This window comes from Lolium rigidum, chromosome 5, assembly GCF_022539505.1.
Source record: "Lolium rigidum isolate FL_2022 chromosome 5, APGP_CSIRO_Lrig_0.1, whole genome shotgun sequence".
In the NCBI taxonomy this organism is placed as follows: domain Eukaryota; kingdom Viridiplantae; phylum Streptophyta; class Magnoliopsida; order Poales; family Poaceae; genus Lolium; species Lolium rigidum.
Window position 1 is genome coordinate 25,871,113 of NC_061512.1, and position 72,089 is coordinate 25,943,201.

The 72,089-nt window shown below is 43.5% G+C and overlaps 1 protein-coding gene across 1 annotated transcript; it reads right to left on the reverse strand.

Annotated features, from left to right (window-relative positions):
* Positions 1-35,094: 35,094 nt before the first annotated feature.
* Positions 35,095-37,988, reverse strand: LOC124657715 (disease resistance protein RPM1-like). The gene is made up of 2 exons (XM_047196229.1): positions 37,961-37,988; positions 35,095-37,861 (listed from the first exon to the last, which is right to left on the reverse strand). Exon 2 carries the CDS (start codon positions 37,849-37,851, stop codon positions 35,095-35,097), a length of 2,757 nt encoding a protein of 918 aa, XP_047052185.1. The 5' UTR covers positions 37,852-37,861; positions 37,961-37,988.
* Between the last annotated feature and the right edge of the window lie 34,101 nt (positions 37,989-72,089).

Sequence of the window (72,089 nt, forward strand, 5' to 3'; positions counted from 1 at the left end):
CAGTAAGAAACCAAGGTTTATCGAACCAGTAGGAGTCAAGAAGCACGTTGAAGGTTGATGGCGGCGAGATGTAGTGCGCCGCAACACCAGGGATTCCGGCGCCAACGTGGAACCTCCACAACACAACCAAAGTACTTTGCCCCAACGAAACAGTGAGGTTGTCAATCTCACTGGCTTGCTGTAACAAAGGATTAGATGTATAGTGTGGATGATGATTGTTTGCGAGAAAACGGTAGAACAAGTATTGCGAGTAAATTATATTTAATGTAAAAGAATAGGACCGGGGTCCACGAGTTCACTAGAGGTGTCTCTCCCATAAGATAAATAGCATGTTGGGTGAACAAATTACAGTCGGGCAATTGACAAATAGAGAGGGCATGACAATGCACATACATGATATGATAAGTATAGTGAGATTTAATTGGGCATTCGACAAAGTACATAGACCGCTATTCAGCATGCATCTATGCCTAAAAAGTCCACCTTCAGGTTATCATCCGACCCCCTTCCAGTATTAAGTTGCAAACAACAGACAATTGCATTAAGTATGGTGCGTAATGTAATCAATAACTACATCCTCGGACATAGCATCAATGTTTTATCCCTAGTGGCAACAACACATCCACAACCTTAGAACTTTCGTCACCTGTCCCGCATTTAATGGAGGCATGAACCCACTATCGAGCATAAATACTCCCTCTTGGAGTTAAGAGTAAAATCTTGGCCGAGCCTCTACTAATAACGGAGAGCATGCAAGATCATAAACAACACATAGGTAATAGATTGATAATTAACATAACATAGTATTCTCTATCCATCGGATCCCGACAAACACAACATATAGCATTACGGATAGATGATCTTGATCATGTTAGGCAGCTCACAAGATCCAACAATGAAGCACATAAGGAGAAGACGACCATCTAGCTACTGCTATGGACCCATAGTCCAGGGGTGAACTACTCACTCATCACTCCGGGAGGCGATCATGGCGATGAAGAGTCCTCCGGGAGATGATCCCCTCTCCGGCAGGGTGCGGAGGCGATCTCCTGAATCCCCCGAGATGGGATTGGCGGCGGCGGCGTCTCGATAAGGTTTTCCGTATCGTGGCTCTCGTGCATCGGGGGTTTCGCGACGGAGGCTTTAAGTAGGCGGAAGGGCAGGTCAAAGGGCGTCACGGGGGCCCCACATGCTAGGGCCGCGCGGGCCCCCTCTAGGCCGCGCCGCCCTAGTGTGGCGGCGCCCCATGGCCCCACTTCGTCTCCCCTCCGGTCTTCTGGAAGCTTCGTGTAAAAATAGGCCCCTGGGCGTTGATTTCGTCCAATTCCGAGAATATTTCCTTTGTAGGATTTCTGAAACCAAAAACAGCGAGAAAACAAGAAGCGGCTCTTCGGCATCTCGTTAATAGGTTAGTGCCAGAAAATGCATAAATATGACATAAAGTATGCATAAAACATGTAGTATCATCAATAATGTGGCATGGAACATAGGAAATTATCGATACGTCGGAGACGTATCAGCATCCCCAAGCTTAGTTCCTGCTCGTCCCGAGCAGGTAAACGATAACAAAGATAATTTCGGAGTGACATGCCATCATAACCTTGATCATACTATTGTAAGCATATGTAATGAATGCAGCGATCAAAACAATGGTAATGACATGAGTAAACAACTGAATCATAAAGCAAAGACTTTTCATGAATAGTACTTCAAGACAAGCATCAATAAGTCTTGCATAAGAGTTAACTCATAAAGCAATAAATCAAAGTAAAGGTATTGAAGCAACACAAAGGAAGATTAAGTTTCAGCGGTTGCTTTCAACTGATAACATGTATATCTCATGGATAATTGTCAACATAGAGTAATATAACAAATGCAATATGCAAGTATGTAGGAATCAATGCACAGTTCACACAAGTGTTTGCTTCTTGAGGTGGAAAGAGATAGGTGAACTGACTCAACATAAAAGTAAAAGAAAGGTCCTTCAAAGAGGAAAGCATCGATTGCTATATTTGTGCTAGAGCTTTTATTTTGAAAACATGAAACAATTTTGTCAACGGTAGTAATAAAGCATATGTATCATGTAAATTATATCTTACAAGTTGCAAGCCTCATGCATAGTATACTAATAGTGCCCGCACCTTGTCCTAATTAGCTCGGATTAACACGGATTATCATTGCATAACATATGTTTCAACCAAGTGTCACAAAGGGGTACCTCTATGCCGCCTGTACAAGGGTCTAAGGAGAAAGTTCGCATTGGATTTCTCGCTTTTGATCATTCTTCAACTTAGACACCCATACCGGGACAACATAGACAACAGATAATGGACTCCTCTTTTAATTCTTAAGCATTCAACAATTAATATTCTCATAAGAGATTGAGGTTTTATGTCCAAACTGAAACTTCCACCATGATTCATGGCTTTAGTTAGCGGCCCAATGTTCTTCTCTAACAGTATGCATACTCAAACCATTTGATTGTGAAAACCGCCCTTACTTCAGACAAGAAGAACATGCATAGCAACTCACATGATATTCAACAAAGTGTTGATGGCGTCCCCAGGAGCATGGTTATCGCACAACAAGCAACTTAATAAGAGATAAAGTGCATAAGTACATATTCAATACCACAATAGTTTTTAAGGCTATTTTGTCCCATGAGCTATATATTGCAAAGGCGAATGATGGAAATTTAAAGGTAGCACTCAAGCAATTTACTTTGGAATGGCGGAGAAATACCATGTAGTAGGTAGGTATGGTGGACACAAATGGCATAGTGGTTGGCTCAAGGATTTTGGATGCATGAGAAGTATTCCCTCTCGATACAAGGTTTAGGCTAGCAAGGTTATTTGAAACAAACACAAGGATGAACCGGTGCAGCAAAACTCACATAAAAGACATATTGTAAACATTATAAGACTCTACACCGTCTTCCTTGTTGTTCAAAACTCAATACTAGAAATTATCTAGACTTTAGAGAAACCAAATATGCAAACCAAATTTTAGCAAGCTCTATGTAGTTCTTCATTAATTGGTGCAAAGTATATGATGCAAGAGCTTAAACATGAGCACAACAATTGCCAAGTATCAAATTATTCAAGACATTTTAAAATTACTACATGTAGCATTTCCCGATTCCAACCATATAACAATTTAACGAAGAAGATTCATCCTTCGCCATGAATACTATGAGTAAAGCCTAAGGACATATTTGTCCATATGCAACAGCGGAGCGTGTCTCTCTCCCACACAATGAATGCTAGGATCCATTTTATTCAAACAAAAACAAAAAAAAAACCGACGCTCCAAGCAAAGCACATAAGATGTGATGGAATAAAAATATAGTTTCAGGGGAGGAACCTGATAATATTGTCGATGAAGAAGGGGATGCCTTGGGCATTCCCAAGCTTAGACGCTTGAGTCTTCTTAAAATATGCAGGGGTGAACCACCGGGGCATCCCCAAGCTTAGAGCTTTCACTCTTCTTGATCATATTGCATCATTTCCCTCTCTTGATCCTTGAAAACTTCCTCCACACCAAACTCAAAACAACTCATTAGAGGGTTAGTGCACAATAAAAATTTACATGTTCAGAGGTGACATAATCATTCTTAACACTTCTGGACATTGCACAAAGCTACTGGACATTAATGGATCAAAGAAATTCATCCAACATAGCAAAAGAGGCAATGCGAAATAAAAGGCAGAATCTGTCAAAACAGAACAGTTCGTAAAGACGAATTTTAAAGTGGCACCAGACTTTCTCAGATGAAAATTCCCAAATTGAATGAAAGTTGCGTACATATCTGAGGATCACTCACGTAAATTGGCATAATTTTCTGAGTTACCTACAGAGAATTAGGCCCAGATTCGTGACAGCAAAGAAATCTGTTTCTGCGCAGTAATCCAAATCTAGTATGAACCTTACTATCAACGACTTTACTTGGCACAACAATGCACAAAACTAAGATAAGGAGAGGTTGCTACAGTAGTAAACAACTTCCAAGACTCAAATATAAAATAAAGTACTGTAGTAAAAAAACATGGGTTGTCTCCCATAAGCGCTTTTCTTTAACGCCTTTCAGCTAGGCGCAGAAAGTGTGTATCAAGTGTTATCAAGAGATGAAGCATCATCATTATTACCAGGGGTGTTGGGAGTTTTATCAATTTTAGGCCTATAATAATTCTTTGGTTTAGGCACCTTAGAGACATACATAAATTTTTGCTTTTTACCCACATAAGCTTTCTCCTTATATTTAAGAGAAGAAAAAGTTGACCCCAAAGTCCCCATAGCTTTTTCAAGTTCGCCAATCCTATTGATTTGATTATCATGGACAACACAAGTTCCTAGGACACTAATTCTTTTATCAATTCCTCCTAAGGATTTATCAAGTTCATCAGTTTTATCAAGTAACATTTCCAATTTAGTTTCAACACTTGGAAAATTTTTCTCTATGGTTTCCAATTTTTTCATAACATCTTCAAGAGAGATTTCAATTTTAGTTTCATTAACAGGTGGTATTCCAACTAGACTCTCAATGATGTAACTAGCTTCTAAAGCAGGAGTACCTAGGAAATTACCCCCGAAAGAGTATCAAGAACATACCTATTCCAACTAGATATACCAACATAAAAGTTCCTAAGTAGGATAATAGTGGAGTGTTTCTTAGTGCACCTATGATGAGCATCACTAATTCTATACCAAGCATCTTTAAAACTTTCTCCACCTTGTTGTTTAAACGAACGAACTTCAACTTCAGGATTACTCATTTTAGCGGTAGTAAATAAAGCAAACTAGATAAAGTAAATGCAAGTAACTAATTTTTTTGTGTTTTTGATATGGAGAACAAGACAGTAAATAAAGTAAAGCTAGCAACTAATTTTTTTGTGTTTTGTTTAAGTGCAGCAAACAAAGTAGTAAATAAAATAAAGCAAGACAAAAACAAAGTAAAGAGATTGGATTGTGGAGACTCCCTTGCAGCGTGTCTTGATCTCCCGGCAACGGCGCCGTAAATTTAGCTTGATGACGCGTAAAGCACACGCTCGTTGGGAACCCCAAGTGGAAGGTGTGATGCCGTACAGCGAGCAAGTTTCCCTCGGTAAGAAACCAAGGTTTATCGAACCAGTAGGAGTCAAGAAGCACGTTGAAGGTTGATGGCGGCGAGATGTAGTGCGGCGCAACACCAGGGATTCCGGCGCCAACGTGGAACCTGCACAACACAACCAAAGTACTTTGCCCCAACGAAACGAGTGAGGTTGTCAATCTCACCGGCTTGCTGTAACAAAGGATTAGATGTATAGTGTGGATGATGATTGTTTGCGAGAAAACGAGTAGAACAAGTATTGCAGTAGATTGTATTTAATGTAAAAGAATAGGACCGGGGTCCACAGTTCACTATAGGTGTCTCTCCCATAAGATAAATAGCATGTTGGGTGAACAAATTACAGTCGGGCAATTGACAAATAGAGAGGGCATGACAATGCACATACATGATATGATAAGTATAGTGAGATTTAATTGGGCATTACGACAAAGTACATAGACCGCTATCCGAGCATGCATCTATGCCTAAAAAGTCCACCTTCGAGGTTATCATCCGAACCCCTTCCAGTATTAAGTTGTAAACAACGAGACAATTGCATTAAGTATGGTGTGTAATATAATCAATAACTACATCCTCGGACATAGCATCAATGTTTTATCCCTAGTGGCAACGAGCACATCCACAACCTTAGAACTTTCTGTCACTTCGTCCCGGATTTAATGGAGGCATGAACCCACTATCGAGCATAAATACTCCCTCTTGGAGTTAAGAGTAAAAACTTGGCCGAGCCTCTACTAATAACGGAGAGCATGCAAGATCATAAACAACACATAGGTAATAGATTGATAATTAACATAACATAGTATTCTCTATCCATCGGATCCCGACAAACACAACATATAGCATTACGGATAGATGATCTTGATCATGTTAGGCAGCTCACAAGATCCAACAATGAAGCACATAAGGAGAAGACGACCATCTAGCTACTGCTATGGACCCATAGTCCAGGGGTGAACTACTCACTCATCACTCCGGAGGCGATCATGGCGATGAAGAGTCCTCCGGGAGATGATTCCCCTCTCCGGCGAGGGTGCCGGAGGCGATCTCCTGAATCCCCCGAGATGGGATTGGCGGCGGCGGCGTCTCGGTAAGGTTTTCCGTATCGTGGCTCTCGGTGCGGGGGTTTCGCGACGGAGGCTTTAAGTAGGCGGAAGGGCAGGTCAAGGGCGTCACGGGGGCCCCACACGCTAGGGCCGCGCGGGCCCCCTCTAGGCCGCGCCGCCCTAGTGTGGCGGCGCCCCGTGGCCCCACTTCGTCTCCCCTCCGGTATTCTGGAAGCTTCGTGTAAAAATACGCCCACGGGCGTTGATTTCGTCCAATTCGAGAATATTTCCTTTGTAGGATTTCCGAAACCAAAAACAGCAGAGAACGACAATCGGCTCTTCAGCATCTCGTTAATAGGTTAGTGCCGGAAAATGCATAAATATGACATAAAGTATGCATAAAACATGTAGATATCATCAATAATGTGGCATGGAACATAAGAAATTATCGATACGTCGGAGACGTATCACTCAAGCGGAGGTTTTGCCCCAAGAAACAACAAGCCCAAGATGCAGACTTCACGCCCGGGTTTTCAGAACCGGAGTGGAGGACACCCCAGGCCAGGAGGCCACAACAACTACAACAACAACAACCACAACAACAACTTCAACCGCGCCCCGGCAAGAGCCCCCAACAACAACAACACCAACACCGCTCCAAGGACTGGGAGCAACGCTGTCCCCGTCGCCCCCAAGGACAAGTCGACCGTGACTTGTTATGAATGCCCCAAGAAGCTCGCCAAGACCACCCCCAATGCCTCTGCCCCTGCTCAGCAGCAACGTCGTGTCTCCACCGGCAGGAAGTTCACCCCGAACAACCCGAACAACCGCGGCAGCCGCCTCTTCCACATGAACGCCGAGGAAGCCCAGGAAGCTCCAGATGTAGTGTTGGGTATGTTCTCTGTTAACTCAATACCTGCAAGAGTGTTGTTTGATTCCGGAGCATCGCATTCGTTTGTTACCGAAGATTTTGCATGCACTAGTAAGATTCAACCAATCAGTTTGAAACATGTCATGATAGTTCAAATACCTGGTTCAACTACAAAGGCTAGAAAAATTTGCAAAGATGTACCCATCAGAATCCATGAAATAGATTTTTATGCCAATTTGATTGTTCTGGGAACAAAAGGTTTGGAAGTAGTACTGGGTATGGATTGGATGTCGAAACATCATGGATTGATTGACTATGCCAAGAAGGCCATCACCATGACTAGTAGCACCGGAATATTAGTAGAGCATGTATCGGAAAGGCTGCCCAGAAAATTCACCTGCAACCAGAGTTTAGCCAAGCCAACCTTGGATCAGATCAGGGTCGTTTGTCGATACCCCGATGTGTTTCCTGATGATCTACCCAGTATGCCTCCAGATCGGGATATCGAGTTTATCACCGAGTTAATCCCTGGAACAGGACCTATAGCCCAGAGAGCCTATAGCATGAACCCCGCAGAGTTAGTAGAACTGAAGAAGCAACTCGGATGATATGCTTGTACAAAGGTCTGATTCGACCAAGTGCGTCGCCTTGGAGATCCCCGAGTTTTGTTTGTGGATAAGAAAGACGATTGCCACTCGTTTATGTACGGATTACCGTAAGCTTAACGATGTCACCATCAAAAACAAATACCCCTTGCCAAAGATAGAAGACCTGTTTGACCAGCTGACCGGTGCCAAAGTGTTCTCTAAGATTGACCTTAGGACTGGTTACCATCAACTGAAGATTCGTGCAACGGATATTCCTAAGACTGCCTTTACCACTAGATATGGATTGTATGAGTACAATGTCATGTCATTTGGATTGACCAAAGCCCCTGCTTACTTCATGAATCTCATGAATAAGATCTTTATGAATTTTTTGGATAAATTTGTTGTTGTCTTCATTGATGACATCCTTATCTACTCCAAATCTGAAGAAGAACATGAGCAACATTTGGAAGTTATCCTAGAAACCCTTAGGCAGCACAAGTTGTACGCCAAGTTCAGCAAATGCAAGTTTTGGTTGAAGGAAGTAGGATTGGGACACATCTTGTCTGCAGGAGGAATTGCCGTAGATCCCACTAAGATCAAAACCGTTGAGGAATGGAAAGCCCCAACCACTCAGACGGAAGTCCGTGCATTTCTCGGATTAGCGGGATATTACCGCAGGTTTGTTGAAGGATTTTCCAGCATCGCAAGACCAATGACTCAACTGTTGAAGAAGGACAAGAAGTTTGACTAGACCGACAAGTATGAAGAGAGTTTTCAGCAACTCAAGCGCAGATTAACCACAGCCCCAATTTTGATCATGCCCGATATCACCAAGCCATTTGACGTCTATTGTGACGCATCCAAGATTGGTCTTGGATGTGTGTTGATGCAAGAAGGCAAGGTGATATCATACCTGTCAAGACAACTGAAGCAACATGAGCAGAACTACCCAACACATAACTTGGAGTTAGCAGCCGTAGTCTTAGCCCTGAAAGTATGGCGTCATTACCTCATGGGTAATCGATGCGAGATCTATTCGGATCACAAGAGCTTGAAGTATATCTTCACCCAGAAGGAGCTGAATATGAGGCAGTTGATCAAGGATTATGATGTGGAAATTCACTACCACCCCGGCAAGGCCAATGTGGTAGCGGATGCCCTGAGTAGACAGCCACTCCAGCTGAACTCCATGATCGCAATAGAACAGCCTAGTTTGTATCAAGAGTTTGAATAGTTTAGACTAGAGCTAGTTAGCGAAGGATTCCTAGCAAGCATTGAGTTCCGGCCCACTTTGATGAGTCAAATCAAGAAAGCCCAGAAGGGAAATGCCAGCATTGATGGAATCAAGAGTCAAATAGCTGCAGGAAAAGCACCGGGATTCATCGAAGATGAAGAAGGAGTGCTGTGGTACAACGGACGCCTGATGGCGTGTAAGACACACTTCCGTTGGGAACCCCAAGAGGAAGGTTTGATGCGCACAGCAGCAAGTTTTCCCTCAGTAAGAAACCAAGGTTATCGAACCAGTAGGAGTCAAGGAACACGTGAAGGTTGTTGGTGGCGAAGTGTAGTGCGGCGCAACACCAGGGATTCCGGCGCCAACGTGGAACCTGCACAACACAATCAAAGTACTTTGCCCCAACGTAACAGTGAGGTGTCAATCTCACCGGCTTGCTGTAAACAAAGGATTAGATGTATAGTGTGGAAGATGATGTTTGTTTGCGAAGAACAGTAAAGAACAATTGCAGTAGATTGTATTTCAGATGTAAAAAATGGATCGGGGTCCACAGTTCACTAGTGGTGTCTCTCCCATAAGATAAATAGCATGTTGGGTGAACAAATTACAGTTGGGCAATTGACAAATAAAGAAGGCATAAAAATGCACATACATATATCATGATGAGTACTATGAGATTTAATCAGGGCATTACGACAAACTACATAGACCGCTATCCAGCATGCATCTATGCCTAAAAAGTCCACCTTGAGGTTATCATCCGAACCCCTTCCAGTATTAAGTTGCAAACAACAGACAATTGCATTAAGTATGGTGCGTAATGTAATCAACACAAATATTCTTAGACAAAGCATTGATGTTTTATCCCTAGTGGCAACAGCACATCCACAACCTTAGAACTTTCTGTCACTGTCCCAGATTCAATGGAGGCATGAACCCACTATCGAGCATAAATAGTCCCTCTTGGAGTTACAAGTATCAACTTGGCCAGAGCCTCTACTAGCAACGGAGAGCATGCAAGAACATAAACAACATATATCATAGATTGATAATCAACTTGACATAGTATTCAATATTCATCGGATCCCAACAAACACAACATGTAGCATTACAAATAGATGATCTTGATCATGATAGGCAGCTCACAAGATCTAACATGATAGCACAATGAGGAGAAGACAACCATCTAGCTACTGCTATGGACCCATAGTCCAGGGGTGAACTACTCACACATCGATCCGGAGGCGATCATGGCGATGAAGAGCCCTCCGAGAGATAATTCCCCTCTCCGGCAGGGTGACGGAGGCGATCTCCTGAATCCCCCGAGATGGGATTGGCGGCGGCGGCGTCTCTGGAAGGTTTTCCGTATCGTGGCTCTCGGTACCGGGGGTTTCGCGACGAAGGCTTTAAGTAGGCGGAAGGGTAGGTTTAGGGGCGACACGAGGGCCCCACATGCCAGGGCCGCGCGGCCAGGGCCTGGGCCACGCCGCCCTGTTGTGTCGGCGCCTCGTCGCCCCACTTCGTTTCCCTTTCGGTCTTCTAGAAGCTTCGTGGAAAAATAAGACCCTGGGCGTTGATTTCGTCCAATTCCGACAATATTTCCTTACTAGGATTTCTGAAACCAAAAACAGCGAGAAAACAGACAATCGGCTCTTCGGCATCTCGTCAATAGGTTAGTGCCGGAAAATGCATAATAATGACATATAATGTGTATAAAACATGTGAGTATCATCATAAAAGTAGCATGGAACATAAGAAATTATAGATACGTTTGAGACGTATCAAGCATCCCCAAGCTTAGTTCCTACTCGCCCTCGAGTAGGTAAACGATAACAAGGATAATTTCTGAAGTGACATGCTATCATAATCTTGATCAATACTATTGTAAAGCATATGAGATGAATGCAGCGATTCGAAGCAATGGTGAAGATAATGAGTAAACAAATGAATCATATAGCAAAGACTTTTCATGAATAGTACTTTCAAGACAAGCATCAATAAGACTTGCATAAGAGTTACTCATAAAGCAATAAATTCTTAGTAGAAAGCTTTGAAACAACACAAAGGAAGATATAAGTTTCAGCGGTTGCTTTCAACTTCAACATATATATCTCATGGATAATTGTCAACATAAAGTAATATAACAAGTGCAATAGGTAAACATGTAAGAATCAATGCACACAGTTTACACAAGTGTTTGCTTCTGAGATAGAAAGAATAGGTAAACTGACTCAACAATAAAGTAAAAGATAGGCCCTTCGCAGAGGGAAGCATGGATTACTATTTTTGTGCTTGAGCTTTTCATTTTGAAAACATAGAAACAATTTTGTCAACGGTAGTAATAAATCATATGTGTTATGTATAAGATATCCTATAAGTTGCAAGCCTCATGCATAGTATACCAATAGTGCTCGCACCTTGTCCTAATTAGCTTGGTTTAACATGGATTATCATTGCATAGCATATGTTTCAACCAAGTGTCACAAAGGGGTACCTCTATGCCGCCTTGATGTCTACGTTCCCCCTCCTTTCCTGTAGACAGTGTTGGGCCTCCAAGAGCAGAGGTTTGTAGAACAGCAGCAAGTTTCCCTTAAGTGGATACCCAAGGTTTATCGAACTCAGGGAGGAAGAGGTCAAAGATATCCCTCTCATGCAACCCTGCAACCACAAAGCAAGAAGTCTCTTGTGTCCCCAACACACCAAATAGGTGCACTAGTTCGGCGAAGAGATAGTGAAATACAGGTGGTATAAATAAGTATGAGCAGTAGCAACGGTGCCGGAAAAGTGCTTGGCGTGTAGTTGATGGTGGTGGTATTGCAGCAGTAGTAACGCAGTAAAAACAATAAACAAGCAAGTAGTAACTCAGCGGTAGTAACGCAGCGAGTAGTAAACAAGCGAGTAGTAACTCAGCAGTATTTAGGAACAAGGCCTAGGGATTACACTTTCACTAATGGACACTCTCAACATTGATCACATAACAGAATAGATAAATGCATACTCTACACTTTTGTTGGATGATGAACATATTGCGTAGGATTACACGAACCCTCAATGCCGGAGTTAACAAGCTCCACAATAATGCTCATGTTTAAGTAACCTTTAGTGTAAGATAGATCAACGCTACTAAACCAAGTACTAGCATAGCATGCACACTGTCACCTTCATGCATATGTAGGAGGAATAGATCACATCAATATTATCATAGCAATAGTTAACTCCATAATCTACAAGAGATCATGATCATAGCATAAACCAAGTACTAACACGGTGCACGCACCGTCACCTTTGCACACATGCAGGAGGAATAAAACTACTTTAATAACACATCACTAGAGTAGCACATGGATAAATTGTGATACAACATGCTGCAATCTTAAAGAGATATAAATAAGCACCTCACTATGCCATTCAATGAGTAAGTATTCTGTGAAATCTAGCCTAAGAGACCCACACGGTGCACACACTCGTCACCTTTACACACGTGGGACGAGGAGTCTCCGGAGATCACATAAGTAAAACTCACTTGACTAGCATAATGACATCTAGATTACAAGCATCATCATATGAATCTCAATCATGTAGGGCAGCTCATGAGATTATTGTATTGAAACACATAGGAGAGAGATGAACCACATAGCTACCGGTACAGCCCCGAGCCTCGATGGAGAACTACTCCTCCTCATGGGAGCAGCAGCGGTGATGAAGATGGCGGTGGAGATGGCAGCGGTGTCGATGGAGAAGCCTTCGGGGGCACTTCCCCGCTCCGGCAGGGTGCCGGAACAGAGATCCTGTCCCCCAGATCTTGGCTTCGCGATGGCGGCGGCTCTGGCAGGTTTCTGTGGGTTTCGTCAATTGGTATCGGGTTTTCTGATCCAGGGGCTCTTTATAGGCGGAGAGGCGGCGCAGGAAGGTCGACGGGGGGCCACACCATAGGGCGGCGCGGCCCCCTCCGGCCGCGCCGGCCTAGGGTTTGGTGGCCCCGTGGCCCCCTCCGGTCCTTCCCGGGTGTTCCGGATGCTTCCGATGAAAATAGGAACTTTGGCGTTGATTTCGTCCGATTCCGAGAATATTTCGTTACTAGGATTTCCGAAACCAAAAACAGCGAGAAAACGAGAACTGGCACTTCGGCATCTTGTTAATAGGTTAGTTCCAGAAAATGCACGAATATGACATAAAGTGTGCATAAAACATGTAGATAACATCAATAATGTGGCATGGAACACAAGAAATTATCGATACGTTGGAGACGTATCAGCATCCCCAAGCTTAGTTCTGCTCGTCCCGAGCAGGTAAAACGATAACAAAGATAATTTCTGGAGTGACATGCCATCATAAACTTGATCATACTATTGTAAGCATATGTAATGAATGCAGCAATCCAAGACAATGGTAATGACATGAGTAAACAACTGAATCATAAAGCAAAGACTTTTCATGAATAGCACTTCAAGACAAGCATCAATAAGTCTTGCATAAGAGTTAACTCATAAAGCAATAATTCAAAGTAAAGGTACTGAAGCAACACAAAAGAAGATTAAGTTTCAGCGGTTGCTTTCAACTTGTAACATGTATATCTCATGGATAATTGTCAATGCAAAGCAATATAACAAATGCAATATGCAAGTATGTAAGAATCAATGCACAGTTCACACAAGTGTTTGCTTCTTGAGGTGGAGAGAAATAGGTGAACTGACTCAACATTGAAAGTAAAAGAATGGTCCTCATAGAGGAAAAGCATCGATTGCTATATTTGTGCTAGAGCTTTGATTTTGAAAACATAAAGAGATCATAAAAATAAAGTTTTGAGAGGTGTATGTTGTTGTCAACGAATGGTAGCGGGTACTCTAACCCCCTTGCCAGACAAACCTTCAAAGAGCGGCTCCCATTTTATTTTATTTTTGGATGGCACTCCTTCCAACCTTTCTTTCACAAACCATGGCTAACCGAATCCTCGGGTGCCCGCCAACAATCTCATACCATGAAGGAGTACCTTTTTATTTTAGTTTTATTATGATGACACTCCTCCCAACCTTTGCTTACACAAGCCATGGCTAACCGAATCCTTCGGGTGCCGTCCAACAATCACATACCATGGAGGAGTGTCTATTTTTAGTTTGTTAATTTGGGACCGGGAATCCCATTGCCGGCTCTTTTTGCAAAATTATTGGATAAGCGGATGAAGCCACTAGTCCATTGGTGAAAGTTGCCCAACAAGATTGAAAGATAAACACCACATACTTCCTCATGAGCTATAAAACATTGACACAAATAAGAGGTAATAAATTTTGAATTGTTTAAAGGTAGCACTCAAGCAATTTACTTTGGAATGGCAGGAAATACCATGTAGTAGGTAGGTATGGTGGACACAAATGGCATAGTGTTGTTTGGCTCAAGTATTTTGGATGCATGAGAAGTATTCCCTCTCGATACAAGGTTTAGGCTAGCAAGGTTGTTTGAAACAAACACAAGGATGAACGGTACAGCAAAACTCACATAAAAGACATATTGTAAACATTATAAGACTCTACACCGTCTTCCTTGTTGTTCAAACTCAATACTAGAAATTATCTAGACCTTAGAGAAACCAATTATGCAAACCAAATTTTAGCATGCTCTATGTATTTCTTCATTAATGGGTGCAAAGCATATGATGCAAGAGCTTAAACATGAGCACAACAATTGCCAAGTATCACATTACCCAAGACATTATAGCAATTACTACATGTATCATTTTCCAATTCCAACCATATAACAATTTAACGAAGAGGAAACTTCGCCATGAATATTATGAGCTAAGAACACATGTGTTCATTTGAACCAGCGGAGCGTGTCTCTCTCCAACACAAGCATGATGTAATCCAATTTATTCAAACACAAACAAAAACAAAAGCAAACAAACAGACGCTCCAAGAAAAAGCACATAAGATGTGATGGAATAAAAATATAGTTTCGGGGGAGGAACCTGATAATGTTGTCGATGAAGAAGGGGATGCCTTGGGCATCCCCAAGCTTAGACGCTTGAGTCTTCTTGATATATGCAGGGGTGAACCACCGGGTGCATCCCCAAGCTTAGAGCTTTCACTCTCCTTGATCGTAGTATATCATCCTCCTCTCTTGACCCTTGAAAACTTCCTCCACACCAAACTCGAAACAACTCATTAGAGGGTTAGTGCACAATATAAATTGACATATTCAGAGGTGACACAATCATTCTTAACACTTCTGGACATTGCATAATGCTACTGGACATTAGTGGATCAAAGAAATTCATCCAACTTAGCGAAAGAGGCAATGCGAAATAAAAGGCAGAATCTGTCAAAACAGAACAGTTCGTATTGACGAATTTTAAAATGGCACCAGACTTGCTCAAATGAAAATGCTCAAATTGAATGAAAGTTGCGTACATATCTGAGGATCATGCACGTAAATTGGCATAATTTTCTGAGCTTCCTGCAGGGCAGTGGGCTCAGATTCGTGACAGCAAAGAAATCTGGAACTGCGCAGTAATCCAAATCTAGTACTTACTTTACTATCAAAGACTTTACTTGGCACAACAAAACACAAAACTAAGATAAGGAGAGGTTGCTACAGTAGTAAACAACTTCCAAGACACAAATATAAAACAAAGTACTGTAGCAAAATAGCACATGGGTTATCTCCCAAGAAGTTCTTTCTTTTTAGCCATTAAGATGGGCTCAGCAGTTTTAATGATGCACTCGCAAAAGATAGTATGTGAAGCAAAAGAGAGCATCAAGAGGCAAATTCAAAACACATTTAAGTCTAACATGCTTCCTATGCATAGGAATCTTGTAAATAAACAAGTTCATGAAGAGCAAAGTAACAAGCATAGGAAGATAAAACAAGTGTAGCATCAAAAATTTCAGCACATAGAGAGGTGTTTTAGTAACATGAAAATTTCTACAACCATATTTTCCCCTCTCATAATAACTTTCAGTAGCAACATGAGCAAACTCAACAATATAACTATCAAATGAAACATTCTTATCATGAGTCTCATGCACAAAATTATTACTACTCCCAACATAAGCATAATCAGTTTTATTAGTTGTAGTGGGAGCAAATTCAACAAAGTAGCTATCATTATTATTCTCATCAAGTGTAGGAGGCATAGTATAATCACAACAAAATTTACTCTCAGCAGTAGGTGGCATCAAAAGACCACTATCATTATAATCATCAGAAATAGGAGGCAAAGTATCATCAAAGAAAATTTTCTCCTCAATGCTTGGGGGACTAAAAATATCATGAAAACCAGCTTCCCCAAGCTTAGAACTTTCTATATCATTATCAACAATGGTGTTCAAAGCGTTCATACTAATATTACTACCAAGCATGCAAAGAAGATTTCATAGGTTTTTTAATTTTCGCATCAAACAATCCATGTTTTAAATCAGGAAATAGAATAAGAAGCTCACTCTTGTACATTATGCCAAACTAGTGTAAACAAGAAACAACAAGATGCAATTGCAGGATCTAAAGGAAATAGCTTTGAGCACACACACGACGGCGCCAGTAAAAATACTTTACCCGAGACCGTAGTATGAGAGCCTTTTTACCTTTCCTCCCCGGCAACGGCGCCGGAAAAGTGCTTGATGTCTACGTTCCCCCTCCTTTCCTGTAGACGAGTGTTGGGCCTCCAAGAGCAGAGGTTTGTAGAACAGCAGCAAGTTTCCCTTAAGTGGATACCCAAGGTTTATCGAACTCGGGGAGGAAGAGGTCAAAGATATCCCTCTCATGCAACCCCGCAACCACAAAGCAAGAAGTCTCTTGTGTCCCCAACACACCAAATAGGTGCACTAGTTCGGCGAAGAGATAGTGAAATACAGGTGGTATAAATAAGTATGAGCAGTAGCAACGGTGCCGTGAAAAGTGCTTGGCGTGTAGTTGATGGTGGTGGTATTGCAGCGGTAGTAACGCAAGTAAAACAGTAAACAAGCAGTAGTAACTCAGCAGTAGTAACGCAGCAGTAGTAAACAAGCAGTAGTAACTCAGCAGTATTTAGGAACAAGGCCTAGGGATTACACTTTCACTAATGGACACTCTCAACATTGATCACATAACAGAATAGATAAATGCATACTCTACACTTTTGTTGGATGATGAACATATTGCGTAGGATTACACGAACCCTCAATGCCGGAGTTAACAAGCTCCACAATAATGCTCATGTTTAAGTAACCTTTAGTGTAAGATAGATCAACGCTACTAAACCAAGTACTAGCATAGCATGCACACTTGTCACCTTCATGCATATGTAGGAGGAATAGATCACATCAATATTATCATAGCAATAGTTAACTCCATAATCTACAAGAGATCATGATCATAGCATAAACCAAGTACTAACACGGTGCACGCACTGTCACCTTTGCACACATGCAGGAGGAATAAAACTACTTTAATAACACATCACTAGAGTAGCACATGGATAAATTGTGATACAACATGCTGCAATCTTAAAGAGATATAAATAAGCACCTCACTATGCCATTCAATGAGTAAGTATTCTGTGAAATCTAGCCTAAGAGACCCACACGGTGCACACACTCGTCACCTTTACACACGTGGGACGAGGAGTCTCCGGAGATCACATAAGTAAAACTCACTTGACTAGCATAATGACATCTAGATTACAAGCATCATCATATGAATCTCAATCATGTAGGGCAGCTCATGAGATTATTGTATTGAAACACATAGGAGAGAGATGAACCACATAGCTACCGGTACAGCCCCGAGCCTCGATGGAGAACTACTCCCTCCTCATGGGAGCAGCAGCGGTGATGAAGATGGCGGTGGAGATGGCAGCGGTGTCGATGGAGAAGCCTTCCGGGGGCACTTCCCCGCTCCGGCAGGGTGCCGGAACAGAGATCCTGTCCCCGGATCTTGGCTTCGCGATGGCGGCGGCTCCGGCAGGTTTCGTGGGTTTCGTCAATTGGTATCGGGTTTTCTCGATCCAGGGGCTCTTTATAGGCGGAGAGGCGGCGCAGGAGGGCCGACAGGGGGGCCACACCATAGGGCGGCGCGGCCCCTCTCGGCCGCGCCAGCCCTAGGGTTTGGTGGCCCCGTGGCCCCCTCCGGTCCTTCCCGGGTGTTCTGGATGCTTCCGATGAAAATAGGAACTTTGGCGTTGATTTCGTCCGATTCCGAGAATATTTCGTTACTAGGATTTCGAAACCAAAAACAGCGAGAAAACGAGAACCGGCACTTCGGCATCTTGTTAATAGGTTAGTTCCAGAAAATGCACGAATATGACATAAAGTGTGCATAAAACATGTAGATAACATCAATAATGTGGCATGGAACACAAGAAATTATCGATACGTTGGAGACGTATCACGCCTGTACAAAGGTCTAAGGAGAAAGCTCGCATTGGATTTCTCGCTTTTGATTATTCTCAACTTAGACATCCGTACCGGGACAACATAGATAACAGATAATGGACTCCTCTTTAATGCATAAGCATTCAACAACAGATAATATTCTCATAAGAGATTGAGGATTAGTTGTCCAAACTGAAACTTCCACCATGAATCATGGCTTTAGTTAGCGGCCCAATGTTCTTCTCTAACAATATGCATACTCAAACCATTTGATCATGAAAATCGCCCTTACTTCAGACAAGACAAACATGCATAGCAACTCACATGATATTCAACATAGGTGTAATAGTTGATGGCGTCCCCAGAAACATGGTTACCGCTCAACAAGCAACTTATAAGAAATAAGACACATAAGTACATATGCTTCACCACAATAGTTTTAAGGTTATTTTCCCATGAGCTATATATTGCAAAGACAAAGGATAGAATTTTAAAGGTAGCACTCAAGTAATGTACTTTGGAATGGCAGAGAAATACCATGTAGTAGGTAGGTATGGTGGACACAAATGGCATAGTTTTTGGCTCAAGGATTTGGATGCACGAGAAGAATTCCTCTCAATACAAGGCTAGGCTAGCAAGGTTGTTTGAAGCAAACTCAAGTATAAAACGGTGCAGCAAAGCTCACATATGAACATATTGTAAGTATTATAAGACTTTACATCGTCTCCTTGTTGTTCAAACACCTTAACCTGAAAATATCTAGACTCTAGAGAAACTAATCATGCAAACCAAATTTTAACAAACTCTATGTAGTTCTTCATTAATAGGTGCAAAGTACATGATGCAAGAGCTTAAACATGTTCTATATGAGCACAACAATTGCCAAGTATCAAATTATTCAAGACATTATACCAATTACCACATGCAGCATTTTCTGTTTCCAACCATATAACAATGAACGAAGCTGTTTCAACCTTCACCATGAACATTAAGGATAAAGCTAAGAACATATGTGTTCATACGAAACAGCGGAGCGTGTCTCTCTCCCACATAAAGAATGCTAGGATCCGATTTTATTCAAACAAAAACAAAAACAAAAACAAACCGACGCTCCAAGTAAAGCACATAAGATGTGACGGAATAAAAATATAGTTTCACTAGAGGTGACCTGATAAGTTGTCGATGAAGAAGGGATGCCTTGGGCATCCCCAAGCTTAGATGCTTGAGTCTTCTTAAAATATGCAGGGATGAACCACGGGGGCATCCCCAAGCTTAGACTTTTCACTCTTCTTGATCATATTGTATCATCCTCCTCTCTTGACCCTTGAAAACTTCCTCCACACCAAACTCAAAACAAACTCATTAGAGGGTTAGTGCATAATTGAAAATTCATATATTCAGAGGTGACATAATCATTCTTAACACTTCTGGACATTGCACAAAGCTACTGAAAGTTAATGGAACAAATAAATCCATCAAACATAGCAAAACAGGCAATGCGAAATAAAAGGCAGAACCTGTCAAAACAGAACAGTCCGTAAAGACGAATTTTTCTGGGGCACTTAAATTGCTCAGATGAAAATGCTCAAATTGAATGAAAGTTGCGTACATATCTGTGGATCACGCACGTAAATTGGCAGATTTTTCTGAGTTACCTAGAGACGGGGCGGCTATATTTCGTGACAGCAAGAAATCTGTTTCTGCGCAGTAATCCAAATCTAGTATTGACTTTACTATCAAAGACTTTACTTGGCACAACAATGCAATAAAATAAAGATAAGGAGAGGTTGCTACAGTAGTAACAACTTCCAAGACTCAAATATAAAACAAAAGTGCAGAAGTAAAATGATGGGTTGTCTCCCATAAGCGCTTTTCTTTAACGCCTTTCAGCTAGGCGCAGAAAGTGTGAATCAAGTATTATCAAGAGATGAAGCATTGGCATTCTTACTAGGGGCTTTGCGCCTACCCTTCTTAATCTTATTCTTAATCTTTGGTTTAGGGAATATATGACCACATCCCGGTACAGAGGAATTTAGAGTGCCTTTCCCCACATCTATGGTTGCTCCCAAGAGTTTCAGCAGGGATCTTCCAAGTGTGATTTGTACTGTCCCTACACATTCAATAACGAGATAATCAGTGGATACCGTTCTTCCAAGAAGGGTTGTGAACACTCCTTCAGCTATTCCCTTAGGAGTTATAACAGAGTTATCAGTAAGAGTTATTCCTTATCCACCTTCAGTAAGTCCCCAAAGTGTCAAAGATTCATAAATACTTTCAGGCATAAGGCAAAATTCAGTCATAATATCACAACGGGCATTAAAATTTTTACCATCAATAGTAACTTTAATAGTAGGGTCCCACATTGAAGGTTCAGAGTTTATTGGAACATAATCAAAATGCTCATGAATCCGACTATACCCTTCTTTTAAGCAAGATACATTTGTCTCAAGAGTGTTTAATCTATTATAAATGCTAACAAGAGATGGATCAAAATTATTGGCGGAGCTAGATGATGTAACCAATTTTTTTATGGCATTAAAAGCTTGATCCCCATCACAGTGAAGGAAATCTCCTCCCACTAATGCATCCAAGGCATATCTATAGCGAAGAATAAGCCCAAAATAAAAGTTACTAAGAAGCAAACTTAGGGTCATTTTAAGTTCAGTTTTACTATAAGAATCAAAAATTCTAGACCAAGCTTCTTTAAAACTCTCTTCACCACCTTGTTTAAAAGTTAAGATCGATTCCTCAGGTGATAGAGTAACAACTACATGACTAGTCATGATAATAAAATAAAATAAATGCAAGTAACTAAATTTTTTTGTATTTTTGATATAAGAGCAAACAAAGCAGTAAATAAAATAAAACAAAGCAAGACAAAAACAAAGTAAAGAGATTGGATGTGGGAGACTCCCCTTGCAGCGTGTCTTGATCTCCCCGGCAACGGCGCCAGAAAAAGAGCTTGATGGCGTGTAAGACACATGTCCGTTGGGAACCCCAAGAGGAAGGTGTGATGCGCACAGCAGCAAGTTTTCCCTCAGTAAGAAACCAAGGTTATCGAACCAGTAGGAGTCAAGGAACACGTGAAGGTTGTTGGTGGTGAAGTGTAGTGCAGCGCAACACCAGGGATTCCGGCGCCAACGTGGAACCTGCACAACACAATCAAAGTACTTTGCCCCAACGTAACAGTGAGGTTGTTAATCTCACCGGCTTGCTGTAAACAAAGGATTAGATGTATAGTGTGGAAGATGATGTTTGTTTGCGAAGAACAGTAAAGAACAATTGCAGTAGATTAACCAAGGTCTCCTATATCAAGTAGAGGAAATGATTCCATTTGGGTAGTGGTCGATAGATTAACCAAGGTCGCCCATTTCATCCCCGTCAAAACCACATACAAGGGCCCAAAGCTAGCTGAGTTATACATCTCCAGAATAGTCAGCCTGCACGGAACCCCGAAGTCAATTGTGTCAGATAGAGGATCTCAATTCACCTCAAGATTTTGGCAGAAAGTGCATGAAGGACTAGGAACCCGGCTGAATTTCAGCACAGCTTATCACCCGCAGACTGACGGACGGACCGAGAGAGTCAACCAGATACTTGAAGATATGTTGAGAGCATGTGTGCTAGAGTATGGATCCAAGTGGGAAGATTGCTTGCCTTACGCAGAATTCTTATACAACAACAGTTATCATGCCAGCTTACAAATGGCCCCCTTTGAAGCTCTGTACGGAAGAAAGTGCCGTACCCCTCTGAACTGGTCGGAAGTCGGAGATAGTCAAGTCTTCGGCCCATATATTCTCCGCGAAGCCGAAGAGAAGGTTCACAAGATCCGTGAATACCTCAAGACTGCTCAGTCAAGACAGAAGAGTGATACGTCTCAAACGTATCTATAATTTCTTATGTTCCATGCTAGTTTTATGACAATACTCACATGTTTTACATACACTTTATAGCATTTTGATGCATTTTCCGGTACTAACCTATTAACAAGATGCCGAAGCGCTAGTTCCTGTTTTCTGCTGTTTTGGTTTTAGAAATCCTACACAGGAAATATTCTCGGAATTGGACGAAACAAAAGCCTACGGTCTTATTTTCCACGGAGTCTTCCAGAACACCGAAGAGGGGCCACGAGGCGGCCACACCATAGGGGTGCGCGTCCCCACACCTGGCTGCGCCGCCATATGGGGTGGGCCCCTCGGGCACCCCCTCACGCCGCCCTTTCGCCTATATATTCCTTTCGTCGCGAAAACCCTAAAATATCAAGTCATATTCCACGAAGAGTTCCGTAGCCGCCGCCATCGCGAAGACAAGTTTCGGGGGACAGACGTCTCTGTTCCGGCACGCCGCCGGGACGGGGAATTGCCCCCGGAGTCATCTCCATCGACACCACCGCCATCTTCATCGCCGTTGCTGTCTCCCATGATGAGGAGGGAGTAGTTCTCCGCCGAGGCTGAGGGCTCTACCGGTAGCTATGTGGTTCATCTCTCTCTCCCATGGTGTGAACTTTATGTGATCATGAGCTTTGTATCACTATTAATCTATGTGCTACTCTAGTGATGTTATTAAAGTAGTCTATTCCTCCTCCATGATGTAAAGAGGACAGTGTGTGCATCATGTAGTACTTGGCGTAGGCTATGATTGTAATCTCTTGTGGATTATGAAGTTAACTATTACTATGATAGTATTGATGTGATCTATTCCCCCTTTCATAGCTATTGTTGACAGTGTGTATGTTATGTTAGTACTCGGTCTAAATTGCAACGGTATTATCTTGGATTATGATTTGATGAGGATATCCCTATGAGTGGTGTTTGTCAAGTACTTCATGAACTTTGAGTGGAGCTTTTGTAGCCACTACGTGTTGATTAGTGATTCCAATATGAGAGTAATTCAGAGTAGCACAAGTGATGAGAAGTTATCTAATTATCCAATTATGTGATCATTGTTGAGAGTGTCCACTAGTGAAAGTATGATCCCTAGGCCTTGTTTCTGAGCATTGAAACACCGTTTCCAACAAGTTCTGCTACATGTTCGCTTGCTGCCATTTTTATTTCAGATTGCAATTACTACTTATAATCATCCATATTACTTGTATTTCACTATCTCTTCGCCGAACTAGTGCACCTATACATCTGACAAGTGTATTAGGTGTGTTGGGGACACAAGAGACTTCTTGTATCTTAATTGCAGGGTTGCTTGAGAGGGATATCTTTGACCTCTACCTCCCTGAGTTCGATAAACCTTGGGTGATTCACTTAAGGAAAACTTGCTGCTGTTCTACAAACCTCTGCTCTTGGAGGCCCAACACTGTCTACATGAATAAAAGCGTGCGTAGACATCAAGCTATTTGCTGGCGCCGTGGCCGGGGAGGTAAGGTAAAAGGTATTCACATCCTCCGACTACTAAGCTATTTCCTAGCACTGTTGCCGGTGTGTGAGTGCTCGAAGCTATTTTCTTTAGATTCTGCAATTATATCTTTTTGTTTCTTGTTTTTATTTTCACTAGTTAGGCTTAATGGAAGACAACAAAAATATTAGAGATCTTTATAGTATCTATCTTAAGTTAGGACATGAGGTGTTTGAAGAAAAAATTAAAAAATCTATGGAAATTTATATGCATGCTAATGGCAATGTTATTAGTATTAATGCTTTGAACAACATTGTTGCTAATGCTATGGAAAATTTTAAGCTTGGGGAAGCTGGTTTTGATAAGTATGATATTTTTAGTCCCCCAAGCATGGAGGAGAAAATTTACTTTGATGATACTTTACCTCCTATATATGATGATTACAATGATGACTATCATATTTTCAGTCCACCTACTATTGAGGAGAAAATTAATTATGATTACAATATGCCTCCTATATATGATAATTATGGTGATGAGAATAATAATGATAGCTATTTTATTGAATTTGCTCCCACTACAATTAATAGTAATGACTATGCTTATGTGGAGAATGATACTTTTATGCATATGAACCATGATAAGAATGTTTTAATTGATGGTTATATTGTGGATTTCATCAATGATGCTACTGAAAGTTATTATGAGAGAGGGAAACATGGTTATATGCATCTTAATAATATTAAGTTTCCCCTCTTTATGTTGAGAATCTTGAAGTTGCGCTTGTGTTGCCTTCCTATGCTTATTGCATTATGCTTACATGACTTATTTATTTACAAGATTCCTTTTCATAGGAAGTGGGTTAGACTTAAAAGTGTTTCTTATTTGCTTTTGATGCTCTCTTTTGCTTCAACTCTTATTTCTTGCGAGAGCATCATTAAAATTACTGAGCTCATCTTAATGGCTATAAAGAAAGCACTTCTTGGGAGATAACCCATGTTTTTATTTTGCTACTGTTTTGTTGTGTCTTGGTAGTTGTTACTACTGTAGCAACCGCTCCTTATCATGTTTATTTCGTTTTTGTGCCAAGTAAAGTCTTTGATAGAAGGTTGATACTAGATTCGGATTTCTGCGCAGAAACAGATTTTTAGCTGTCACGAATTTGAGTTGATCTCTCTGTAGGAGAATCTTAAAATTCTGCAAAATTTCATGAGTAATCCTCAGATATGTACGCAACTTTCATTCAATTTGAGCTTCTTCATCTGAGCATGTTAAGTGCCTCGAAAAAATTTGTCTTTACGGACTGTTCTGTTTTGACAGATTCTGTCTTTTATTTCACATTGCCTCTTTTACTGTGTTGAGTAGATTTCTTTGCTCCATTAACTTAGTAGCCTTGGGTAATGTCCAGAAGTGTTGGGAATGATTGTGTCCTCGCTGAACATGTGAATTTTTGATTATGCACTAACCCTCTAATGAGAATGCTTTGAGTTTGGTGTGAAGGAAGTTTTCAAGGATCAAGAGAGGAGGATGATATAATATGATCAAGAAGAGTGAAAAGTCTAAGCTTGGGGATGCCCCCGTGGTTCATCCCTGCATATTTCAATAAGACTCAAGCGTCTAAGCTTGGGGATGCCCAAGACATCCCCTTCTTCATCAACAACTTATCAGGTCACTTCTAGTGAAACTATATTTTTATTACGTCACATCTTATGTGCTTTACTTGGAGCGTCTGTGTGCTTTTATTTTCGTTTTGTTATTTTCATTCTCTGAATAAAATCGGATCCTAGCAATCCTTGTGTGGGAGAGAGACACGCTCCGCTTTTTCATTTGAACACGGGTGTTCTTCGTTTTACTTTAATATTCATGGCGAAAGTTGAAAGCCGCTTCATTTATTGCTATTTGGTTGGAAACAGAAAATGCTTCATGTGCTAATTGGTATATTGTCTTGAATAATTTGATACTTGGCAATTGTTTTGAGCTCTCAAGTAGATCATGTTTAAGCTCTTGCATCATGTGGTTTAAACTTATTAATGGAGAACTACCATAGAGCTTGTTGAAATTTGGTTTGCATGATTGGTATCTCTAAAGTCTAGATATTTTCTAGTAAAGTGTTTGAACAACAAGGAAGACAGTATAGAGTCTTATAATGCTTGCAATATGTTCTTATGTAAGTTTTGCTGTACCGGTTCATACTTGTGTTTGCTTCAAACAACCTTGCTAGCCAAAGCCTTGTACTGGGAGGAAATGCTTCTCGTGCATCCAAAACCTTGAGCCAAAACTTATGCCATTTGTGTCCACCATAACTACCTACTATGTGGTATTTTTCTGCCATTCCAAAGTAAATTGCTTGCGTGCTAGCTTTAAAATTTCATTCCTTGTCTTTGCAATACATAGCTCATGGGAAAGTAGCCTAAAAAACTATTGTGGTAATGAATATGTCGCTTATGTATCTTAGTTCTTATAAGTTGTTTGTTGAGCAGTAACCATGTTTCTGGGGACGCCATCAACCTGTTACACCTTTGTTGAATATCATGTGAGTTGCTATGCATGTTCGTCTTGTCTGAAGTAAGGGAGATTTGCCATGAGTTAAATGGTTTGAGTATGCATATTGTTAGAGAAGAACATTGGGCCGCCAATCAAAGCCATGTATCATATGGTGGAAGTTTCAGCTTTGACATTAATCCTCAATCTCTTATGAGAATATTATCTGTTGTTGAATGCTTAAAGCATTAAAGAGGAGTCCATTATCTGTTTTCTATGTTGTCCTGGTATGGATGTCCTCAAGTTGAGATCTATCAAAATCGAGAAATCAAATGCGATTTATCTCCTTGGACCTTTGTACGAGTGGCATAGAGGTACCCCTTTGTGACACTTGGTTGAAACATATGTAATGCAATGATAATCCATGGAAGTCCGAGCTAATTAGGACAAGGTGCGGGCACTATTAGTATTCGATGCATGAGGCTTGCAACTTATAGGAGGTTTTATGCATAACACATATGAATTATTACTACCGTTGACACAATTATTTCTATGTTTTCAAAATAAAAAGCTCTAGCACATGAGTAATCCCTGCTTCCCTCTGCGAATGGCCTTTCTTTTACTTTATGTTGAGTCAGTTTAACTACTTCTTTCTATCTTAGAAGCAAATACTTGTGTCAACTGTGTGCATTGATTCTTACATGCTTGTTTATTGCACTCATCATATTACTTTGTGTTGACAATTATCCATGAGATATACATGTTGAAAGTTGAAAGCAACTGCTGAAACTTAAATCTTCCTTTGTGTTGCTTCAAAACCTCTTATTAAGAATGTATTGCTTTATGAGTTAACTCTTATGCAAGACTTTTTGATGCTTGTCTTGAAAGTATTATTCATGAAAAGTTTTTGCTATATGATTCAGTTGTTTAGTCATTATCTATTTGTTAACAAACTATAGACCATTGCTTTGAGTCACTTCATTCATCACATATGCTTTACAAATAGTATTGATCAAGATTATGATAGTAGCATGTCACTTCAGAAATTATCCTTTTTATCGTTTACCTACTCGAGGGCGAGTAGGAACTAAGCTTGGGGATGCTTGATACGTCTCAAACGTATCTATAATTTCTTATGTTCCATGCTAGTTTTATGACAATACTCACATGTTTGACATACACTTTATAGCATTTTGATGCATTTTCCGGTACTAACCTATTAACAAGATGCCGAAGCGCCAGTTCCTGTTTTCTGCTGTTTTTGGTTTCAGAAATCCTACACAGGAAATATTCTCGGAATTGGACGAAACAAAAGCCCACGGTCTTATTTTCCACGGAGTCTTCCAGAACACCGAAGAGGGGCCACGAGGCGGCCACACCATAGGGGGGCGCGGCCCCACCCCTGGCCGCGCTGCCATATGGGGTGGGCCCATCGGGCACCCACTCGCGCCGCCCTTTCTCCTATATATTCCTTCCATCGCGAAAACCCTAAAATATCAAGTCATATTCAACGAAGAGTTCCGTAGCCGCCGCCATCGCGAAGACAAGTTTCGGGGGACAGAATTCTCTGTTCCGGCACGCCGCCGGGACGGGGAATTGCCCCCGGAGTCATCTCCATCGACACCACCGCCATCTTCATCGCCGTTGCTGTCTCCCATGATGAGGAGGGAGTAGTTCTCCTCCGAGGCTTAGGGCTCTACCGGTAGCTATGTGGTTCATCTCTCTCTCCCATGGTGTGATCTTTATGTGATCATGAGCTTTGTATCACTATTAATCTATGTGCTACTCTAGTGATGTTATTAAAGTAGTCTATTCCTCCTCCATGATGTAAAGAGGACAAGTGTGTGCATCATGTAGTACTTGGCGTAGGCTATGATTGTAATCTCTTGTGGATTATGAAGTTAACTATTACTATGATAGTATTGATGTGATCTATTCCCCCTTTCAAAGCTATTGTTGACGAGTGTGTATGCTATGTTAGTACTCGGTCTAAATTGCAATGGTATTATCTTGGATTATGATTTGATGAGGATATCCCTATGAGTGGTGTTTGTCAAGTACTTGATGAACTTTGGGTGGAGCTTTTGTAGCCACTACGTGTTGATTAGTGATTCCAATAGGAGAGTAATTCAGAGTGGCACAAGTGAAGAGAAGTTATCTAATTATCCAATTATGTGATCATTGTTGAGAGTGTACACTAGTGAAATTATGATCCCTAGGCCTTGTTTCTAAGCATTGAAACACCGTTTCCAACAAGTTCTGCTACATGTTCGCTTGCTGCCATTTTTATTTCAGATTGCAATTACTACTTATAATCATCCATATTACTTGTATTTCACTATCTCTTCACCGAACTAGTGCACCTATACGTCTGACAAGTGTATTAGGTGTGTTGGGGACACAAGAGACTTCTTGTATCTTAATTGCAGGGTTGCTTGAGACGGATATCTTTGACCTCTACCTCCCTGAGTTTGATAAACCTTGGGTGATTCACTTAAGGGAAACTTGCTGCTGTTCTACAAACCTCTGCTCTTGGAGGCCCAACACTGTCTACAGGAATAGAAGCGTGCGTAGACATCAAAGAGTTACACCGACAAGAGACACCGAGAAATGACCTTCGACATCGGAGATTTTGTGTATCTCAAAGCCTCACCCCTCAAAGGAATGCAGTGATTCCAACTCAGAGGAAAGCTCGCCCCCAGATATGTCGGACCCTTCAAAGTTCTGAGTCGCTGAGGAGAAGTTTCATATCAGCTTGAACTACCGGAAGAAATGTCTGCGGTGCACAATGTGTTTCACATCTCACTACTTCGGAAGTGCTTAGAAGTGTCGGAGAAGACGAAACTGTTCAAGAACATCGATCACAGATCTGTTGATATCAACAAGGACCTGACATACCGCGAAGTGCCTATTCGCATCCTTGAAGAAGCTTTCAGGACCACCCGCACCAGAAGTATCAAGTTCCTGAAGATTCAATGGAGCAATCACCGAAGAAGAAGCCACTTGAGAGCGAGAAGAAGATATGAAGAAGGAATTCCCCGATCACTTTAGTACCTAGTTTTCTTTAAGATCTCGGGACGAGATCTTTTGTAAGGGGGAAGGGTTTGTAACATCTCAAATTTCAATCAATGAGAAAGGTGGTTTACCAAAATTTCAAATTTAGCAACTAACAAAAACTTTAATTGTTGCATATAGTGATATGCATAGTATGTGTGCATTTGACTGATCTTGCCATGATGAGTGTTTGCAAACCTTACCAATGTATTAAAACCCTACACTTGATCCCTCATGATCACCAAGAAAAGCAAAAACCAAAAGAAAAGAATAAAATTAGAAAAATCACAAAACCTCACATATGGTTTATGCCATTTTTGCAAATCTTGACCCTAGACCATTTTGGCTTGCACCATTAGTTGGAGATGGTTACTAAACACTTATAAACACTTTTGGAATCAAAGAAACTCAAATCAAATTTGAATTCAAAATGAGCTCACATGCACTAATGGTCATTTCAGCCATTTTTAGCATGATGCCCACTTTGAGCCTCTGTAGTTAGATATTTTCAAACCAAACATTTCTAACTCTTTGCACCTCATCCAATACCTCATCAAGGAGAACAACTTTGCTCAAGGACACCCCTGCAAACTCTTAATGGATTCAAAGATAGGAGCAAGCAAAGTAGAGACTTTGAATCAGATTCAAGATGCTATGCATTTTGAGATTTTGCAAACCAACTCCAATTTGACCCCCACCACCACCAGTAGACTTCAAATATTATATGATTGCAACCCACTAAAATTCATTCAAAAATTCAAATATTTTTGTCTTGCGGCCATTGTGTCGAACAGGTGGTGTGCACCAACCTGCCAACTCTGGGCATTGCTTTGTCCAGCAGATCATGGCCTAACCATCCAGCTTAGCTCATCAAAACTTCTCCCCTGTACCCTCTACACCCTGCCAAGCATCAAAGACAAGGAATGGTACATGCCATCGTCACCATTTGGACCAGAACATGGCATGTCGTGGCATGGCATGGACACTCACTTGCTCCCTCTCTCTCTGGACCTTCCCAACGTGCACCACCATGTCATGTAGCCTCCTCTCAATCTCCTGAGCCTGCTCGACACGCTGCTCGAGCAAACGGTGCACCGCACGCGCCAGAAACCGCGACGCCCAGACGTGCCCAGACGTGCACGCGCACGCCAGAGCGTGCACGGCGAGCGCCACGGGCACGCCCAGACACGACGTCGCCCGGCCAGCTCCGTTGACCCCCGCATTTTCTCTCTGCGCCGCCAGCTCCACGACGTCACCAGCAACCGCCAGGACACGCCCATTGGATCGCGCCGCGCCTGTAGACGACGACATCAACGACGCCATCCGCCGCGGTACTGCGAGCTCGCGTCATGCGCCCGTCCTCTCCCTGGCCTCGTTTTTACCGCAAGCACGCCCAGCGTCACCGCCGTGACGTCGCCAAGCGACGAGCGTCAGCGCCAGTGCCTCTCCGCCCCTGTAGCTGCGTCACCGCCAATGACCTCACCGCAGTACCCTGGCCTCGCCTCGCCGCTATAAAAGGAGGGCCTCCCTCCTCAAATCAAACACACCACTAGCTTCCCCTCTCATCCCTGACCCTCCTCGTCCACTCGCCGCTCCACATTGCCCACCGTAGACCACCAATTGCTTCCTCACTGCCCGTGCTCCGCCGCAGAAGATCGCCGGAGATAGACGCCGCCCCAGGAGACGCCGCTGCTGCCAGAAGACTCGCCGTCGTCGACAACCTCCTCGCGCACACTGCCAACCCTTGCTGGAGCCTCGGTGAGCTCGTCGACCCCCTCCCCGCGCCGCCAGTAGCCTCGCCTCTCGCCGGAGATGACGACGGCCGTGCGCTGTTCGATCCGATTCTAATCCTACGGCGCAGAAAGAAGCATACCGCTTCGGGCGTTATGATAGACTGACGGGTGGCCCCCACTGTCAGGGAGCCCACGCGTGCTGGACGCGTGGTGGGCTGGCCTTTGCGCCGTTTAAATAGATTGGGCCCATTTAGTTTTCCCGCCGGCCCTTTTATTTCAAATGCGATCTTCTGTTTAATTCGAAATTGCTCACAGATGCCTTTTTCAAATTTGAATAGTTTCAAATCCACAGGGCCAAAAATTTGATGAATTTGGTATTGTTGGAAAGCCTGTAAAAATCTCTATCCAACCGCAATGGTCTCACCCTTGGTTTGTTTGTAGAATTAAAGTGCCAAAAATAACAAGGCTGGGACTTTTGTAACTTCAAACAATTATTGAAAATCAACCCTAAGTGATTTTGAGTTGATTCCAACTCTCATAAATCACATTTAACATACTCTACAAGTTTATGCAAAAACATCACATAGTTGTTTGTATGATCATGGACTAGAGCAAAATAATGGCTATGTGGCTATTTCTAGTTCATTTAAATCATTCAAAATTATTTTTCAATTAGTAGTAGAGGTTCTCTCTCATTTATATCATGGTCCTAAGCAATTCAAAGTGATGTGTTGACTTAGTCTATGTCATCTCATATTGGATTACTTAGAGAAATTAAATTGTTGTTAAAGTAAGATTTAAATTGTATGAGGTTAGTACCTCATTTAAATCATTTTCCCCAAATGATAGATATGAATTGTTGAACTTGATCAACATGAATTCATACCTTATTATTATTTGAGGAAATTAAATTGTAAAAGGATTCAATGAGAGGAAATTATTTCTCTCTTACAAGTTTTCTTAACATACAAGCCAAACCCCTTTGTGATTAGAGTTGTGTTGCTGTCAGAAACCCACCGGCGAGCAGCGACGGGCAACACCGTAGAGCCGGGAGGCTCCCAGGATTGCGGCTGACCCTGGTCCCTCGGGCGACGGCCCGCAATGCCTTCTGGCACACGCGTCCTGGTGCTTCACGAGGGCGTGCCACCTGACCTATACCTGGTCAGGAAGGTGATGGTTTGCTTCGACTAGTTTCCTGCATGGCAAACACGTAAACATTAAATACGAGCCCCGATCGGCTCTTAAATTGTTCTGTGGATCGGCTCAAAGAGCCGATTGCCCCATGGTTCATGTTAGATTTATAAGAACATGGGGATCATGCTTAATCAAAATCAAGCTAATCTAATCTACGATAGTCTAGGGTTTTCACCGTATAATCGGAACATCCTATGCGTGATTGAGCCTAGCAGATACGTAAGATGATGGAGAACCAATCCCTAAAGAGGCCTAAAAACCAACGTGAAGTTGATCCCCGGAACAATCCCTCTAGAGCTTAATAAACCACACCTTACGCACTACCGGATCCTTCAACCCGTTTATAAGGCCTAACCATACGGATATCAAACCAATCCTTGAAGAACAAGGAGCAACTATAACGGATCAGATCTACTAAATAACGAATAAGCAAGATGCTGCCCTTACACCTGAAATAGGTGTAAGGGCAGCTAGATATCGAGGGGCAGCGTAGCTAGACAAGTTCATCGTGAAAGCATCGACGTCAGCCCCAAAACACCTAAGATAAAGGGTGTTGCTCGCCATCAAAAAGGCTTCAGCACGAACAACACCAATAACGAATAAACGTATACTGCCTAGATCGCAAGATGCGATCTAGGCAGCATGATGCTTACCCGGGAGAAACCCTCGAAACAAGGGGTGGCGATGCGCCTAGATTGATTTGTTGTGAACGTGATCGTCCTTGTTCTCAATAACCCTAGATACATATTTATAGTCCGTAGACTTTCTAACTTGGGAATAAACCCAACCGTGTACGAGCTAAACTCTATCTCTTAATTTCTAACCGACACGTATCCTACTATATTTACAGATACACGGGCAATCTTGCCCAAACTTCTTGTACAAGGCCGGTTCGGGTATATCTTCCGTGCACATCTTCTAAGCCCCTTCAATCGCGGCCCATCTCCAGACTTGGTTAAATTCTGGTGGTAACAAGTTGTGATGATGGAATAGCTTGTGTGACTCATGTGTGTGCTTAATATAGTCTTAAGACTTGTTTGGTGATTGTATACCTCGTATTCGATTTTAGACGCTAGTACCGAGGAGTACCAGGAGGAGGAGGTCTACCTACAGGAAGAAGAAGACCACTTTGACCAGTACACCAACCAAGGCAAGCTATTATTCTTGCAAGCTACCTTAGTGCAAAGCTCTCCTTGAGCAAGGCACCTTTGCCCTTTTTCACTTGTGCTCCACTTTACAAATCCCAGTTTTATCTCTCAAAGCTTTACTTTGCTTTACAAGGTTTCATTTATAGTTTACTTGAGTCTAGTTGTGAAGTAGTACAAGAGTATCAAAGTTAGCCTAGAAAGCTACAAGCTAGTTAGCGCCCCTCATGCTTAGTTGCTAGTGCTAAATTAAAAATGACTACTCTAGCTGGGAACTTGTGAAACTTTTGAATTCTGAAAACCTTGGAATGATGAGTCATTCTATTGAGAGACTTTGAAGGTGAATATGACTTGTGTGAGTTGGTGTTTGTGATGAAAACTGATGATTGGGTTCGGATGCGATACCATTCGAATTCTTTAGTACCCCCACAATACCTGATTATGGGTAAGGCTTTAGCTGGAAATTTATGTGTCTTAGTATGGGTTCCCTCTGAACAAGCGTCATAGAGGTTATGCCGAGGCTGCCTCCGTTAAAAGTGAAATGACGTGAACTGAGGTGAATGTACGACCCAAGCCCTGTGCAGTTCCCGGGATAACAGTTGGCTATCACCGGGAGGCCAAGCTCATGGGGAGAGGTGCCTATACTAGAGTTACGATTATTCAGGGTTATCCTTGACGGATGTAATCAAATGTTGTGGCACAAGTGTGCAACCTCTGCAGAGTGTAAACCTATTCGAATAGCCGCGTCCGCGGTCATGGACAGTTGGAGCCATACTGTTCCGTCATCAGAACTTTTACCAAAGTGTGACTTGTGGTTTGAATTTGAATGGTGACTTTGATTTGAATCACAACAGAGTTGTGGGAAATGACACTAATGTTCCCACTTGAGTTAGTTAGCATATGAGGAGTCTTTTACTAAAGTGTTTATGAACTAAAATTGGCTTTATGCAAATAACCTAGAGCTTAGCATACTTTCCCTCAAACTGTTAGTGCTTACACTAGTATTAGTTTGCGAGTACTTGAAAGTACTCACGGCTATGTCCCTGGCTATTCAAATTGCCAGACTATGAAGCTGAACAGCAGTATGAAGATGACGGCCAGCAGGAAGTCTACGACAACTAGGAGCTTCTTCTAACGTCAAGCGTTGCCTGTGAAATAGATAGTCCACTACTAATTCGCTTCCGCTACGTATTTGTGTAATGATCATTAGATCAAGTGTTGTAATGAGACTGGATCATGTGATCCTTTTTATTGTAATGACTACTATGGTATTGTGATGAATGATGACTCTATAATATTCAACTGTTATGTCTCGCAAAAACAATCTTCCTGGGATTGCGATGTATGGCATAATAGGTATCTGGACTTAAAAATTCGGGTGTTGACACAGCCGCTGGCATACGCAACAGTGGCGAGACGGAGATGGTGCACGCGCAGATCACCAGACGCCGGACATGTGGGAGGACTGCACAGCAGCCATCAAATGCAGCAATGAATAACAACTTATCAGAATTAAAGAAGAAACTCAATCGTCTTAAATCCGGTGAAGGTAGCAAATGCTAGAGTTTCAGGACTTATTCACAAAAAAACGAAAATGCATAGACATATGTTGTCGAATAAAACAGTCAGGCTTGACCCAGATTTAGATGATAGGATAGATTTCAGAGATATAGATATCAGAAATTACCCAAGACAACAAGTACAACAACAATATTCATAACAAACTTAGAATGTATCATTTGATACAAACGGTCCATGATTTTACATCAAGCCAAGCCAAGCTAATAGCAGTGCATAACCAATGACGACCCAACGGAGCAAACTGCCTCGTCTTACATTCTTGAACGCAAGACATCCCCGAGTTTAAGGACTTACTTACAAAAAACGAAAGTGCATGAAACGATGTTGTCGAATACAAATCCAGCAGGAAGTAGGCTGCAGCTCCTTAGCTAGGTCCGGATGTCCGGAACATGCTTCATGTAATTTTCCATCAGCGCCCACTCAGCCTTGAAGTCTTTGTGTAGACCACACAGCCAGAGCTTCTTCAGCGATCCAAGGTATTCGATGCCACTAGGAACCATACTTAACCCCGAGAGCGACACGATGTAGATACCTTCAATGCAGGGAAGGGCATTCTTTTCAATCACTATCTTCTTGACATTCAGCATGCGCTTCAAGACAAGTGTCTTGAGCTCTGTAAAGCTCCCAGCAGAAACAACCAAAGTGTCTGCACTACTCACCGTGTTAAGACTAAGGTAGGCCAGAGCTGGCACATGAGATGCCAATATCTGCAACGGATCTTCTTTTCCAAGGTTGCACCAACTTAGAGCTAGATACTTGAGATACTTCCCATTCCCCTGGAATATCGGGGACTTGAGTATCCCATCGGCCCAGCCGCCCCTGACAATTAGTTTGCGGAGTCCATTAGATACTGGCTTTAGGGATTCGAAACAAAGTATCTCTTTCTCATCACATGCAGAAAGAAGTAGGCTGGAAAGATGGGGCATGGCCGACAGGGTAGAGAAAAGGTTTTGGCAGTCAGCAGCACTGATGTTGTCAATCCACAGAGTCTGTAGTTTATTCATTTTCTTCAGCTGCACGGGCAAGTCCTTGCTTGCCTGGACGGTCTCAAGGGTCTGCAGTTCTTCCAACTTGGATATCCCTTTAGGTGCTTCCACGCCGACGAAGTAGCGGAACTCTGTCCGCTTCTCATCAGCAAACCTGTCAGCCAAAAGGTGCCGTAGCTTCTCCACCTTTACAATTGCTGGCGGCAGCTTCTCTATCTTTGTTTGCTTAATGTCTAGTGTCTGGAGGTTTGAGAGCTTCTCAATAGACTTTGGAAGTGACCGGACCTTTGTGCGCCTTAAGCCGATATAGCGGAGGTTGAACAAATCCCCTATGGTTTCCGGGACTTGGTTGATTTCAGAATCTTGCAGCTCAAGAACAGTAAGGTAGCTGGATCCAGTCAAAACTGAGGAAATCATGTTGGTGGAGGATTGAGGTGCTTCAAGTGAGATCATTGTCCGGAGGTGTGGGAACTCCACCGCCGCTGCAGCTACCATCGCTGTGCTTTTTTTCCAACCACATGCTGATAGCCGGCGGACTTCTTTATCCATGCGGGACATTTCAGCCTGATCACTCGCGGTGCCAAACCGCTCCTCTCTAGCAACAACAAGAGCTAGGTCTCGGACAATGTCATGCATCTTACAGATCCGAACCCTGTTGAGCTCATCTCTCTCCACAACTTGCAACATATTCCGGCCAATGAGTTCCATGAGATTTCCCTCGGCCACTTCCTCTGGTGTGCTGTTATCTGTCTTCACTGCAAATCCTTCCGCAACCCACAGCCGGACAAGACTCTCTCCTAAGATGGGGTAGTCCTCGGGAAACATGCTGCAATACAGGAAGCAATTCCTGAGATCACCTGGCATATCATGGTAACTCAGCTGAAGTATCTCCTGGACATGGTTATTTGCGTGCAGCTTGCTCCGAAGGTGGTTATACACCTGCTTCCAGGCATGCTGGTCTATTTGTCTCGTCGACAATAGGCTGCCGGCAGATACAATGGCTAATGGCAGGCCATGGCACCTCTTAACTACAGAACGAGCCACCTCATCAAGCGCTTGAGGGCAATTGTGGCCCACTCTGTTGTGAAAAGCCCTTCTGCAAAAGAGGTTGAATGATTCTTCCATGTCCAAAGGCTGGAGTTGCAGGCGACGTCCCTCTAGAGCAAGAGCTGCCACATCATCAATCCGTGTTGTGATCACTACACGGCTTCCTTGGAGGCCCTGGAATGTTCTCTGCAACTTAGTGTATGCTTCTTTGTCCCACACATCATCCAGCACGATCAAGCATTTCTTGTCTTGCAGTATCTTTTTTATTGCCTCTGCTAGCTCATAGAAGTCAGGCCTGGCGCGAGTGTTGATTGGTAGTGGTGGCTGTGGCTGTTGTGTATGACTTATCTTGCTGAGCACTGTCCCCAGCAGATCAACCACATCATATGCTTGTGACACCACAATCCAAGCATGGGCATCAGGAAATTTGGCACTCTCCCGATCATACACATTTTTCACTAGTGTGGTTTTTCCCAAACCTCCCATACCAGACACTGTTATTAACGTGTGTTCCTTGTCATCGATGGTTAGCCATTCAGTCAACTTGCTCCTGTTCTCATCAATCCCCACAAGATCGTCATCGTTGATGAGATCGGGAAAGCAGCGTCCATTCCTGCGCATATCAATGTCCGCATGCTCATTCTTAATGGGCTGGACTGCGTTAGTCCAATTGCTACGCATTTCTCCGACATGCTTGACATCCTTCTCAATCTCTTCAACTTCCTTGGCAATTTGACTGAAAACCTTATAATGGTGATTTCCCATGACGATGTACTTACGTAGGAAGCCTTGTTCCTTGAGTTTAAGGGCCTCATACAAGTACTTGTCAATTAAATCCTCAACTCGGTAGGCTAGCTTCCTCACCAATGAAATCCAAGTCTTCACGGCATCGTTGCTCAGTTGTGTTGTGCCCTGACCTTTTATCACACCACTTATCATCATCAGCTCATCCTCAATTCTTTTGACCTTTCCCTGCAGTTCCCGTAGATTTTCTGCCTTCTTGGACAACTTCTCTACGACAGCCGAGACAGCGTCATTTACTATAACTGCCCCAATCTTTGACACCGCAAGGAGTATAGCCGCCTCCGCCATCCGCTTGCTTCTGCAGTAACACCAACATGCATGAACAAAATGACACTTCAAACTCTGTAATTGAACTTGTTAACTAGTACTATATATACTAGGGAGCCCTCGTCCCTACCAGGATATGGTACAAGCACCACCGTCCGTCTGAAGAAGAAAAGATGAAGAGAAGCCCTTTCGATCCGATCTAGAAGGGAGACGATCACCCAGGGCCGGATACAACCGTCTCTAGCAATAATCAAGAGAAGAAATAAGGTCAGGCTCCCTTTGTCACCCTTCTGCTACCTCGGGCAGCGACGAGACGGAGCTACCGGTGGTGCGACTAGCGACGACGGCGTCAGTGAGACGACGAGCAGCTGGTGGTGCTACTAGCGACGACGGCGTGGCAGAGGTCAATGCTTTGGGTGGTGGCTGAGACACATGGTGGGTGAGAGGAAGGTGCAGTAATGTAAGTGGGAGTCGGGCAGAAGGATAAGCTGCGTGTGGCGTCTATGGTTCCCTTCACGGATGCAAATTTGACGGACTGACATTTGCTGACTTCGACGCTGACGGGTTTTTTTTTTTTTTTTGCATGTGATCTTGCACTAGATTGGCACGCACAAATGGCCTAGCTCGTTTTTGAATAAATCGAGAATCTCATACAGAAGTTTCAAAAAGCATGGAACAAAAATTCCAGGTGTAGATAATAATGAACTATACTAGTGTGCCAAGAAACCAATCCGAAATTCATTATATCCTAGGCTCAGAAGAAATGACAAATGTGTGAATCAGGGTACTATGGACAGTGCATATTTTCAAAACATGGACATTTGTCAAATTTGTAATTTTTTTGTAGCCTAAAATACAAAACGTGTTTTGAATTTAGATTTTGAACGTTGTAGAGTTCAACATTACCTACACCTGGAAAAATATTATGATTTTTTAAAACATAAAGATATTGGTTTTGAAATTTTTAAAAGCCCAGGCCACCATGGAGCTCGGGCTCCATTTGTGTAACATCCCAAATTTCAAAAACAATGAAGAAGACAAATTCCTTTTTCAAAAATTTTGGAGCCAACAAAATTTTTGAATTACTTTCCCTTATGTGCATAGTGATCCTGCATATATGTTGTGTTTTGCCATGATTGTTGTGTGAAGTGTTTGGATATGATCTTAAACCCTAAACCTTGTTCCTTGGAATCAAAAAGAAATAAAGCAAAAGAAAAATAAAAGAAAAGAAAAAAGCATATGTGGGCTTATGGCCATTTTTACAAATAATGGCCTATGCTTTTTTTTTACTTTAGCTAAATGGTTTGAAACTATTACTAAACTCAATCTAACACTAAATGAACTCTAAACCATGCCTAAGTGGATCAAAGAGAAACAAATGAAAAGAAAAGAAAATAAGAATATCAACTCATATGAGCCTATGGCTATTTTTGTAAAACTTTCACCTAGGCCATTTTACTTTGTTTCAATGGTTGGATAACATTACTAAACCAATAATAACAACATTTGAATCAAGGAAATGCAAAGCAAATCAAAAGAAATAGCAAAATTCACTCACATATGATAATGGTCAATTTTGACTTTTATATCAGGGTACCCACTTCGAGCCCCTGTATTAAGAGATTTTTAAACTAAACCCTCTCAACTCTTTGCACCTCATCCAAGACCTCATCAAGGGGAATACTTTTGGTGTTGACCAACCTTCCAAAATCTTTCTCATTTGCTTAATATATCCAAACAAAGATGCAACATCAAATCAGATTCAAGATCATGTCACATTTGGATTTTTAAAAATCAACTCTACTTTGGAAACCAAGACCACCAAAAGGTGCCAAACATTATTTGAATCATCTCCATAAAAGAGTTTGGTAAAATTTAAATATTTTGTTCATGCGGTCATTTTATCAAACACCTTATGTGCACCAATTTACCAACTACACACACCACAATGTCCAGCAGGTTTTAGCCTAAACCATACATGCTTGTGTCATCCTTAGTGTCCTCTTGCATCCCCTGGACCATGCCAAGCAATCACACCACTGTTCCTTGATGACCATGACCATGGCAAGGTCATGCCGAGACACTCATGCCACTCTCCATGCCAAATCCCTCTCCACTCCTCTCTAGCCTCACCAACTATGTCTAGGAGACGTGCCTAACTCCCCTGAGCCCCACTGTACTCGCCCTGGTCGAAGAGGAGCACTGCAGCACCCGGAATGCGACGTGCCCCGAGACGCCAGTGACGCCAGGATCGGCATGGACGCGTCCCAGAGCACGCCAGTACACGGCATCGCCCAGTCGCCTCAGCCCTCCCCTCGCTCTCTCCTCTTCCACACGCCATCACCATGACCTCAGCAACCTCCCAAACATGGTCTCTTGCTCGCGCGTGCCCTGTAGCCGACGCCATCGTCGACGTCCTCCGCCACGGTGCCGCAAGGACACTAACGTCGCCCGAGCCACTCCTTCCACCATTTTCCGTGCCATCACACCCGTCGTGCTCCCAATGACACCAGGAACAGTTCCGTGTCCTCTCCCACTCCCCTCCGACGCTGTAGCTCTGTCGCCACCATCGCCATGCCTGTGCGCCTCGGACTCGCTCGCCCGCTATAAAAGGAGCCCCTCCCCAAGCCTTCTGAGCCCATCACCTCACTCCCCTCCTTCCTCTCGCTCTCCTCGACCTTCTCCCCCTCCACATTGTCACCGGAGCCGCCCCAATTTTCCCAGAGACCGCCGCGGCAGTAGCCAGACGGAGGAGAAGCTCCCGACCACCTGCGCCGCTCCCTCGACTCTCCTTCGACTCGCCGTCGACTCCTCGATCCTTTGCCCGCGTCGCCAACCCTCGCCGAGCCTCCGGTAAGCCGCCGTCGACCCCCTCTGCCGCGCCCAGGGTTTGCTCGACGTCGCGGAAGGTGACGAACGTGAGCCGTCCGATTCCCTTCTAATCATGCGGCCCACTTTGAAACTTACCGTTTCGGAGTTTAAGAGTCACTGACGCCTGGGACCCACAGTCAGGCCGCCCGCTCGTGCGAGACACGCAGCTGAGCCGGCCTGCTTCTTTCTCTCTCTCTGGCCCATTTCAGTTTCCCGCGCGAGCCCAGAATTTCAAACTCGTTAAATTCTTTTAAATCAAATTTGAATACTGGTGCTTGATTCAAAATTCAAAAGAACTAAATCTACTAAGCCAAATTTGATGAATTTAATATTGTTGGAAAGCTTATGAAGTTATCTAGCCAACTACACTGGTCTCAAACCCTAATTCATTATAGATCACTTGCAATAAAAATATCAAGGCAGTACCTTTTCAAAATTCAAACATTTATTAAAAATCAACCATAATGAACTTTGAGTTGATTCCAACTCTCAAAAATCACATTTCATATTTTCTATGTCAATATGTAAAAATATGACATGGTTGTTTCAAATGATCATGGGCTAGATTCAAATAATGGCTATATGGCTATTTCTAGCCAATTTAAAGTATTTCAAAAATAGTAATTTAAATCTATGAGATGTAGCATCTCATTTAAATCACCATTCCCAGTAATTCAATGTGAGGTGATGACATTAGTCTTCATGACCTCATATGTTACTACCTGAGAATATTAAATCATTTTCCAAAGTAGTATTTAAATAGTATGAGATGTATTATCTCATTTAAATCGTTTTCCCAAATGGTAAATATGAAGTGTTGACTTTGGTCAACATGATCTCATACTTATTATTTGAGGATATTAAATCTTAGTAATATTCAATGAGAGGAAACTACTTTTCAAAATAAATGAATGGAAAACCCTAGTATTATGTTGGGTGATGATTGTGATGATAATAGATCATCTTGGTGTGGTAAATAGAATACTTAAGAATTGTTTGGTGATTGTGTACCTCGTATTCATTTATAGACGCTCGTACCGAGTGCTACGAGGAAGAACAAGTCTACGAGGAAGAAGAAGAAAACTTTGATCACTGTACCACTCAAGGCAAGCTATACTCTTGCAAGCTACCCTAATGCAAAGCTCTACTAGATCAAGGCACCATTGCACTATTACTTTATGTTTAATAATCTAATCCCAAGTTTTTATTCTTGCAAGCTTTTACTTTGATTATCAAAGCTTACTTTTATAGTTAACTTTGGTCTGAGTATAGAGTATTACAAGAACATCAAGATTAGCCTAGAGAGCTACAAGTAGTTAGCACCCCTCATGATTAGTTACTAGTGCTAAAACTAAAATTAACTACTCTAGATGGGAACATGTGAATTAAAGGACTTTGAACATCTTGGAATGATGAGTCATTCTATTGAAAGATTTTGAAGGTGAATATGACTTGAATGACAAGGTGAATTTGACAAAAACTGATGATTGGGTTCGGATGCGATACCATTCCAATTTTAGAGTACCCCCACAATACATGATTATGGGTAGGGCTTAACTGGAAATTTATGCACCTTAGTATGGGCTCCCTCTAAACAAGCGTCATAGAGGTTATGCCGAGGCTGCCTCCGTGAAATGTGAAATGACATGAATCTGAGGTGAATGTCCGACCCAAGCCCTGTGCAGTTCCCAGGATGGCACTTTGCCATGGCTGGGAGGCCAAGCTCATGGGGAGAGCTGCCTGTACTAGGGTATGTAAGTGAAAGGTTATGGTTGGTAGTCCGCACACTGAGTGTGATAAATTAGGGCCACTCCCCGACGGATGTATTGCAAATGTTGTGGCACAAGTGTACAACCTCTCGCGGAGTGTAAACCTATTCGAATAGCCGCGTCCACGGTCATGGGCAGTTGGAAAGGCCATACTGTTCCGTCATCAGACAATTTAAAAAATGTGACATATGACTGGTGACTTGTGACTTGAACTTGAAAGGTGAATTTGACTTGATCACAACAGAGTTGTGGGAATGACACTAATGTTCCCACTTGAGTTAGTTAGGCAAATAAAGAGTCTTTTATTACTAAGTGCTTATGAAATAAAACTGGCTTTATGCAAATGAACCTAGATCTTAGAACCCCCTTACTATGGTTGATAGTGCTTACACTAGTATCAGTTTGCGAGTACTTTAAAGTACTGATGGCTTTGTCCCTGGCTATTCAAATGGCCAGACTATGAAGAGGAGAACCAAGCACCATGAAGATGGACAGCAGGATATCTATGATAACTAGGACTACCTCCCGACGTCAAGCGTTGCCTCGTGGAACGTATGGACCGCTACTACGTTTCTTCCGCTATGTGTTTTGTATTTGATCTTTAGATCAACTATTGTTGTAAGACTGGATCATGTGATCCTTTGATGTAAGACTATTATGGTTTGTAATGAATGATGTTCGTGGATATCAATCTAATATGTCTCGCAAAAACAATATTCCTGGGATTGCGATGTATGGCATAATAGACATCTGGACTTAAAAATCCGGGTGTTGACAAGTTGGTATCAGAGCCATTGTTTGACCTTAGGAGGCCCTAGTTAGAATGGACGTCTGAAAAACTTAGTTTCAAAAACATATGAAGTGAATAGTTATGAAAACTTATTCTCACTCTTATATCCTTGAGATCTTTTCAAAATGAGAAATCCATGCCCTACTTTTCCTTGTAATTCTACATAAAAATTGGCACACTTGACCACTCCTCTAACTTACTCATCCTAATTGCTCACAGATGGAGTAGCACTATGAGTCCTATCAGCTTGGCCACGGAGGAGACCTAATGTTCGGGAAGTATTTGGAGCAACTAGTTGAATATTTAGGACGTCCGTATCCCGAGTTCTTTGGACTACCACTCAATAATCAGTCGGGAGGACAACCTCAGTGGGAAGTTACTACAGATCTGAGAGGAAAGCTAGGAGCCCCAATTTGGGAAACTATATGGTTTTCTGTAAGGGGAAACACTTGGAAGGAAGGAATAGCCAAAGCCATGCAAGAAGCACTTGCCCGTCTGTGTGGACAAAATGTGAACAAGATCAAGAACACTCGCTTCTTCTACTACCCAAGACATGATCCCATGGGAAGACCAATAACCATGCCATCGCACCCGGAGATGAACTACTATGTTGCATACCTCGACTTCATGTTGTACAAGACCCGCAAGGAGTTGGACAACGCCCGCGCCTTTCGCCAAGCACATTACCCATGAAGATGAAGAACCTACCATTCGGGATGAGAGTAGTATCACTAGAGCACCTGCGTAGGTGTGAGTTTGTATCTTTCCCCTTGTATCGTAGAACGAACGAATGGTTCTTAAAACCAACTGTGTGTTAGCTTTGTAATGTGCGATGTTTGGTATGAATGAAAAAGTGTTGTTGGTTTTTACCCCCTCAACACTACTCAAGTTTTGAAACTTTTTAAACTTTCAACCAAACAAACCATAGAAAATTCCCTCTTATCTTATGATCTACCTCAAATATTCAGATGGCCCCTCCAACCCGCAGCACCAACCAAGATGCAATGCTGCAGATGCTACAAATGATGATGGCAGATAGAGAAGTAGAAAGAGCTGAGCGGCAAGCCAACCTTGTCGTACTACAGCAGCTAGCCCAGAACAACCAAGGACATGGACATCTGGATCATCCTGGATCCAAGTTGAAGAATTTCCAGAACACAAACCCTCCCATGTTCAGCAAGACCGAAGAGCCGTTAGATGCGGATGACTGGCTCCAAACAATGGAGAATAACTTGGAAGTTGCAGGAGTTGAAGCTGCCGAGAAAGTACTGTTTGCCACCCACTACCTGTCAGGACCTGCCAGAGCCTGGTGGACTAGTGCCCGTGCAATGAATGCAGGACAGATGATGACATGGGAAGACTTCAAACTCAAGTTTAGCAAGTACCATGTGCCCTCGGGCCTAATCAAGAAGATGAGAGATGAGTTCCGGGAACTGAAGCAAGGAAGGATGTCCGTGGTAGAATACCGTGACAGATTTCTCACTCTGTCTAGGTACGCCCCGGATGAAACCGACACCAACGAGAAGAAGAAGGAGAGATTTCTGAATGGACTGCACGATGAGATGCAGACAGTGTTAGTGAACATCCCGTTTGCTGACCTGGAAGCCCTTGTGGACTCAGCCATCCAGATGGAAGGAACGCTCCACCAAGCCAATGAGAACCGCAAGCGTCGTATGATGAACCAGAATGGACCCAGCAATGCATAGAAGTACCGCAACAATTAATCTGGAGGATTTTCCCCAATACACAACAAGCCACCTGCTCAGACATTCCGTCCAAACTACACCAACAACAATGGAGGACACCCGAAGCCCAACAACAACAACAACAACAACAACAACAACAACAACAACAACAACAACCCTAATAACAACCACAACAACCACAACAACAACAACAACAACAACAACAACAACAACTATAATGGTAACAACAACAACCCTAATGCTGCCCCAAGGACTGGAAGCAATGCTGTCCTCGTCACCCCAAAGGACAAGTCAACGGTGACTTGTTATGAATATGGAGTTGTGGGTCACTACTCCAATGAGTGCTCCAAGAAGCTAGCAAAGACAGCCCCCAATACCGCTGCACCTGCCCAGCAACAGCGCCGTGTCTCCACTGGAAGGAACCCGAACAACCGCAACGGTCGTTACTACCGCATGAATGCAACAGAAGCCCAGGAAGCACCCAATGCCATCTAGAGTATGTTTTCCGGCTAACCCAATTGACCAATCTTTCTTAGGTTCCTAACTTTTCTTAAATCTCAGGACGAGATTTTGTTTAAGGGGGGAAGGTTTGTAACATCCCAAATTTCAAAAACAATGAAGAGGACAAATTCCTTTTTTCCAAAATTTGGAGCCAACAAATTTTTTGAATTACTTTCCCTTTATGTGCATAGTGATCATGCATATATGTTGTGTTTTGCCATGATTATTGTGTGAAGTGTTTGGATATGATCTTAAACCCTAAACCTTGTTCCTTCGAGTCAAAAAGAAATAAAGCAAAAGAAAAATAAAATAAAAGAAAAAGCATATGTGGGCTTATGGCCATTTTTACAAATAATGGCCTATACTTTTTTTACTTTAGCTAAATGGTTTGAAACTATTACTAAACCCAATCTAACACTAAACTAACCCTAAACCATGCCTAAGTGGATCAAAGAGAAACAAATGAAAAGAAAAGAAAATAAGAATATCAACTCATATGAGCCTATGGCTATTTTTGTAAAACTTTCACCTAGGCCATTTTACTTTGTTTCAATGGTTGGATAACATTACTAAACCAATAATAACAACATTTGAATCAAGTAAATGCAAAGCAAATCAAAAGAAATAGCAAAATTCACTCACATATGATAATGGTCAATTTTGACTTTTATATCAGGGTACCTACTTTGAGCCCCTGTATTAAGAGTTTTTTAAACTAAACCCTCTCAACTCTTTGCACCTCATCCAAGACCTCATCAAGGTGAATACTTTTGGTGTTGACCAACCTTCCAAAATCTTTCTCATTTGCTTAATATAACCAAGCAAAGATGCAACATCAAATCAGATTCAAGATCATGTCACATTTGGATTTTTTCAAATCAACTCTACTTTTCAAACCAATACCACCAAAAGGTTCCAAACATTATTTGAATCATCTCCATAAAAGAGTTTGGCAAAATTCAAATATTTTGTTCATGAGGCCATTTTATCAAACACCTTATGTGCACCAATTTACCAACTACACAGACCACAATGTCCAGCAGGTTTTAGCCTAAACCATCCATGCTTGTGTCATCCTTAGTGTCCTCTTGCATCCCCTGGACCATGCCAAGCAATCACACCACTGTTCCTTGATGACCATGACCATGGCAAGGTCATGCCGAGCCACTCATGCCACTCTCCATGCCAAATCCCTCTCCACTCCTCTCTAGCCTCACCAACTATGTCTAGGAGACGTGCCTAACTCCCCTGAGCCCCACTGTACTCGCCCTGCTCGAAGAGGAGCACTGCAGCACCTGGAACGTGACGTGCCCCGAGACGCCGGTGACGCTAGGATCGGCATGGACGCGTCCCAGAGCACGCCAGTACACGGCATCGCCCAAACGCCTCAACCCTCCCCTCGCTCTCTCCTCTTGCACATGCCATCACCATGACCTCAGCAACCTCCCAGACATGGTCTCTTGCCCGCGCGTGCCCTGTAGCCGACGCCATCATCGACGTCCTCCGCCACAGTGCCGCAAGGACACTGAAGTCGCCCGAGCCACTCCGTCCACCATTTTCCTTGCCATCACGCCCGGCGTGCTCCCAATGATGCCAGGAACAGCTCCGTGTCCTCTCCCACTCCCCTCCGACGTTGTAGCTCCATCGCCACCATCGCCATGCCCGTGCGCCTTGGACTCGCTCGCCCGCTATAAAAGGAGCCCCTCCCCAAGCCTTCTGAGCACACCACCTCACTCCCCTCCTTCCTCTCGCTCTCCTCGACCCTCTCCCCCTCGACATTGTCACCGGAGCCGCCCCAATTTCCCCATAGACCGTCGCGGCAGTAGCCAGACGAAGGAGAAGCTCCCGACCACCTGCGCCGCTCCCTCGACCCTCCTTCGACTCGCCGTCGACTCCTCGATCGTTTGCCCGCGTCGCCAACCCTCGCTGAGCCTCCGATAAGCCGTCGTCGACCCCCTCTGCCGCGCCCAGGGTTTTCTCGCCGTCGCGGAAGGTGACGAACGTGAGCCTCCGATTACCTTCTAATCCCGCGGCCCACTTTGAAACTTACCGTTTCGGCGTTTAAGAGTCACTGACGCCTGGGACCCACAGTCAGGCCACCCGCTCGTGCGAGACACGCAGCTGGGCCGGCCTGCTTCTTTCTCTCTCTCTGGCCCATTTCAGTTTCCCGCGCGAGCCCAGAATTTCAAACTCGTTTAATTCTTTTAAATCAAATTTGAATACTGGTGCTTGATTCAAAATTCAATAGAACAAAATCTACTGAGCCAAAATTTGATGAATTTAATATTGTTGGAAAGCTTATGAAGTTATCTATCCAACTACACTGGTCTCAAGCCCTAATTCATTATAGATCACTTGCAATAAAAATAACAAGGCAGTACCTTTTCAAAATTCAAACATTTATTAAAAATCAATCATAATGAATTTTGAGTTGATTCCAACTCTCAAAAATCACATTTCATATTGTATACCTGAATATGTAAAAATATGACATGGTTGTTTCAAATGATCATGGGCTAGATTCAAATAATGGCTATGTGGCTATTTCTAGCCCATTTAAAGTATTTCAAAAATAGTAATTTAAATCTATGAGATGTAGCATCTCATTTAAATCACCATTCCCAGTAATTCAATGTGAGGTGATGACATTAGTCTTCATGACCTCATATGTTACTACCTGAGAATATTAAATCATTTTCCAAAGTAGTATTTAAATTGTATGAGATGTATTATCTCATTTAAATCATTTTCCCAAATGGTAAATATGAAGTGTTGACTTTGGTCAACATGATCTCATATTTATTATTTGAGGATATTAAATCTTAGTAATATTCAATGAGAGGAAATTACTTTTCAAAAGAAATGAATGGAAAACCCTAGTATTATGTTGGGTGATGATTGTGATGATAACAGATCATCTTGTGTGGTAAATAGAATACTTAAGAATTGTTTGGTGATTGTGTATCTCGTATTCATTTATAGACGCTGGTACTGAGTGTTACGAGGAAGAAGAAGAAAACTTTGATCACTGTACCACTCAAGGCAAGCTATACTCTTGCAAGCTACCCTAATGCAAAGCTCTACTAGAGCAAGGAACCATTGCACTATTACTTTATGTTTAATGATCCAATCCCAAGTTTTTAATCTTGCATGCTTTTACTTTGATTATCAAAACTTACTTTTATAGTTAACTTTTGTATGAGTATAATTACAAGAACATCAAGATTAGCCTAGAGAGCTACAAGTAGTTAGCACCCCTCATGATTAGTTGCTAGTGCTAAAACTAAAATTAACTACTCTAGATGGGAACATGTGAATTAAAGGACTTTGAAAATCTTGGAATGATGAGTCATTCTATTGAAAGATTTTGAAGGTGAATATGACTTGAATGACAAGGTGAATTTGACAAAAACTGATGATTGGGTTCGGATGCGATACCATTCCAATTTTAGAGTACCCCCACAATACCTGATTATGGGTAGGGCTTAACTGGAAATTTATGCACCTTAGTATGGGTTCCCTCTAAACAAGCGTCATAGGGGTTATGCCGAGGCTGCCTCCGTGAAATGTGAAATGACGTGAATCTGAGGTGAATGTCCGACCGAAGCCCTGTGCAGTTCCCAGGATGGTGGTTTGCCATGGCTGGGAGGCCAAGCTCATGGGGAGAGGTGCCTGTACTAGGGTATGTAAGTGAAAAGTTATGGTTGGTAGTCCGCACACTGAGTGTGATAAATCAGGGCCAGTTACCCCTGACGGATTATTGCAAATGTTGTGGTAAAAGTGTGCGACCTCTGCAGAGTGTAAAACTATTCGAATAGCCGCGCCCGCGGTCTTGGGCAGCTGGAAAGGCCATACTGTTCCGTCATCAGACAATTTTAAAAATGTGACATATGACTGGTGACTTGTGACTTGAACTTGAAAGGTGAATTTTACTTGATCACAACAGAGTTGTGGGAATGACAATAATGTTCCCACTTGAGTTAGTTAGGCAAATAAAGAGTCTTTTATTACTAAGTGCTTATGAAATAAAACTGGCTTTATGCAAATGAACCTAGAGTTTAGAACCCCCCCCCCCCCCCTCTACTATAGTTGATAGTGCTTACATTAGTATTAGTTTGCGAGTACTTTAAAGTACTCATGGCTTTGTCCCTGGCTATTCAAATGGTCAGACTATGAAGAGGAGCACCAGTACCATGAAGATGGACAGTAGGACGTCTATGATGTAGGATAACGTAGCATAGAAAACAAAAAATTTCCTACCGCGAGAACGCAATCCAAGCCAAGATGCAATCTAGAAGACGGGAGCAACGAGGGGATGATCAAGACTCACCCTTGAAGATTTCCAAAGCCTATAAGAGTAGGCTCTTATTGCTGCGGTAGACGATCACTTGCCGCTTGCAAAAGCGCGTAGAAGATCTTGATCACGGTGCGACGATCGGGCAGCACCTCCGTACTCGGTCACACGTTCGGTGTTGATGACGACGTCCTTCTCCCCGTTCCAGCGGGCAGCGGAAGTAGTAGATCCTCCTCGGAATCCCGGCAGCACGACGGCGTGGTGGCGGTGGTGGTGGAGAACTCCGGCAGGGCTTCGCCTATGCGCTGTGGGAGTTTGTATGTGGAGGAGGGGAGGCTAGGGTTTGGGGAGAGGGGGTGGCTAGGGCGCCGGCCATGGGCAGCCCTAGGTGGTGCGGCCAAGCCATGGGCTGCCCCCTCCCTCTCCTCCTCATTATATAGGTGGAACCCCAAGGGTTTGCCCAAAGTCTTCGAATAAGACCCCAACGTAAAAGCTGCCTTATGGACGAAACCTAGAGGGACGAGGGACTCTCCCCTTTCCCCTTTTCTTGGCCGGCCAAGGAGGTGGAGTCCACCATGGACTCCACCCTCCCACTTGGTTGGCTGGTTAGGGTTTGTGGGGTCCCTCCGGGACTCCTCCTTCCATAGTGATTTATTTCCGGATAATTCTAGAAACCACCTTCCATAAATTCACCGGATCATTTCCAAACTTGGAAAGTGACTTCCTATATATGAATCTTATTCTCCGGACCATTCGGAACTCCTCGTGATGTCCCGGATCCCATCCGAGACTCCGAACAAAACTTCGAACTCCATTCCATATTCCATATCTACTTAAACGACATCAAACCTTAAGTGTGTCACCCTACGGTTCGCGAACTATGTAGACATGGTTGAGACTTCTCTCCGACCAATAAACAATAGCGGGATCTGGAGATCCATAATGGCTCCCACATATTCAACGATGACTTTAGTGATTGAATGAACCATTCACATACGATACCAATTCCCTTTGTCACGCGATATTTTACTTGTCCGAGGTTTGATCATCGGTATCTCTATACCTTGTTCAACCTCGTCTCCTGACAAGTTCTCTTTACTCGTACCGTGGTATGTGGTCTCTTATGAACTTATTCATATGCTTGCAAGACATTAGACGACATTCCACCGAGAGGGCCCAGAGTATATCTATCCGTCATCGGGATGGACAAATCCCACTGTTGATCCATATGCCTCAACTCATACTTTCCGGATACTTAATCCCACCTTTATAACCACCCATTTACGCAGGTGGCGTTTGATGTAATCAAAGTACCTTTCCGGTATAAGTGATTTACATGATCTCATGGTCATAAGGACTAGGTAACTTATGTATCGAAAGCTTATAGCAAATAACTTAATGACGTGATCTTATGCTACGCTTAATTGGGTGTGTCCATTACATCATTCATATAATGACATAACCTTGTTATTAATAACATCCAATGTTCATGATCACGAAACCATGATCATCTATTAATCAACAAGCTAGTTATACAAGAGGCTTACTAGGGACTCTTTGTTGTTCACATAACACACATGTATCAATGTTTCGGTTAATACAATTATAGCATGGTATGTAAACATTATCATAAACACAAAGATATATTATAATAACCATTTTATTATTGCCTCTTGGGCATATCTCCAACAGTCTCCCACTTGCACTAGAGTCAATAATCTAGTTTACATTTGTAAAGATATAACACCTTGGCCTTCCGGTGCTTTATCATGTTTTGCTCACGGGAGAGGTTTTAGTCAACGGATCTAACATGCTCAGAAACGTATGTATTTTGTAATTCATTTACGTCTCAACGCATCACTCATTTCCAAATGAGTCGGCATTAAATATGTTTCGTCTTCTGGTGGAACCTTAATTCCGCGGTCTGAAATATGTCACTAATATTGTCACACACAATATAGCTTCAAAGTTCTGACTCTGTTGGAACTACACCAAGTTCTCAAAGAACTTCTTGACTTAACATCCTTTGTCATTGTCAAAACAATGACATACTCTGCCTTCTTTTGTAGAATCCGTCACAATATTTAAGAACTCTTCTAAATCTAGCATTGTGCTACCTTTTAAATAACACTTAGCCTAATTGAGATTGAAATTTATTTTTATATGTGACCAAACCAATATCGGTGCAACACCTTACAGCGATTTGTTTGTCATTACCTCATATAAAACTATATATGTATCCTTGGTTCTTCTAAAGCACACAGGGATATTCTTACTCGTTTGTCCAATGATCATCACATGAATCATTCTGGTATATGCTCCTAACATTTTAGAGCACAGGACATCTGATTGTGTACATATTAATTGTGATCTAAAATCACTCATGTGTTTTTACTCATTGAGTGTCAGATACACTTAACTCTTCTTAAAACTTTATATGACAAGAACATTTTCTTAATATTTCTATATTGAACTACTTCAATATCCTTTCTATGTACTTTGACTTAAACTTATTATGTGTTTCAATCTATCTTCATAGATCTTGACACTAAATATGTTTCAGTCCATATTCTTTCATTGAAATCAATTCTCAATGAAACCTTTTAATCAAGTATATAATTACATTATTTATAACCAACTATATGTAATCAACATAAAGTGTTATAAATATGTCTCAGCACTCCCACTTAATTTCTTGCAAGTGCAAGCATCTTCATCGTTTCTGATGAAATCAATAACTCTTTGACTATTTCATCCGGTGAAGATTCCAACTCCGCGATACTCACTTCATCCAATTGAAGTTCGTTTACCTATCTAGTATTCCACGGACTAGCAAACAATTGGTTGTATCTTGTATACACCTTTAATACACACTTCTGTTAAGTAATGTATTTTGCCATCCTACTATCATATCTCATGAAAAAAATATGTAGTGATTACTAGAATAATCCACATAGACTATAAGCATTGCTACGGAAGATCTAATCTTATCGTAGTCAACTCTTTGAACTTTGTCGTAAACAACTTTTCGACAAGTCGAGCTTATTCAAGGATATTCCATCAAAGTCCATCAATTTTATAGATCCATTTACTTTCAAAAAATATTCATCTATCTTGGATTTCATGGCGTATAGCCATTCTAACGGAGTCAGGGCCCATCATAACTTCTTTGTATGTAGTTGGTTTATCATTGTTCAAAAAACAATCCTTTGTTCACAAATCATTTATTTGATCACAAAGTAAACCATACCTACAAGGTTCAATAAGTACTTCGATCTCCATGACTATAACATTTTGTAGACATGGGAGCCATGATCGTCGTGGCCGCTTCGGAACCAATTCGATGTCTGCGCTACTCGATCATTATGCTCAGGTTCTTAAACCTTATCAAGTTATATTGTCCTCCCACTCAAATACTTCGCTAAAAACAATTTCTTAGAAATAAGTAAGAAACATCGACAAACACTTTTGTCTTTGTCTCCATAGTGGAAAGAATTCCCAATCAATTCTGTGGGATAACCAACAAAGACATTCATCCGATTTTGGTTGTAAACTTATTTACTTTATGCTATGCATTCCAAAATTTAAGAAAGGACTATTAGGGTTCATACCCATGCCATAACTCGTATGGTGTCATTTCAACGGATCATGATGATGCTCTATTCGAGTGTAAAAGCGGTAGTCTCTAAAGCATAATCCACAAAAATATAATGGCATCAATATTTTATCTCATCATTGATCCAACAAGGTTTGGATACGTTTCTCGGATACTTCATCATCACTATGATACTCCAAAGAAACGTGAGTTGTAGAACAACTTCATAACTCTCTTAGATGTTCGCTAAAACTCGTAATTCAAATATTTCCCCCATGATCCAATCATAGATATTTGACTTTTCTATTACGATGATTTCCACTTCATGCTGAAATTTATTTGAATCCATTCAAATGTTTCAAACTTCTTCCTTATCGAATATATCCACATATATATACTCAATTCATTGTTGGAAGTTTTCATGAAGTAGAAGAATCTCCCGCACACATCTATGCCCAGTGAACTACATACATCATCATGTATTTTTCCACTAAGTTAGTTGCCCGTTCAACTCTTGGCCTATGAACGGTATTTCAGTCATTCTCTTTAGAAAAGATTTGCAAGCGCCAAATGATTCAAAAATCGAATGACTCCAAAAATCCATTTGCATGGAGTTCCTTCATGCTTTCTAATATGACCTAAATTGCGGTTCCACAAATAAGTGGAATTCAAATCATTTGCCTTATGGCATTTTAGCGTCAGTATTATGTATGTGTGTTTCACCATTAAGATTTATAATAACTTATCCATCGTACATGGAGTAATGTCATAATTTGAACAACTCATTGTTTTCATTTGACCAGAGCAAAATAACAATTATTAAGTTCTTTATTATAAATTCTACGGGCTAGATAGGATGCCAACGACGAACATAATAACACTTTATTTTTGTTCTAGAAGTGCATTCCTATCATATTCCTTGTCAGTCACTTAGGCCATTGTATTCTTGTATTGCGTTGTTTTGTATGACATTTCATACCAACCAATATGGTACTAATACCCAAGAATTTCATTGTGTGACCAAACTAGGAATACAACCATAACATGTATATCATGTATATACACACGAGCTAGACTTTCTAGTCTTTTTCTTTCTGCCAAAATATCTTTTGTAGTTTCTCTTTTAGCTTTTCTCATTATTCAGAAAATACTTCACCTTCAATAACTTCTAGGTTTGTTGGTCAAATACCAATAACCTTGAGGTTCTTACTTTGAAGTTAATCATCATATGACAAGTGTTTCAGATTAGTAACTTTGTAATATGATGAACAATTTCACTCATAATTTTATCCATTATATCATGACGACTTTCCGAGACCATGTCTGTACATGTTAGGCTCGTAAAGTTTTAACCTTGGTATTCGCATGTGCAAATCTGGCTTGCACCCGTTGTATGCACACGTAGAATCTATCACACCCGATCATCACGTGATGCTTCGAAACGACGAGTCTTAGCAACGGTGCATACTAAGGATGATAACTTCATGGATATGCGAATATTATTAGTGCCCCAATAGTTGGAGGATTGTGACGCCTGGCGTCTTCAACCTTCATACATTCCCATAAAACTTATGAGTTTATGTAGTCTCACCAAATTTATATTCTATTATCTTGCAGTAAGGTCTTAGATATCACATATATCTCATACCTTGATTATTTCTGAAAACTAAAATTTTCAGCTCCTTACTTTTCAAACAGATTTGAACTTCAAGTTTCACGGAGACAAGATAACTTTAGGTACTAATTGAAACCATAGCTCTTTGAATCAACAATGTGAGGTTTACTAAAAGTTTGCAATAGGACTTAATCAATTCTTGATTCTTTAACAATACGGTACCAATCCGTAAAGTTTCTTGTCAGATTTTAACAGTATTTCTATCTCAATAACAAGACTAGCGCATGGTAGAAAACGGATGCCAATACTACAAAATTAATTCAAAATACTACTCGGACTATGTTTATGATAATTAGTTCATGTTTTAATCTAATTACTAATGAACTCCCACTTAATACAACATCCCTCATAGTTGTTAAGTGGTACACGATCCAAATCCACTACACCAAAACCGATCATCACGTGAGATGATGTAGCTTCAATAGTGAACATCAACATGTTGATCATATCATCCATATGACTCGTGTTCAACCTTTCGGTTTCCGTTGTCCCGAGGCCATGTCTGTACATGCTAGGCTCGTCAAGCAAACCCAAGTATTCCGCGTGTGCAACATGGCTTACACCCGTTGTATGTGAACGTTGAGTCTATCACATCCGATCATCACGAGATGCTTCGAAACGACGAACCGTACAACGGTGCATACGAGGGGAGAACACTTTATTATCTTGATATTAATGTGAGGGATCATCTTATAATGCTACCGTCGCGTTCTAAGCAAAATAAGATGCATAAAGGATTAACATCACATGCAATTCATATGTGATATGATATGGCCCTTTAGTCTTTGCGCCTTCGATCTTCATCACCAAAGCACGGACATGATCTCCATCATCAACGGGCATGATCTCCTTCATCGTCGGCGTAGCGTCAAGGTCCATAGCGCCATCTTCATGGTTGTTCACCTCATGTAGCAACTATTACAACTATTGTGAAATACTACTCAACATGAAATTTAAAGACAACCATAAGGCTCCTGCCGGTTGCCACAATACAATAATGATCATCTCATACATATTCATCATCACATTATGGTCATATCACATCACCAAACCCTGCAAAAACAAGTTAGACGTCTCTAATTTGGTTTGCATATTTTACGTGGTTTAGGGTTTTCGAGAGAGATGTAATCTACCTACGAACATGAACCACAACGGTGATACTAATGTTGTCAATAGAAGAGTAAATTGAATCTTCACTATAGTAGGAGAGACAGACACCCGCAAAGCCTCTTATGCAATACTAGTTGCATGTCGAACGAGGAACAAGTCTCATGAACACGGTCATGTAAAGTTAGTCCGAGCCGCTTCATCCCACTATGCCACAAAGATGCAAAGTACTCAAACTAAAGACAACAAGAGCATCAACGCCCACAAAACCATTGTTTTCTACTCGTGCAACCATCTATGCATAGACCTGGCTCTGATACCACTGTAGGATAACGTAGCATAGAAAACAAAAAATTTCCTACCGCGAGAACGCAATCCAAGCCAAGATGCAATCTAGAAGACGGGAGCAACGAGGGGATGATCAAGACTCACCCTTGAAGATTTCCAAAGCCTATAAGAGTAGGCTCTTATTGCTGCGGTAGACGATCACTTGCCGCTTGCAAAAGCGCGTAGAAGATCTTGATCACGGTGCGACGATCGGGCAGCACCTCCGTACTCGGTCACACGTTCGGTGTTGATGACGACGTCCTTCTCCCCGTTCCAGCGGGCAGCAGAAGTAGTAGATCCTCCTCGGAATCCCGGCAGCACGATGGCGTGGTGGCGGTGGTGGTGGAGAACTCCGGCAGGGCTTCGCCTATGCGCTGCGGGAGTTTGTATGTGGAGGAGGGGAGGCTAGGGTTTGGGGAGAGGGGGTGGCTAGGGCGCCGGCCATGGGAAGCCCTAGGTGGTGCGGCCAAGCCATGGGCTGCCCCCTCCCTCTCCTCCTCATTATATAGGTGGAACCCCAAGGGTTTGCCCAAAGTCTTCGAATAAGACCCCAACAGAAAAACTGCCTTATGGACGAAACCTAGAGGGACAGGGACTCTCCCCTTTCCCCTTTTCTTGGCCGGCCAAGGAGGTGGAGTCCACCATGGACTCCACCCTCCCACTTGGTTGGCTGGTTAGGGTTTGTGGGGTCCCTCCGGGACTCCTCCTTCCATAGTGATTTATTTCCGGATAATTCTAGAAACCACCTTCCATAAATTCACCGGATCATTTCCAAACTTGGAAAGTGACTTCCTATATATGAATCTTATTCTCCGGACCATTCCGGAACTCCTCGTGATGTCCTGGATCCCATCCGAGACTCCGAACAAAACTTCGAACTCCATTCCATATTCCATATCTACTTAAACGACATCAAACCTTAAGTGTGTCACCCTACGGTTCGCGAACTATGTAGACATGGTTGAGACTTCTCTCCGACCAATAACCAATAGCGGGATCCGGAGATCCATAATGGCTCCCACATATTCAACGATGACTTTAGTGATCGAATGAACCATTCACATACGATACCAATTCCCTTTGTCACGCGATATTTTACTTGTCCGAGGTTTGATCATCGGTATCTCTATACCTTGTTCAACCTCGTCTCCTGACAAGTTCTCTTTACTCGTACCGTGGTATGTGGTCTCTTATGAACTTATTCATATGCTTGCAAGACATTAGACGACATTCCACCGAGAGGGCCCGGAGTATATCTATCCGTCATCGGGATGGACAAATCCCACTGTTGATCCATATGCCTCAACTCATACTTTCCGGATACTTAATCCCACCTTTATAACCACCCATTTACGCGAGTGGCGTTTGATGTAATCAAAGTACCTTTCCGGTATAAGTGATTTACATGATCTCATGGTCATAAGGACTAGGTAACTTATGTATCGAAAGCTTATAGCAAATAACTTAATGACGTGATCTTATGCTACGCTTAATTGGGTGTGTCCATTACATCATTCATATAATGACATAACCTTGTTATTAATAACATCCAATGTTCATGATCACGAAACCATGATCATCTATTAATCAACAAGCTAGTTAGAGCATCCCCACTCGTTTGGGCTCCCCACGCCCAAATCCGGCGAAATTTAGCGCCGGATGGATGTAGTTTTTGGCCTGGGGAGGCCCATTTTTCCAGCCGCGAGCCCATGGACGCGCACCCACCGCGTGCATAGCGACGGTGCAGTCACCGGGAAGGGCAATCGTCGGAGTTCCCTCGCCGCATTGAACCGTCGCGAAGTGGACTCGGAGAGCCGAAACGACTCGTCGGGAACGGTCGAAGTGGCCTCGATGCGAGAACCGCCGTAATGGAGCACGAACTCCGCGGAAGAGCAACCGGCGCTCTCTTTCGTCGAGAGACCTACATAAACGGTTTTCGACGGGCTGAGCCATTCATCTGTTCTCTCGTCACCATCCTCCGTCAACCATGAGCGATATCTCTTGGCCATCGGACACCGACAGCGAGGGGAAGCCGCCCGGATGGCGCCATTGGTGGGATCCAGCTGCATCGTCCAGGCAGCGACGATTCCCCCCGCCGGCCAGCGAGGACGAGTTTGACGACGAGGAGGAGGACGAAGAGGCCGTGGAGCAGGCCGAGGAAGAGGCCGAGGAAGAGGAGGAGGAGCAGGAGCAGGAGGAGGAGCAGGAGGAGGAGGACAAAGAGGCTGATGAGGACGACGACGAGGAGGACTCAACTTCCTCCGACGAGGAGGTGACGAGCCGGAAGCGTCGCCGCAACGACGATGAGGCGGGGCCTTCTAAGAAGAAGAAGAAGTAGTTTAGTTTTAAAGTTTTTATATGTAATTTCTATGTTTATTCGAATTATATTCGAAATATATATATAATCTATCTATGTTGCACCACTTGAGAGTTCAAAGCTTTCGTTCGACGAGGGTATTGCCGTAGATCGGGAAGACGAGGGTTTTGCCGTAGATCGGGAAGACGAGGGTTTTGCCGTAGATCGGAGGCCATTGTCGCCGACAAGTTGGGTCCACGCCCGCTTTTCACTCGTCCGGAGTCCCCGAGCGCTCCCCGGGGGGCCGGGGATGTCGTGGGATCGCCGGATGGATTTAGGCCCAAATCCGGACGAAAACGAGGAACCGGGGGCGCGACTGGGCCGAATTACGCCGTCCGGATGGAAAAAACGCTCGCCGGGGGCCTGTTCGGGGGGATGAGTGGAGATGCTCTTATACAAGAGGCTTACTAGGGACTCTTTGTTGTTCACATAACACACATGTATCAATGTTATACAATTATAGCATGGTATGTAAACATTATCATAAATACAAAGATATATTATAATAACCATTTTATTATTGCCTCTTGGGCATATCTCCAACATATGATAACTAGGACTACTCCTGACGTCAAGCGTTGCCTGTGGAACAGATGGACCGCTACTACACTTCTTCCGCTATATGTTTTGTATTTGATCTTTAGATCAACTATGTTGTAAGACTGGATCATGTGATCCTTTGATGTAAGACTATTATGGTTTGTAATGAATGATGTTCTGTGATATCAATCTATTATGTCTCACAAAAACAATATTCCTGGGATTGCGATGTATGGCATAATAGGTATCTGGACTTAAAAATCCGGGTGTTGACAATTTGTGACTTCCGGTTGCTTAAAGAATTATTGACCTTCGTCCCTTGAAGAACGCTCATTTCGGTCTTTCCACCAGGTCTGCAAAGGTGCAATATTAGGCATTATATTGTAACTTCCTTGTATACTAACATTTATAGGGTTAGAACTTTGTAATTTGTACATTTGTCCATCATATAAACATAACATGGAGGCCACCTCTTTTGGTAAAGCCCAACTCCCCCCAAAACCCTAACCTCTAATATTGTATCAGCCTAATCAGATCAAATCCATGACTTCCGTCGCCGCCTCTCCCTACACCTCCGTTGACCTCCTTCGAGCGTCACTTACTTCCCTCTTCCACGTCCTGATCGACGCTACCGTCTCCATGTGGTGTCCCATCGGCACCCTCTCCATTTGCTCCATGTTCTCGAGGCTCCCGACTTTGTCCAACATTTTGGCCACCTCCTCGACGTTCGCTTTTGCGCTGGCTACAACACCAGCATTGACACCTGCCACGGCGCCTGCATTCGTACCAAACCCGGTGCCCGTCACTGCATTAGTCATGGCGTCTGCCTATGCTGACTCTAACTTCAGGTTGGTGTCATAGTCGCGCCCTATAGTGCGCTGGTTGCATCGATCGCTGCCTCTTTCGGCGAAGCGTTCGTTGCATCGGCCATGTATGTGTCGCCTTATGTTGCTGCCATTGTGGCGCATGATGTTTCTCTTGTTGATGTTAGTAGCTCTAAAGTGCATTCGTTCTACTTTGAGCACCTCCTGACAGTTCGGCTCTCCGCCGACATTTGTTTTGGCGTGCCCAGATTATACCACTCCTCCGCAGTCACTACCTTCTCGGGTTCGTTGATTGTACGCTCATGTGCCCCCTTAGATGGTCCATGTCATACGCGGACCTAAACCCAACCCTGCTCACTATGCATGGATGCCTCAAGAGAAGGCGATCCTTGTAGGGATTGCATGCATGTAAAAAAATTGTTCTACACGAGAACCCAAGATCTATACTATGTAGATGCGATAACAAGATTCTGGTACGGGCGATCCCAGCATCTAGGCGTATCCTCCCAACCACGAGGACATCTCCACCTTGCTCCAAATAATCGAAGTTACGATCCATCTGTTGGTATCCACGTGTACGTAGGTGCAATCCATGAGGACTTTGCCGTCCAGGGCTTAGCTCTAGCGGCAAGAGCAGTGTAGACTTTCGACATATGTGGAGAAGACAAAAAGAGATTGCCAGCATCGGTGCCTTTGATCTACATAGAGATTATGGTGCCCTTTTGGAGGAGGGGGCCTCCTCTTAGATATAGGAGAGTATTTCACATTTGCCGACATTGCCACCTTCCTTGGTAGGTGCAGTCGTTGCCCCCTTCCCCAAGAAGGTGTGCCCCCCACCCAAAAAAAAACTAGGGACGGCTGCCCCTTGGGTTGACCTTGGCTGACCCCAAGTGAGTTTGGGAGGCCCTGCCGGCCACCCCCTCTCCCCTCTCCCCTCTGAGGTTATCCAGACACTCAGAATTTACGGAAACATGATTTCTCCTATACGAAGTTTCATCGGAACAATTCTAATAATTATCATACGTATATCGTAAATCTGGAGCCTTTCTGATGATACTCTGAATCACTTTCAACAACCTCTAAACAATTCCAATAGTTTCTCTCATATTCACAAAATGTCCAAACTAACTCCAGAATGTGTCGGAACTATTCCAAATAATTTCTCTCAACTAAATACCATAAATATTCATTTCCCCCCAAAAAAAACCATAAATAGAACTCTCATAATAGAGTGTATAACCTTAATCATGTGACCCTGGCAGGTTCGTTAACACGCAGACATGACTCCAAACACATTCAGATCTAACCAACATTGGGACTGGGACATCTCTGATAGCTCATTTGCATACTCGAATAATTAACGAATGAACCTTCCATGTTACTGTATATGTTAATCTCTTTGTTTCACAATAAAAACTTTTCGAGAGAATTCCTTATTTGACACTAGCTAAAAGTTTGGTTCCTTATTTGACACTAGATAAAAAATGCTTCCCTATTTGACCTTGAATCTTGATTTCTTCCCCTATATGACACTACCGTCACTTCTGTTAGCATCTACTGTTAGTTTTCTTTTTGTTGGACCAGTTTACCCATACCATCAACCGATATGTAACACTGGAAGAAAATAACAACTCGAGGACACACAGGATGGAGCTGTCCATGCGCCGCTCGTGTCTGAACAACCAATGAACCAGCAGACACACGCGATGGAGGCATGGAGCTGCGCGTGTGACTAGGACGCGAGTCCGCGAAGGCCGGCGACGCGACTATGCCGGCGAAGCAAGGCAGGAGCGAACGAGCGACCCGCTATCAGCGAAGACCCAGAATCCAGTGCTTGTGCGTGTGTTGGGTTGCACTTCCGTCAGACGCTTCGCCACATGCCGTCCTGGTCATCTGGCGTTATAATATTGTCTTCAGGGAAAAAATAGTCACTAGTAGGTGTTAATTCTTCACTGCTGCTTGTACGTGTAGTATGTTGTACAGTCTAAAAGTATTATGCTCTGGTTTCTTCTAACTCAACGTTTCCATGTTCCGTGACTAGCCGACTAAGTGTACGGAGACATTTGGTCATCATTAAACCATAACCAATTATGTCATATAGTACAATAGCTTTGTCTCATATAACTTTTTTGTTGACATAACGCACATGGGCAAAGTAGTCTTCTCATGTCCCTACTTAACACCGTTAGTGTTTAAAATGAACTAGAGTGTCGTATAAGGAAGAAAATTTAAACCAAGTGTCAAATAAGGAAGAAAAACTTTTCTAGTGTCAAATAGGGAACCAAAATTTTAAGTAGTGCCAAATAAAGAATTCTCTCTAGGTTGATAACTCGAGGTGAGACTTTTAGGTATCCCCATGAATCAACTCCTTGATCACGATACTAGTTAACCTCGATCCGGTATCAAACTTCTTTTCTTGTTTCATTGATGATGTCTTGAGCTATACATTTCCTTATTTCATCATAGTTCTCACAATGCATCTCACGAATTGTTCACGCTTATTAAAACACTATGTATGTCTACATTGTTTCATTAGGTAAGCAATTGTGAGAGCCTTCTCATAATCACTATGATATATTTGCCAAAAATTCTGAGTAACTTGAAGACAATTCGATTGCTTAAATTAATCCTCAATTAATCATTCACTTCATCTCCCAAACTATGAAAATTTCAACTTTGTGTGAGGCCTGCATGCATGTTGCGCCGCAATCATGTATGTGTAGGAAAATTTCAAAACTTCAAAATCAATAAAGACAAAACTGCAACAATCAAGATTTTCGTTTTATTATTGAGACAAATGCTATAGGGGTAGCTTCGAAGAGGTGGTTGACGATGGCGACATTGGATTAGTTGGACGAGATTGGTACACGATAGAATGTACCTAGGTTCGGCCCCTCATAGTGGAGGTAAAGATCTAATCCTGCTTGCTTATATTGATGTTTATATGGATACAAGTGTCGCCGAAGGTGTAGATGATTGTTATGAGAGCTATGGAGGCTATGGGGCGAATGTTGATCTCCCCTCTACTTTATCCTGGTCAAACCTTATATAGATGACTTGACAAGTGGTGAATACAAACATGTTTCATCAAGATTAAAATAAAACTTACATGCATCAATAGAAAAGCGACCGTGGAAGTGTATAGATAGGTGTGGTTCCCGGCCTATATGGTTCGCTAGACTTGTGGACCAGGGCATCAGCGAAACAGATCCGGTGCAGGCACTTTAGGAGGTGAAGCGGGTTAGGTGTGGTGCACGAGGAAGTTATCGAGCTATATCTGTTGCGGTGAAGCTGCTCTCGTGATGTGGATGAGACCAGAGACCGCGGCTGAATGGCTCCGACCACAACCTACATCCATGCCCCGGTCTTCATGGCATGTACAGTCACGAGCAAAAAGAATATTGTGTGCAAGAACGAGCCTATTTGAATAGATTTTTATTTTATTGTGAATCTTAAATTCAAGACATCTATGTGAGATATCACTAGTGTCGTACTCGCAATCCATTTGAACTATATTGTTCCTCGTAACGCGACAACTTCAAGCTAGGACACAATTTGAAATTTTTCTACAAAATTCCGCTTTCGATGTATGAAATTCATTTATGAAACCCCAAAAACAACTATCAGTATTTCATGTAGAATTCCACAAGCTAAGGATGGTGCATTAAAGTGATGATGTCACACATCTAAGGCCCCATGCCATATTTTATTATAAGAGCATCTCCACGGATGCGCCCTAAATAGGCGTCGGCAGCTCTGCCCTCTGAGCGTCGCCTATCACCTGCAGGACTCCTCGTTCTGGGCAAGCCTCGCTTTCTCAGGGGCAGCCACCTCGGCCTGACGCTGAGCGTTGAGCTCACGCAGCCTCTGCCTCTTGGCCACCGTGATGAGACGGCTCGCCTCCTCCGTGGCCGCCCTCTTGCTAGAGATCTCGACGGCGTGCTCGAAGTTGGCGCCGTTCATCTCCTGCACCTCTTCCTCACGGAGCCTCCGAAAGTGTTACGCGTCAAGATTGCCGCATGCTCCTGGTCGTCGCGGAGCTGCTCCCCCTCGCCTCACTCCGTCGCCTCGGCTTCCGTGTCCTCTACGAAACGCCTCGTTCGACTCGTCGAACTGTGGGTCGTCGAAGTTGAAGTCTAGAAGCTCGAACTCCTTGTCGAGCTGCAGCGGGGAGACGGGCTCCGGTGCGGTGGTGGTTCCAGCCTAGCATGTACGTGGTCGATGGCCAGCTGGCGAGACATTGTTGTGAAGAGGCGAGTTTGGTGGAGGAGAGCGGCTTCTGGTGGAGAGGCCAGCCAGTGCGGCGGAGGTGGGCGGAGAGGGTGTACTAAACATGCGGAGTGTATTTTTCATTTACTTTGTTTTTTCTTTAAATTTCTTACATCTATCTGTGAAAATTTGATGTAATAAACATAAGCACGGTGCATGAGCATTTACTTCGAATCACATAATAAACATTTATTTCGCATACATGACGAACACTTAGATGAACACCTATTTGTACCAACGTGGAAAAAAAATGTAGCACCACGTTTCTTCTTAAAAAAAAAAATAGTTCGCACACGTGGAACCTCAAGTCGGGGTTCCCACATGATTGAGTTGCGAGACGCAGCCCGAGTTTTACCAGCCCAGGCCCGTTCCCAGTCCAGGGCCCACCAGCATGGCGCGAGAAGAAAATCCATTCCGTAGTCCTTGCAATCTTTGGCTCGCTCCACCAACCCAGCCGGTCCCGTGAGTACGTACGGCCGCTGCGAAAAAAACAAACCCCACAAATATCCCGTTGGCCCGCCTGCCGGGAGGACGTGGCCCCACCTGTCATAGTCCGTGTCGCCGGGTAGCACCAGGAGAGCCACCCACGCGGGCCTGGTCGGGTGAGGACCGGTCTGGTCAGTCTTTTCCGTGGGGCCCGAGGGGAAGATTCGCCGCGTGTGGGGCCCGCGGTCAATCCAGTCCACAGCCAGCGTAGACACCAGATGCCGGTTCGTCTGGGTGGGCGCGGTCCATGGGGCGCGAGCTAGCTGCTGGGGACCGTTGCACGCCGGGGTTTCGGGTTTTAAAATCAAATCTGGGTCGGGGCTGGAAAGCGAAAGGGAGGACGGCATGGACTAGTCATTTTGTATTTGCGTATGGGTCCATTCGAATACGAGTACGCTCCACTACGTTTTCTTCCTTTCGAATGGTGCCTGGGCGTGCTTTTCATATTTTAATAACCAGGGGGTTTGCCTACAACGGTTAATGGGAATCTTGAAAACTCTATTGCAAGTACAGCTGCACCAAATAAAAAGCGATATATCACACTCGACAAATTGCCAGTTAAAGCAAAATACTCTCTCCATATTGGTTGTCGCCGATTCAAATAACGTGTCTACATACATCCGAATCATGAATAGATAAGTATAAAACAGAGAAAGTACTTAAAAGTTTTTTTTTAAAATTGCATCAAAAATAACACAAATGCGATAATAAAAAATGTAGACACAACAAATACAATAATACATAAAAATGATGTAAATTTCACATGAATTACCGAAACTTCACACAAAAAGCAGCCCCACAAAAAACAATGTGTAGTACTGCATGGTTTTGTTGTCAGATCTTCTTGAATTCTATAGCTTGTGCCACGTACTAGCTAGAGTGGCAACACAATCTCAACAAAACTTGCAAGTCACCTTCACGCACCGTGACTTGTTTCCTAAAGAGCGAGGTAGCTTACCAACTCTCTTTAATTGATGCTATAATAACGGAGGAGTCAAGGGGCAAGCACTGAAAAGTCAATGCTCGTATATGAACATCCACAAAGCTTGGTCCTTGTTTTTCTTAGGGAAGCTTGACTCACGTTATGCAAGGGGAAAGGGACACTACACTGTTAATTCATCTCAGCCGTCTGATTTGACTAAATGTAGTGAAAAGGTATGAAACGAATACGACAGTACACATTAACAAAAGACTAATACGTAAGGTGCAATAGAGTACCGATTTGCTAACCCCGCTAGATACTGTCTGTGCACCACTAGCTGTAGTGTGAGTTCCAGCTCAATGATCACCATGTTTTGACTACACCAAGATTCAAATTAGCGGTTGAGTTGCTGGTTATTGTTGCGTTTGATATGACCGAGTTATCGGTCAATACATAGTGTGGACCACTAGGTGTAGTGTGAGTTTCAGGGTCAATGATTACCATATTTTGACTATACCATGGTGCGTGCTGGTTTTTCGTAATAAAATATTGTTGCGTTTCATATGACCGAATTATCCGTCAGTAAGAGCATCTCCACCGGTAGCCTCTAAATAGGCACCGGCACCTCCGTTTGGGGACGCCGGCATTGCATTCTCTATTTGGGGGAGCTATTTCTACACCGGCGCTCCCAAAACGGCGACCACGATAGATATTTTGAATTAAAATCATAAATAAATGTATAGAAAATTGAATAAAAAACATTTTATTCCACAAACTAATACATAATTGGGAACGTGGTTTACATGAAGATATATAGTTTGGAATATGATTTTTCACAAACTAATACATAGTTTGAACCATGGTTGACACAAATATAAAACATTGAAAAAAAAACTAAACCTAACTAGACCGGTCATTACAAGTTTCGTGTGTTCGCTGCCAAGAAAGAACACTCGAGGGCACAACCAGTCACCCAAACTGGAAAATCCAGCTGGTGAGGGTGCCCCTGTTGGTTCTTTAGAGGAAGAACATCTAAAAACATGCGTGCCGATATTCGCTGCGAAGAAACAACACTCGGTCGTCGTCCTCCTCGGCGCTGTCGCCGTGGTAGTGGCGGCGGCTACGCGTCTCATCGAACACCTTGACGCTCATGTCCCTGTCGCCAAAGTAGGAGAACATGAGCACGAAGCCGGCTTGGAGGCGCTGGTAGCGCGTGAACTTCTCCCAGCCGATGTGGAGGTACATCTTGTCGTGCGCGTCGTAGATCACGTCCACAATCCACCGATAGAAGCCGCACGAAGCCTCTCGCAGATGCAGCGTGCCCGAGCGCTCGTCGCCGGTAACGAAGTCGGCGAAGGTGTCTGACTGTTGCGGTCAAAAACCCACCGGCGTGTAGCGACGGGCAACACAGTAGAGCCGGGAGGCTCCCAGGACTGCGGCTGGCCCTGGTCCCTCCGAGCGACGGCCCGCAAAGACTCGGCACGCACGTCCGATGCTGGTGCAAGGGCGTGCCACCTGACCTATACCTGGTCGGGAAGGTGTTGGATTTGCCTCGCTTAGTTTCCTGCATGGCATACACGTAAACATTAAATACGAGCCTCGATCGGCTCTCAGGTTGTCCTGTGAATCGGCTCAAGGAGCCGATCCACCCATGATCCGTACGAGGTGTACGATCAGATGGTGGTCCTGCTTGATCATTGTAAAGCTAAAACGATCTACTACGATTTAGGGTTTTCACCACATAATCGGAACATCCTACTCGTGATTGAGTCTGGCGGCCACGCACGGTGATCGTAAGCCGACCCTAGACAAGGCCTAAAAACCAACATGAAGTTGATCCCGGAACATCCTGTCTAGGGCTAGCAAACTACACCCTACGCGCCACTCTGGATCCTTCAACCCGTTTGTAAGGCCTAACTATGCAGATATTAAACTAATCCTTGAAGAACAAGGAGCAATCATAACGGATCGGATCTACTAAATAATGATCAAGCGGGGTGCCGCCCTTACACCTAAGATAGGTGTAAGGGCGGCTAGATGTCTAAGGGTTGCACGGACGAAAGCATATGATACGATGAAACAATGCTAACCCTAACACATCTATGATAACTACGTTGCTCGCCATCAACTAGGCTTCGGCCACGAGCAACGCATGAACAACGAATAAACGTGTACTTGCCTAGATCGCAAGATGCGATCTAGGCAGCATGATGCTTACCGGAAGAAACCCTCGAGACAAGGGAGTTGGCGATGCGCCTAGATTGGTTTGTGGTGAACGTGATTGTTGTTTCTTTCATAAACCCTAGATACATATTTATAGTCCGTAGACTTTCTAACGTGGGAATAATCCCAACCGGGCACGAGCCAAACTCTATCGAACCGACACGTATCCTACTATATTACAGATACACGGGCAAACTAGCCCAAACTTTGCATATAAGGCCGATTCATGTATTTCTTCTATGTATATTCTTCAAGCCCATCTTTAATCGCGGCCCACCTCTGATCCGGTCAAATTCTGGTGATAACACATGCCCCCCTGGTTTTGGAAATGACAATTTCAAAATCATTCTGCCTTTCTCTTCGTCGGGTCATGTCATGGCAGAGCAGGACCGTCGCAGTATCCTTCATCATGATGCCTTGCCTTTCCGCGTGACCTGGCCAATTCTCCTTTGGGCACCACTTCCTCGGAAACTGCTGTGGCATTGAATCTCCACCATAACCCCTTTATTTAACTGTGCCGAATGGTTTGCCACTTCATCCCCTTGCTCTGTTCTGGCCATCGGCACCCAAAAAACCCTCTTTCCCTGTAGCAAGGACCAATCTTCCCTGTAGCAATGTCTTCCTCTTCCTCCATCTCATCAGGCCTCTCCTTCCAATCTTCTTCCTCGAGCGAGCAGGAATGGAACTTTGACCACGTGCCGGATGGCCCACCCGAGGCACTCGTCGGGTCAGATGGTGACTTACCTCTGACCGATGGGGAGGACGACCTCCAGTTCCTCATCGAAGGGGAGCTGAAGAGCGAGAGCGAAGACGACCTCCACTCCTGGGCGAACCCCACCTCCTCCGATGAGGAGGAGGAAGAAGAAGAAACGGAGGAAGAGGAGGAAGAGGAGGAGGATGATTCCTCCTCCTCCGCTGGGTATCCGCCGGCGAAGCGCTTCCGCGCTTGGGCGGACAGTGATGACGATGATGATGATGAGGAAGAAGAGGCTCCAGCCGAGGGCTGGGGCAGCAGCGACGAGGAACTCTCCGGAAGCAGCGCCGATGGCAGCTACGATGCCGACGACGAGGCCAGCGAAGATTAGTAATGTAGGATTAGTAGTTCCTGAGCAATCGGCTCCTCTTTTGTTCTTCTTTTCTTGACCAATCGGCTCTTCATTGTAAAAAAAACCCCCTCCTATTAATGAAGAAGACATTTCTCAGCTGATTCTGTCCCTTTTCCAATTTTGCCGATTGCTAAAATAAATCCACACATTAAGAGCCGATGGCAGCGCATCGGACCTTGCCATGAAACGCGAGCAAAGTCAACTCTATTGTCCATCCAAATGGTAATCTGCGACTTTGTCCGAAAGAGCAAAACTCAAATTCCCAAATCGCCGCTTGAACAGATCCGACCTACGGCCATATGAACCTCAGATATCAATCGCGCAGGTTCGCAACCGCAATGGATCCACGGGCAACATCATCCAATGCCCACGCCATGGTCTCCGGCCTGGCTCTGACCCTGTAGATGATGACAGCTACCCTTTTAGGCTCCTTTCAGCAGCTCTGGTGGTCTTCTTCTGCAACAACTCACCGCCTTCGAAGAAGGTTATGATGCAGGGTCAGCCGATCGGCTTCTAAAAACAGATCATCTGCCAGGTCAGCTGCCCCCCGAGCCTCAGTCAAGGCGACAACGGTGGTGAGGACACACAATTCAGACCAATGGACCCGAGCTCGAGCAAATCGGAGAAAACCACCATGCAGAGCCAGCCAAAGCCGAACACCTTTCTTCCGTTGAAAACCGATGTTGCAGATGATCACCAACGGCTTAATGAGCAGAAGGCTGCCTTGTACATCAAAACACCTCTGACAGCACTGCTGAACTGGCAACCTTGCGCACAGAGTTGGAGGTCCTCGAAGATCGACTTGGTCGAAATCCGCGTCTTGAACACGCAGCTGGTAGATCCCATGTAATTTGTACTAGAGTCGATGGCTGTGCATCGGCTTTGCTCCTTAGCTCTAAAGTCGATGCCTGTGCATCGGCTGTACATTGTGAGAAACATCGTGAGAAATTTTTTTTTACTGGCCGATTTTTCTATCGGCCACCAATATTTCACTGCACATGTTATCGCACATGTTCATCTGATTAGGTGCCCCCCGAGCCGAATCTGCCAGGTAACTGCGGATATCGGCTCTGTGGTTAGCCAAGGCACTGTATTTGGACGTCGGCTCCGTTAGGACCAATGTTGACTTCTTCCAGCTCATCAGCCGACGTAAAACCGCTGCCCATTAGATCGACGTTGAACACAGGCAGAACGTATGGTGAGGATAATTTTGGCCGATTGCTGGAATCGGCCTCCATGTTGATTGAATCGCTCAATGAAGGTTTTGCAATGTTCGTCCATAGATCTTTGGGGCCGATCACAAGGACCGGCCTCGCCACGTTTGTCCATAGATTTTGCTCTCGTTACACGGTCAGGCCGGTGGATAAGACCAGCCTAACCCCGTCCTTCGTCACGTCGATGCGCTCGCAGTCGTCCAAATTGATGCCTGAGAGTGGCTCTTGGCCTGTTGTCTCCCAAACGTTCATGCCGGCCGTTGAAATCTCGGCTGAATCATCTGCGTGGACGACCTCTACTTCATCTCCATCCCATTGTATTAAGCATTGGTGCATTGTGGATGGAATGCAACAGTTGGCGTGGATCCAATCTCTTCCTAGTAGGACAGCGTAGGTGCTCTTGCTGTCGACAATAAAGAACGTCGTAGGGATGGTTTTCCTTCCTACGGTCAGATCCACATTCAGAACACCTTGTGCGTCAGATGCTTGGCCGTTGAAATCGCTCAATGCCACGTTGGTCTTGATCAGATCCGAGCTAGAGCGTCCCAACCGACGTAGCATGGAGTATGGCATAATGTTGATTGCCGCTCCGGTGTCCACCAGCATCTTGTTGACGAGGCTGCCCATTGATATAACCTCGCAAGTACGGGGCCTTCGGATGTCCGCAGCTTCTTTCTCGTGGCTTCTCAAAAATAACCGGCCGTGGGCCGCAGTCAAGTTGTGCCACGGTGTGCTTCGTCTAATCCTGGAGCACTAAACTCCGTCGGAAGGATGAACACCATGTTTGTGCCGGCCGATGTCTCATCATCGGCTTTCTTTTGTCCGGGGCGCCACTCTTTCCTTTGTGGCCGACCTTCTTCGTCCAGGGTTCGCTGAATTTTAGCGGCCAGATCAGGCCGCGCCTTCCTCAACGTGTGCAGGTATAACCTTTCGGCTTCCTCCAAACCACGTAGTCGCTGAACCCTTCGCTTTTGGGAACGGCTGAGTCCATCAGGGCACCACCTTGGCCGGTGGTACCTATCTTCCTCTTCTTCATCATCGCCCTCTAGTTCCTCGAGGTCTTCTACCTGAGAGGACTCAGCGTGCTTGTTCCGAGGCGGGAGAGGCCCTAGACGTTTGAACACGGACACGTTAGCTGCATCCTTCTTCTTCTGTCTACATTCTAGGCGGTTGCCGATTGTAGGCAATCGGCTCATTCCTCGAATCCCGGCGAGTGTCCGAAGAAGGGACAATCCCAGTGCCTATCCACGTCGTCTTGCTCTCTCGACTTTTCCTTGGCGTGACGCTCATATCTCTCCTCGTCGCGATCATGCCGACGGTGTCTCCTGGCGTCCCTAGCCAGACGATCTCTTTCATCATCGTCGTTGTATCGTCGGCGTTGGTCGTATTGACTCACATACTTGTTGGGGAGGTGATCAGAGAGAGGTCGCTGATATCTCACATTCCTTACTTCTCCCTCTGTGATGTAGCGCTTGCCATCGTGTCGGAGCCGATCGCGTGGAACGGCTTCCTCTGTGTCCTTGCTATGAGAGCAGCTGCCCTCGTCTCCGTCCTTACCGCAGTGGTGCCCGGGTCCTACCATGTTGATATTGAACGAGAATCCTGGCTGGCACCCTCCAGGGTAAGTGCACTCCACCATGTTAACGGCGGGGAAGGGGTGTGTGTCGACCTTCATGGCGTACTG

Excerpts from the sequence above, each read along its gene's own strand:
- LOC124657715 (XM_047196229.1), bottom strand. The coding sequence starts at position 37,851 with ATGGCGGAGGCGGCTATACTCCTTGCGGTGTCAAAGATTGGGGCAGTT.